Raw genomic sequence first — 72,089 nt, 5'->3', positions numbered from 1 at the left:
AACTGGGCGGCGGTTATAGGCAGGGACTTTGTCCGATCCCCGGCAACAAAAATTAGCTCTTGGGACATGGAATATCACCTCTCTGGCAGGGAAGGAGCCCGAGCTGGTGTGTGAGGCTGAGAAGTTCCGACTAGATATAGCGGGGCTCTCCTCCACACATAGCTTGGGCTCTGGTACCAGTCCTCTGGAGACTCTTCCACTCTGGAGTTACCCAAGGTGAGAGGCGCCGTGCAGGTGTGGGCATACTTATTGCCCCCCGGCTCGACGCCTGTACATTGTGGCTTACTCCGGTGGACGAGAGGGTAGCCTCCCTCCGCCTTCGGGTTGGGGGACGGGTCCTGACTGTTGTTTGCGCTTATGCACCAAACATCAGTGCAGAGTACCCACCCTTTTTGGAGTCCTTGGAGGGTGTGCTGGAGAGCACTCCACCTGGGGACTCCCATCATTCTGCTGGGGGACTTCAATGCTCACGTAGGCAACAACAGTGAGACCTGGAAGGGTGTTATTGGGAGGAACGGCCCCCCCCTGATCTGAACCGGAGTGGTGTTCGGTTACTGGACTTCTGTGCTCGTCACGGATTGTCCGTAACGAACACCATGTTCAAACATAAGACTGTCCATATGTGCACTTGGCACCAGGATACCCTAGGCCGCAGTTCGATGATCGACTTTGTAGTCGTATCATTAGGATACCTCCTGGATGCCTCCCTGGTGAGGTGTTCCGGGCATGTTCCACTGGCAGGAGACCCCGAGGACAACCCAGAACACGCTGGAGAGACTATGTCTCCCGGCTTGCCTGGGAACGCCTTGGGATCCCTCCGGAAGAGCTGGAAGATGTTGTTTGGGAGAGGGGAGTCTGGGCTTCCCTGCTGAAGCTGCGACCCGACCTCGGATAAGCGGAAGATAATGGATGGATGGATGGAAGTCTGCGATCAAAGCACATCTTGTTTATTTCATTTGAAATCCAGTGTGGTGGTGTTTCGAGTACGGATACTCCGATCGATAGGCCACTGATCATGATCGAACGATTTTCGTGTAAAATTACATGATTGGAACATTTGATCAAAGCCTTTTATTGCCGATCAAAAAAAATCTAATCACCCGCATCTCATGCTTTGCAGTCGACAGCCATGAGAGACCAGCCTGTGTGCAGTGCTGCATCACCGCCTCCTGATGCAGTGCTGTCACAGCGCAGTTTAAGTGACATTATTGCCACAGGGAGATAAATGGTGGGTCATATTTTTAACATACACAGATAATCCATGTGATCACAATCGGTCTCGGCCGATCTCACTCTGGGTTGATCGGTATCGGTGTCATAAAATCCTAATCGGAACATCCCTAGCTTTGATTAAAAAAGATGACAATTGTGTGTGATCACGACTGATGAGATGAACACCGTTAATGCGCTTCGTGCACAAAATGAGCTCTTTGCACATAATTATCATAAAGTTGAGAGTAATAATCAGAGTTGGGCATTCTGCCTATGTGATGGACCAGTCCACCTATCCGCCTCTGACGGATGCGCATTTTCTAGGCGATAAGCAATAGATGAAAAGCTTTAAAAAATAGTCGAACTAAGTATAGTCGGAAGCCCATTTTTTTTCAATGCAATCGTCTATTTCTTATTTTTGTCTTTCTTCTTTGATTTTCAGTTTTACGATAAATGTATGCGTGACAAATTTTGATGTCTCATTTTTAAGGTTAACTTTTAATGACTCCAATTTAATGTCTTGGAAAAAAAAGTATTTTCTAAAACTGATTCTACAACAACAAACTCTTCTGTCTTACAAATTATGACTTTGGCTCTATATCCAGATAAAGTCTGCCAACTGGTCAGCTGATTAAAACTATTTGCAACACTTGATTGAGCTCTCAAGCTTTTCTGTTAATGTATTTTGTATTTTTTGTTTGTTGTCTTTTTTTATGGATTCTGGTAGGATTTCTGTGACTGTAGATCCAGTTTACCCAGTGGATGATACCATTGATGATGATAATTTTCAAAACACAATACAGATATTGACATTTTCATGTTTTGGGGACAATTGGACAAAATGTACTTCTATTGTGTGCAATTATTAACAGCTTTAACTGTGTGGAATCAAGGTGTTGGCGTGCGTTCACATGACCATATCACCGCTGCTATATAAAAACATAGCCACATGATGCGGACACACTCACTCACACCCACACCCACACACAGGCTGTAGCAAGAGAAACATCACGCCCGTGCTGCTAACCGTAAACCTAACCCTGAACTCATGCTGCCTGCACACAAGTCAGGCAAGTGGGCTGCTACATCATCAGTGACCCGTTGCTTTATTATTATTAACAAAAACATCACAGCTGTAATGTATGTAGCGGACAATCACGGACTTATATATGAATTGACTAACAATTGGTTGAAGCCAGAGGGCAGACATCTTACGTTGCCACTTTTACAGACAACTTCAGTTATTTTTTTCCGCTGAAAATACTGTTATCAGTGAGTGCTTTATGCCAGGATCACTGTATGGAGTAATGAAAGCCTTTCATTCAGAGTATCTCAGTATCTTGAATCGTCACAGATGTTAGGTTGACATTTTGCAGCAAATTCTGTCCCGATGGGCTTTTCTTTCATTTCAAATCTTTGAGTAGCACTTGGAGATAACTTAACTTATAAGAGCAAATTTATAATCACATTTTTATAGATGAAATGTGCCTGCAGCACTTCGCCCAGACTTATTGGTACAACCGTACACCACACCCTGCGGCGTTTTTGCCTTTGTGATCAAAAATAATGTGAAAACGCAGTGGAGAAATTGATGTATTCAAGTTAGGCGCACTTAGCTAGTGGCAACAACAAGTTGGCCGCTGGTGGCTTCATTTTTTGCTATAGCTAGTAAGCGGCATTGTTAGTCCATTTATGTTGTGTCAGTGGGGACAAGACGTATGTGTGTATCTATACATTGATTATAATTAATTTTTTTGTATAAACCTTTATCTAAATCTGTGTGCTTCTATTCATGTGTTTTGCATCCACCGTTAGCTTAGATCAACGGATGCCAATTAAAGCGTAGTACGCAGTGAGGTGCTCATACCCAGGTTGCTCTGCTTTGTAACCAGTTTATGGGATACAACTGTGCTAAACTGATAGCATTCTCACATAGGTGTTAGCATTATCCAGGTGTGTGGGTGCTGTGTTGATTGTGTATTCGTTTGACCTGTTTGTATGCAAACTGATGTTGATCAAGGCCATTGGGAAGAGCGTCCTTGATGTGAGGTAGCCGTTGTTAATTTAATTACGTTTGTTAGTCACAAGGCTGATAACACGCCTGTGGTTGCTCAGTGGCTGTTTTTTAATATTCTTTGTTGTGTGCATTCGTGTGGAGCAGTGTAGCTCCTGCAAAGAAAGGTAAAAAAGAAGCCATTCAAGTGCGGCAAGGAAGGATCGGTTTGTGAGATTTGTTCTTGATCTTAGAGAATGCAAAAAGCAATTACAGCCATTAGGCCACTCAGCACGTTGCCCTATGATCTACAAATTGAATTGCTAACATGATTTGTCTGATCGACTTCTATTAGAATCATGCACTGCTGTGCGTGGGTGACGATGTTAATGTGACAGCAGAAATGAAATTCACTGTCTCGTCCCAAGTTCGACTTTAACAATGAAGCAGTTCTCCAAAATGTTGTCATCATACTTCTTGTGTGTGCATGGTAAGAAATAAGAATTAACCTGGTCAAGTGGGCATATGTAAAGATAACATTTAGCTCGACAGATTTGAGATCACATCGATACAGAATGAAATATTTTTTTTGTGGATGCGTACAATCACAGGCAGCGTGGTAGAAGAGTGTTAAGCATTTCCGTCTGACAGTCCTGAAGTTGGGGTTCAAATTTCGTCCCTCTGGCCTTCCTGTCTGGAGTTTGTATGTTCTCCCCATGCATTTGTGTGTTTTCTGTGGGTACTCCAGTTCCTCTAACATTCCAATCAGATGCCTGGTAGCTTCGTTGTTTGTTTGACTATACTGTACATGCCCTGCAATTGGCTAGTTATATGATAGTAATGGGATTGGGCTCCGGATCACCAATGACCTTAGTGAGGGTAAAATGTATAGAAAAAAGGGGTTGTACAGACGAGTTGACTTGATTGTCAACTTTACTACTTCACAACGTTGTTTAGAGCGTGACGTCAACAAAGCACTAATCAGGTGTATTTGGCTCAAGGAGGAGGCAGAGTAACAGCAACAGCTGGTGTGCTTTTATTTTGAAGGCCCAACTTTGTGTGCTCAGAGCAAGCACATGATTACTTGCTTAAATGTTACTTGGCTGTTGCAGCAGCAGCAATGAGTGGATATTTTCTCTGGATTTGCAATCCACATCGTTGCTCTTGTGTTCTAACGTGTATTTTGTGTATGGGCCGTCCATTGTCATTGAATATAGATTATTGCAAACAGAGTCGTGGTGGCCATCGGGAATTTCGAGACAATATGTTGATTTTCCAAAACAGCCGGTCTATTTACCGGTCAGTCGAACCGCATGACGGCTGCCTCCGCCGTATCTTCGCCAATTAATTTTCGGAGTGTGACAGCCGCCGTTCACACTGGCCCATGAGACTTACATACTGTCGATGTGTCAGTGACTAGGTAAAACTATGATTTGCAAGCTAGTCCCAATGCTTTGCTGTTGTGCTTAAACATGCATCGCATGACATGGGGATTCTCCTTCATCCAGGGGCGGTGACGGTGAAGGTTCTGAAGGCTCCGTCTGAAGCTATTCATCATGGCAGGCAGCTGACTATCGGCATTGTACTGCATGTCTGACACAGTTGTTTATTGCAACTCAATCCATGTCCTTGTGACTTCCTTGTCTTACTTCCTCGACTTACTTCAGAAGTCCTCTGATCCACGGACAAACAGGCCTTGTGCTCCCCAAATTACGCACTTTTACAATACAATTCTACAATTTTCCACAACAAAAATACCCATGTTTAGACATCATTTACACATTTGCCTTTTCCTCCCACATTTCTTTACCAATTCAAACCATTCCAGCTTTAAAATATTCAACTTATTTTACAATTTTACATATTAACCTCCAACATTTCATGACCAATTCCAACTATTCCAACTTCAAGTTCCACATTCTACATTTCAACAAATCAATTAATTCAGTGTCATCTGAAATGACTGAAATTATATTAATACCTTCTCTTTGATATCACGTATCATCTTGCTATAGCCCGCCATAGACAGTGTATAAAAAGATGCGCATGAATGATCTGATGATGCAGTGGAGTGGGATGGAAAGCAGGCATCTGAAGACAATGACAGAGGAGGGGGCTGAGATGTGTACCTCCATGGCCATACAATGCCTTGAAAAAGTATTTATAACTCTTGACCCTACAATCACAAACTCGAAAGCATTTTGTTGAGATTTTATATGATAAACCAACACAAAGTAGCACACAACTGTGAAGTGGAAGGAAAATGATATACAGTTTTCAAACCTTTGAAGCAAATATACATCTGTAGTCTGCAATGTATTGCGCCACGTGTACTCTGATACCCCTGAATACAATTCAGTGCATTCAACTGCCATCAGAAGTCACTTAATTAGAAAATAGAGTCCACTTGTGTGTAATTTACTCCCAGCATACTGTAGATACACCTGTTCTGTGAGAAAGCCCCAGGGTGGTATGATTCCCATGAATATGTTTTTTGTATAGATTATACCGTGTTTTGGGGTTTCCAAATTTTGTTGCTATGGATCACCACAAATAATTCACATTCCTACCAACCAATCTTCTTTACATTTTCTTCACTAAAATGTTTGTCAACAAAAGCTAAACAAGACAAGAACTTATAGCTTCATTTGCACCCCCCAGAAAAGGGTTATTCTCCACCCACTCACAATTTAGTTGACATGTGATGCTGCTGACAGAGGCGATGATCATCAATTTACCAGAATCACTCCCTTAATCGAAAATCTGACTCTGTGTTAAAGACTGTCAGATGCCTCTTTGTTTTAAATCCAAAATGATCAACAGTGACAAACATGGACTGGGCTGCTGAGTAGGGTCACCGAGATCAAACTGATAAGATGTCAGCCGGCAGCCCATACAGCATTCATCACCATCTGTGGCCTGTTGCAATGGCCAGAGCACACAGCACAGCAGTGGATATGGATGAGCTCAAACCAGGGTGGGATGAGGTCAGCGCATGTTAGCTCAAAAGGACACGTCGGGAATATGTGGGCCATGAAAAGGGAATAGGTTTTATTGTTTCAAAGGGTGGATAATTATGATCAATTGCCGACGTTGACCTTAGCATCATTAATGTCAATATTAAAACAGACGCTAGTAGGATGATGATAATGAAATATTTATATAACAGGCAGTGAAATCACAAGGGAAAGATATTTCTCAGCTTTTTTTTCCTCCTTTCCCAGACATGGTGATCCCCAACCACGTATGAGTGTCTCGTGTTGTGCGAGGCAGTGCAAAGGAGGTGAGTGACAGGCACAAACACACTAACTAAACACTGGAGAGCTTGTGCGTATGTGTGCAATGGGGGAATTCTACCCCCACCCTCCTCTCTCTGCCCAAGTGTGTGTTTTTGGATGAGGCATGAAAATGTGTGTGTGCGTGGGTGTGTGTCAGAATGTACAGCGTCCCGTTGACAGCACTGTCCTGGCTGTGATGTGGACAGTTGAAGCTGTTGACAGCTTTGTGTTGTTTCACGGTCCTGCCGGAGGGCTGATGGGACACGAACACTCCGATCTATACCCACACTGTCCTCTTCTTGACAGGACATGTCAGTCAAACGTACAACCCTCCTTTACATCTTTGAATGAGCCAATTTTTCTTGATGATTTAATATTTGTAATTCCACCAAGCGTTTAAGTAAAACATGTCTCAATTGTAAATATGTTAAAGTATACCTGTATGTATGGTAGGAAAACATATCTGTTTCAAAAGTGGTGGAACATAGTGTAAATAGTCACTCCTGTTTCAAACTCATGTAACGCGGTGACTGAGCAAATTTGTATTCCCACAGGGACTCACTAAAACAGGTGTATTTTAAAACCAAAAAGGCATTTTTCTATTTCTCCAAAAACACTCAGAAGCAAAACTGTACTAGTCTTCAGCTATGCCGGCTGCCACCCTCACCTCATGAAAATAGTTGATATTAAAAGTGAGTATGAAGACCATCCACAAAGTATACAGTAGTAGTTGAGTAAGAATTTACATAAAGTCGTAAAAATGAAATCAATAAATGCACTTAAACAATGGCCTGCACTGTGCTTATTTTCAATCACCCAAGTCAAAGTAAGCCAAATCTATCTAAAGTCAAAGTAATCCATTAACATCTATTTAATCCACTCTTAGCAAGCAAACATTTACTTCATCAGCATATACAGGAAGGACTTTCATTGTAGGAGTGATCAAAAGCATTGAGTTGAAGCATTCACTTTCTCTTTTTTATGCCTTGGAGCACCAACACAACCACAAGAGTCATGTGGTGGCAAATAAAACATACACGATGTAGATCTTTAATGAAATGATTGATTTCACCACTGGGCTGACCTGTTAGCAAGAAGGCAAGTACTATACATGCTAACTCATCCAACCAGGGGTGGAGCCAGAATTTGGCTAATGGGTGGGCCAGGAAAAATCAGGGTGGGCCTGAATATTTCTCTCACTGACCACGATCCTCCTATCGCGACACATCGTATATTCAAATAAAATGATCAGCTGAATGAGTTCCTTAGACGACCACAATTATGCCATTCTTGATATTCTAAAATATAAAAAAAATAAATTCACAAATAATTTAATAATTTACAAAAAATTTGATAAAATATAAAATATATATATTTTTTCATGAATCTAATTTTATGGGCAGCCTTTGAATCTGGGTGGACCCGTGCACACCCTGGCCCACCCATGGTTCCGCCCCTGCATCCAACTTCTTCAGGAACCTCTCGTTGAAAAATCCATATCTTGACAAGCTGAAAGGAGCATCATTGCCATCTACATTCAGAGGCAGACATTGCTTGACCAAAGATTGAATTGAACCCAATGATCCCAAAAGGAGAACAAACTGTTTCAAGACAATCTTTCCCCTGTCAAAATACCACCCAGACATTTAACCATCACTTAACGTGCATTTTATTTTTTCCCCAATCTTTAGGTTCAGCGTTCAGTCTGGTGTTAATTGACTGAGTCTTTTTGAATTGGGCCACTGACAGTTAATTGGATGTGCGACTAGGGCAGGGCGGTAATTCAATATCAGTATGTATTGCGATAAACACATCATCAATATCAATAGAAAATATGCTTTACAAAATGTTTGACGGAAAAAGGTCATTTTTCAGCATTCTGTGTGCTATAGGCAGACGCTACAATACGGTGTTAGATTTGTGGCAAAATTACATTTACAAAATTACAAGCACGTAAGAGGAAAAGAGGAAAAATGTGAGCACAGAAGCGTGTTTTGAGTGCCATTTTTGAGTGTTTAGTTTACTGACTGCTTGCATGCCGACCCAAAGAAGAAGTTGCACAACCAACGAAGGAAATGTGCAGGCACGCATATTGTGCATGGTGTGCGCGCTCCTATCGTAAGTGTGCGTTACCTTTGTGTCACCTCAGTGCAACTCTTGCAATAGGATTATATTGTACTTACATGATTAAACACCTGGATATGTAGAACAGAAGTTAAGGAGTTCCTGTCTGATGTGCTAGCGCCAGTTTAATAGCCAGCGCTAACCCACAGCATCGCACTGATGTCACAATCAGACGAATAAAACAACAAATGTACGATGGCAATAATAACAATAGTAATAAAAAGATAAAGCAGCCCTAAGACGGTTGGCCAACAATAATGCAGGCACTGCAAGAGAGTATTAGTTTGCTACACTTAAATTACATGAACGGTGAATGAAGGTCCATGAAACTGTATCAACGATAATGCTCTGGGGTAGTGTCTTCCGCAAATAAACTTTTAAGGCACTGCTAGAGGATCATGGATGTAAACACCATTGCATATTACAACACATTACAATTTACACAAAAACAGTGTGCCTTTCTTGAATATTAGTTTTCCTCCAGATATTTTGAATGCTATTTTTTCTCTGGATAGTTGTGTTTTATTTTATCTTTAATCAATTGTTTTTCTTATTTTAAATACTTGAAAAAAAAATTAAAATCAATAATTAACAATTTCAACTCATATCAAATACTTGTACCAAGATTCATTTTTCAGCCATATCGATCAGTCCTTTGTGTGAAGTGTGACCATTTCACCATTGAGCTACACAAAACTACACAAAAGTTAAAGAGAGAAAATATTCAGTCTTGAAAGTCAGGTGAGCCTTCCGTAATGTGTAAGTGTATGTCTTCGTACACTGTGTTCTTACATGACTGGTATTTGCAGACTGTCGTAACACTCCACCTGTCTACGTTTATACCTTTATGGATCCTTATATGATGACTGTGAGTTGTTAAGTGTGTCAGCAAACAACAGGGTGAACTTCATTCAGAGACACACCAAAACTGTTCCCAATAAATGAACACTCACCTCGATGTACAAAACGCAGTTGTAATGAAGTTGCGACATTGTGTAAAATATAAATAAAACCAGAATACAATGATTTGCAAATCCTTTTCAACCTAGATGCAATTGGTCACACTACAAAGACAAGACATTTATATTTATTATTATTTTTTTTTTTGGTGTCCTCTGAATTTGGCGCCTGCAAAATGTTCCAAAAAAAAAAAAAAAAAGCCTTGAAAGGCTGTGTGGTTACAAGCAAGGATTGTGCGAGGCTCATCACTATGTGAACAACTGCATGAGCAACAGGCTCAACAGTTTAAGAACAAAGTTTCTCAATGTACAATGTACTGTGATTGCAAGGAATTTAGGGATTTCATCATCTATAGTCTATAATACCATCAGAAGATTCAAAGAATATGGAGAAATCTCTGCACTTAAGCAGCAAGGCTGAAAACCAAGAATGAATGCCTGTGACCGTTGATACCTCGGGCGGCACTGCTCATCTGAGATGGACTGAAGCAAAGTGCAAAAGTTTGGACCAATCACGGCTGACCTGTCTTCTGAATCTGAGCCGTGATTGGTCGTTGTGAACAGTTGTGATGTCATTTTCATTCGACAGAAGACAAAATGGCCGCCCCCAAAGATGGCTACAAACGAGTCCATTTTGCTGCTTAACTTATATTCCACAAACACAAAATTAATCAGAATTCCGTGTTTCAACTACCGGGACTGCTGGGAACATATTCTTGAAAAAAATCTGTTTGGGTTGACTTCGGCTTTAATGCTGAAAGTTACATACAGGTTTTGGAGCAATATATGCTGCCATCCAAGCAATGTCTTTTTCGGGGACCTACTGTACTTATTTCAGCGAAACAATGACCAATCGCCTCAGTGCACATGTTACAATCACAGTCAACAGTGTGGCTTCATAGTAAAAGAGTGCAAGCCTGCCAGCAGTCCAAACCTGTCTCCCACTGAAAATGTATGACAAATTCTGAAGCGTGAATTATGACAACAGAGACACTGAACTATTGAGCAACTGAAGTTGTACATGAGAAAGAATGGGAAACAACAAAATCACAAAGCTTATCAGTTTGACCAAAAAATATCTGTAGTGTTTTCAATGAAAAGGATTTGCATATCACTGTATTCTATTTTTATTCACGTTCTATGCAGCATTCCAACTTCATAAAATAGTAACTTCAGCAACTGGCGTCAAGTGTGTGCAGTACACAGGAAGTCATTTTTTTTTCCTGGTGGAATGTACACCAGTAGTCTATGTCGCCATCTGGATTGAACATTGACTGTGTTATATTTGCCAATGATCTACAGCTCAGGGGAATCTATTACTCACATTCCTGAACAAGAAGTTTCTCATAAATACTATTCCTTATTTTCTACCAATAACACATTCAAACTCATATGAAAAGAAGGTTCTTTGTACAATCGGGTTCTCCTTAGTTAAACAGTATTTTTCATGCATGTTTCTTTGCCAGCTTTTTCTCATCATCCCTGATCAGTATATTCAAATAATGAGAATCAGACAGAAAAAATAAAAATGAAAAAAGTGTTGTTGTAAAAGTGCGCCTGCACAATTGCTGACATTTTGCTCAGTCATTGCATTCAGACCATTTGCATTTTTTGGTTGTCTCCATGGGTGATGCTCCTGACTTGTTTTCTTTGTCCGGAGAGTAGTTTGAGCAGAGAAAAGCACCAAATACAAATAAACAACGGCTAACGAGAAAGGAGTAGAGCAGGGAGAATTGCCAGGAAAACCCCCGCTCCCCAACAATAGTGACGGAGGTCCTAATCAAATATTTTTAAGATGTGAATGATTATAATTCGTTCAAATAATTTATTCCTACAATGTTTCAGAGGGATTGTCCAACCCCGGTGTCATATTCATGAATGAAATACCATGACGTCCACCACACACATCTGTGGCGTGCCAAATTTGTCTGCCTGCGCCTTGATCAAATACACCAAAATTGAGTTATGCCATCTGCGCTTCGATTTATTTTTTTGTCAGTCTAAAATGTAGTCTACTTTTTGCCACCAAATTGCGAAATGCACTGGGGGCGCGGCAGGAACACCCACCCAGCTCAGTAGCACGTCTACCAAATTCACAAACATGCTGATAGACCATTGCCCCGGCACGAAAATGACAACCTCGTTTTTATGCCGAGTGCAGACCAAATTACTGGGGTCGAGGCAACTCAGACAGGCGCAACACGGCCCCAAACACGGTAGCCTAGACTTGCGCTGGCAGACACATGAAGTTATGCCCATGTTCACACCGAGCGTCTACCAAAATGGGGTCCCGAGAGTTGGTTATAATATTCTCAGGTGCAGGCCTCCATGCTGAATTGATAAAAGTAAAAGTAAAAATTGATAAAAGTCAAAAGAAAATTACCGGTATCTCACAAGTAACACGATTCCTCTTTGCATAAACGCATTTACTATGTGCACAAATGTGGACATGCACTGCACCACCACTTTGGTCTTTGTCACCTTGGCCCTAGTGGCAGACAAACAGACAGACACTCCTTGACAGAACACTATTACGTATGATATCATTTACAATAGAGTGCCTGGGCAGTGAAAAGAGATGCAGAATGGACAGACTGTTTCATCTCAAGGACACTGTTAGATCATTTACAGAAAGTTTAATGTGTGATTTCTCCTTTCAGGTACATAAAGGTCAGACTTTGTATCTAATATATATATATATATCTGAATGTATAAAAAGTCATCTTTTATATGTCACTTCTTATTGGGAGGTGGCTGTCCCAATCTCTAACTACTAAATTTCAATTCATGAAAAAAAAATGTAGAAGATTTTTGCCAATTTAAAAAATACTTTACTTTAGTAGAACATATTGGTTGCTTTTAAATGTATGGTGAAAGATTTACATTGATTTTGTAGATTTTTTTCAAACGACATGTTTCTATGTAAAAAAACCTGTCCCAACATGTCACTACCGAAACGCAAAGACATTCTGTAGGCAGGGCTTGGTTTTAGCCACATCCCCAGAAATTTCACCAGTAACAGACATTACCTTCATGTTCATCACTGGGCACATGGCTACTAGTTAGTTGACAGCATTATTAAGTTATGTGCCCTCCAAAGTCTGAAAATCAGCATGTGGTTTTAAGGACCGTCACTACCGAGCACCTCATTTCGGCAATAAAATAAGCACTTTTGATTTTAATGCTAAATGCACTTTTTTTCTATCTCTGTACACATGCTCAAACTGTGTGTGGTAGCCATGTTGTGCCTAGCATTGTTGAGTACTGTCAACAACTATCATAAAACGTCACTACCGAAACGGTCACTACCGAAACGTTTCGGTAGTGACATAATGGTTTCGATAGTGACAATATGATGTTTATTTTTGAATAAAGTACATTTTAAATAATATAATACATGGATACATATGTCATACATAAATCTCTCTGATTTTAACTATATTCGATTCCATATTTTATCTTAATTTGAAGGGAAAAATAAAACCGAAACAGTCACTACTCAAACACACAGATACACATATACAAAATAAAAACACTCAAAAGGAGCATGGAGCATATTTTGTTATAAACAGGTGAATAGTTTTTTTCAGATTTTTAATTGTTGGATATAAAGGTCGAGGGGAGATTCAAAAGCAGAAAGCTCAGCTGGTACATGTAGGTATGCTAACCTTGCATCACTGTGACTGGCTCTCAAGGTTTTACTCCAACTGCTGCATAAAGTGAGCATTCTGGCTACATTGTTGGTCATCTACACATCAGATTGCAGTCACTGTAGCAGGAATGCTACCAGCAAAACCAGTTTGGTGCACCAGCAGGTCGAGGAAGATGAGAATAACAGATAGCGCTCCAACATCGGAGCAACAGAGGACAAAAGTCACTCAATTTCCATGTGTGAATTTAGGGCAGAATGTGATGGAATGTGTTATGTTCTGGTTCGCATTTACAGCTACCCCTGTCCTATTTTTGAATTTTTGATATGAATGCTCCCAAACTGAAACACACATATGCTAATGCTGAAAAATAATATAAAAGTGCAGTATTGTAACTATATTGTCTTATTTCTACCTGTGCCATGTTAATTCCGCCACTGTTTAAGCTCTCATGGCACTAGGACATTCATGCCAGTGTTGATGAAATAAAATAAAAATGAAAGACAAGAAATCTGGTGCGAACTCGGTGGCAAGATCAGCTCATTTATTATAGATAATCTATCAGGATATAGATCAGCGTAACTGTTTTCTTACTACGATGCAGAAACAGAAACATTTTCTGCGTATGCCTTTATTAGCATGAAACCATTTGCTCTCTGGCTCAAGTTTTCTTAAAATGCTCAGTGTTTTCATGAGTTCCACGCTTTTTACTGGCAACATTTTTGAGAGAAAAACTGACAAGACGGAGAAAGAATCGCGAGAGGAAGGGATACACATTGACTGAAAAGGATGCGGCAACTAAACAACACCAAAAGGCAAAACGTGAGTAAAAGTGCAGCTCTGCTCTAAAAATAGTTGTCTCACAGTAGAAACCAGATGCAGGTGCACTCACACAGAAACACACACCCTCAAGCGCACGCACGCACACACATACACATGGGTTGGACAAGGTTGAGGATTGATGGATGAACTGGTGATGGCCATGTGAGAAGGTTTAACTTTAGCCTATTTACAGTTTAAGTTAAAACTAGAAACAGACACACACACACACACACTCTCTAACGTTTTTGGCGCTTTCAGTGAGCGAGAGAGTGAAGTCATTTCTATTTATACGAGGCTTGATCATAACTTAGGTCCAATGCACACTTAATATAGAGCACGTCTAGACCAAGCTATTTATACACATTTATAGGGGGGGCTGTGGGGAAGAGAGCGTTTAAAAAACAAAAAAAAGAAGATTGTACGGGGGGGGGATCTTGCTTTATGACTGAGTACTATTTCTACAGCGGTGAATTTGCGTCAATCTGTACTTAAATGAGAATGTGGCGTAATCTATCATCAACCCATGTTAATGCAATCAAGTCATAATTATAGAAAATATTCACATGAAAAACACTTCCATTCCAAACATGAAATGATCAAATTTTTAAAAAAGTAATAAGGTGGTAAGATAACATTATGTTCTCATGCAATGGGGTGACGTGTTCTAATGCTGCTGTGCAAAGTAATTTACTGCACACAGTTTATGAGATCAAAACGTCGGATGTTGTCACCGTTGTCAAGGAACCCCTGTACTGTACTAAATTTTACCCGGTTGTGCATTTCTTTAAATTACACATGCATGATATGAAATGATATTTGCTTGCTGAACTACTATTGAACCTGATGCATTTCCATTGTGATGAGAAAGCAATGTGACCTTAATACAGTTTAACGGTAAAATGATACATCAGGTCGGACCCCAAACTATGGACAGCCCTCTGTGCATTTTGTTGATATATATCTTAAAGTGGAAGTCAATCCAGACATATTTTTTTCCACAATATGTTCTATGCATGCTCAATAGTCTAAACACGGCATCCTGATTAATATTGCATTTGTGGAATATGAGAAATCCACCCGTTTTTAGCTAGCTCAAGGGGCAGCCATTTTGTCACTTTTTCTGACTGAAGATGATATTGAAGTTGCTCAGGGCTCAGATAATGACCAATCATGGCTCAGCTTCAGAAAACAGATGAGCCTGAGATGGCAAAAAGTCGGTGCATTTTGTTGCTTAATATTCCTCAAACACAATATTAATCCGAATGCCAGAGTTCAACTAGTGGGCCTGCAAAGAATATATTCTGGAAAAAAAAATATGTTTGGGTTGACACTCAATTTAAGGTCGATGAAGGAGTACGCTTTTTGGCCTCAGTAGGAAGACAATTCAGTGCACCGATAGAACAACAAAAGCGCACCAGTTTAATGACTGTGTCATACCACCACTTTTGACCTACTGGTATGCAATAAACGTTTTTATTGAACTAGTGTTCGCTACTAATAAATCACTACTAGACCCAAGAAGCAGACGCACAAGTGTTAGACACTTGTACTATGCCATACTATTAGCACCAAAATATGCATTAGTAATTTTACCGCACGAGAAAACATGCAGTGTTACTAGTAAATAAAAATATCACACAGTAATGGAAAAACATTATTTAAGGGAAGTCAACACAAACATATTTTTTTCAAGATAATGTTCAATGCAGGCCACTAGTTGAAACACGGCATTCTGATTAATGTGCATACTAGTACATGGACCTGAAGATGGATATCAAGGACTGATTGATTACCTGAACGCCTAAAAAGGTGCGAACTCGGTGGCAAGATCAGCTCATTGCTGGTCTTTGATTTTTTTCTCTTCAACTGTCAGAATCTTTTTAAGTGCTACTGGCACTGAATTATGGAAGTTTTAATACATAAAAGAAGGCGGATTTTATGTCCACCTATTTTTTTTCTTTTCCAAAAATCTGCCTGGAAAATTTGTATTAGCGTGGTGGACTAAATAACACAACAGGATTACAGCTCAAAGGCTCCTCCAATTCCATTTCAAATTTGACAATAATACGACACAAAATGAGCATTTTACACAAGTTTTACTGAGGGGATGTCCAGGAAAACCAAAAGTGTGCCATGTGGGTAATCCCATTGCAACCATGTTCACATTCGTAGGAGAAAAGGCTGCTATTGTGGAATGCTTCAACAATCATGAGTTCTCATGAAAAGTAAGACTTGGCGCTATCATATCCTACATCCAGATTTAAAAAAACGCAAAAAAAATCAAAGATATGCGATATGACGTGAGCTCTGACGCACAGCCATGATGTCGCTGGGCTTTGAAAGTGTGTGTTACACAAGTTACGCACGGTGTTTGTTTTTGTTTAAAAGAGTTTCCATGTTTTTTTTGGAAGAATTTCATTGGCCGTTGAATGCGTCAATCACCAGCTTAGCAAGTTTGGTTGTGACTGCAAACATAATTGACGAATTGTCCATATGCAGGGGTGGTACTATTTACGCATGTAATATGTTCATTGGCTGTTGTTGAACTCCTGACACGGGAAACATTCGTTTATTGGATCAAGTCAGCAATCAATCAAACATAAGGTCCAGCCTATGTTTTGAAATCTCGTGTTGCTAAATCTGTCGAAGCTAACTCAATCTACGATGGAAAATATGTACATATGTATTATGTATATGTATCTGATAGCAACCTGTAGCGGTTGCAGCAGCTAATAACGTGGCTTTATGGATGTCAGGCTTGTTGTGGACTAACTATATTACTGGAATATTTTTACTGAACCACTTTTACTGGAGCCTTGTCGATGTAATATGGTGATGGATTATGAAATTGTGTCGGACATTTGAGGATGAAATGGTGAGTTCCATATTTTTTGTGTGTTAGCGATTGTTTTGACTTAATTGCTCGCCGAGCCTGCAGATAGGATTGTATCTTATAATGTTTGTTATCATTCGAATCTGCGGAAACTCCGTTTTCTAACCATATATAACATGCCCAGGAATGCTTTGAAGTTGTTCAGTATGTAGTGAATGCCCCGCGGGTGGGCCGATGGAACGGCAACGGGGTTTCCATACAAAATGGCTTAATAGGAATGTAACTACAGGTATAGTGAACAGATCGAATGGGTAAATTTGATTTAGCATGTGGTTAGCATGTAAATATATGCTAATAAATGCTCAACCAGCACGTCTCCCTTCAACCATTCATGTGAACGAGGATAATTTGCTTGTGACATCCTGTTAAAGTATACTCAAATCTAAAGTATTGTGTAGATAGTTATTAAACTTATCGACAAAGGACAACTTTGCTCTATATAGTTTTTAATACTACTGTTTCAGTCAATAGTTCATACCATCGCTGTCATGTGAAAAACACTTATCTCCATTTTTTTAAATTTGCTTATTTTTACCTGAATCATGTTTCCGCGTTACAGACATCGCATTAAAGTGAAAATTAAAATGTTTCCAAAATTGGAGATAAGTGTTTTTCACAGGTGCCCTGCGATTGGCTGGCAACCAATTCAGGGTGTCCTCCGCCTACTGCCCAAAGACAGCTGGGATAGGCTCCAGCACGCCCCGCGACCCTTGTGAGGAAAAGCGGTACAGATAATGGATGGATGGATGTTTTTCACAGGACAGCGACGATATGCTCATGTCAACTAATGTGTGTGTAGTTGATTGAACCATACAGGGAGCAATGCCTCTAGCAGCCGCTCTCTCACACATATATTTGGACAGAAAATATGCAAATCCAGCAAATTCATTTGAATGATGAAATCATTGACATTGAATTGAAAAAGAAAATCAACGTAAAGCACGGACCAGAAAACTTAAATGGAGAGGAATTGAATGTAATATTTGTTATCAGTCTTTTTTTGTTTGTTAACTCAAATCTCAAGCCATTTTCAAATTCATATATATGTATATGTATATGCAAATACTGTAATTAATAATGCAATGTATTATTGAGAATAAAATTAATATGAACAGTGTACGGTACGCAATATGCACACTACATTATTGGTTGTATATCATCCTTGTTGGCTAAAAGCTCTCCAATTACAGTCAATTTCATTATTTTTCATAAGTTGGTACTAATAGACAGTCCCCACGTGGTTCTTAAGTGTTGACAATAGCTTGATAGCAAATCTATTACGTCTCGTGGTTTGAAAAGCTCTGCCTCGCAGCATTGTGTCAACTCAAGATTAAAAACATCCATCCATCATCCAATCCGCTCATCCCCACAAGGGCCGCGGCCGTGCTTGAGCCTATCCCAGCTGTCTTCGGGCAGTAGGCGGGGTACACCCTAAACTGGTTGCCAGCCAATCGCAGGGCACACAGACACAAACAAACATTCACACTCACAATCACACCTAGGGGTAATTTAGAGTGTCTAATTAACCTGCCAAGCATGTTTTTGGAATGTGGGAGGAGTCGACCACTGTGCCGCCGATTAAAAACATATATGGGCCATTCTACTGAATTGGTTCAAATGCAGAGTTGGAAAATGTGTGAAATTTGTATTTTATTTCAGAAATACTTTTATAGTATTCATGTTGCACCATATCTATGGGGCACAAATATAGTAAAAGTACAGTCAATTTTCAAATAATATTTTCTAGCTTTTCCCTAATATCTTGCCTGTTCCTAAAATGTGTCACTACCGAAACACACAATTACAGAAGAATAAAAATAATTCTACAAGCCGATTCATATTTTTTCATGTGTAGTTGATTGAGCCATACAGGGAACAATGCCTCTAGCAGCCGCCAATCAGCGACCTAATGACCTGCGTCATGCACGTACACCTTTTTTTTTTGAGTGGGGGCGGACATAAGGACGGAACTGCTTTAAAATGACGAGGACGGACGGGGGCGGAGGACGATCATTTTTATGAATAAGGACGGAGGGACGAGACTGGAAGGGTACCCAGGTCTGGACAGATGACGGAGGACAGACCGGCAAAAAAGGGTCAAGTGCCCAGCTCTGTTCACATGCAGGCAGGGAGGGGACGCATGGTATGTATGAATATGACCTTGGCCATTGCCAAGCACGGCTCCAGAATTTTTTTCCCTCCTGGGGTTAAAGTGGGCCTTGACTGAAACATAGGGAGTTGAGAAAATAATTTATAAATTTATTTTAGAAAATCAAATACCATTCTGGAAGGGCTTAAATGGGGCTACAGCATCTCATAGCCCCGGTGTAGCGCAATCCCTGGCCCTTACAAATATCATCCATTGAGTTGAAGGCTATATTACTGTACCATTGCTAACTGTTCATCATCTCTCCTCCGACCTTCTTTCAAAAGGAGATCTCCGGGCAGTTAATGACTTTCATACAGCAGCACACATACAGTACATGCCTTTGCGTCGTCATTCATACTCTGATATATGGTAGCCACGTTGGCACATTATCGAGTACTGGATCTGAGAGAGATGTCATTTCTAAACTTAGCTCTGACCCATGTGTAGGCTATAATATAGTCTAGGAAGTGACTAGTGATACTACGCGTGTATGTGCATGTGTGTGCGTGTGAAAACAAGTAGGACATAAGGGAAAAAAAGTGAGCATGTGTGTATGTGCATGTGTAGACATTCATGCATGTTCTATCCTGCATGTTCTTGGGCCTTTCAACAATGTTTTGTGCTCACTCTCTTACACACACACACACACACACACACACACACACACACACACACACACGCACGCACGCAGACAGCCCGTTGTAATTTTCCATTTGAGTGTGAAAAAAACAGACAGCACCGTCAAAGAAGAGGAGATGACTCATCTGACCTGCATTTCACACTTTCATTGCACTTGCCTGGGAAACAAACATATTAATGTTATTTTCAACATCTCCATATATCACCTCTGGAGGGAAAAAAAACCACACATTTTATTTAACTTAGCTGAACTTTTAAAGTAGCAGAATCGGAGTATAGTATATTAAAGCGCAAAAGTTATTTAGAAAACTACTCCCACACAGATTCAGTCAATGTACTTTGCCACTTTTCAGCACAATTAGCAGAATTAGCAACAAGAGGATCGAAATGTACAAAATCTGCTTTAAATTCATTTTTAAAAATCCACTAAAGTAAGTACACAGTATGGTTTGTTCCAGCAGGTAGTTATCTTTATGCACATTGTAAGTAGGCCTAACTGGCGACCATTTCAGGCTGCACTCTGCCACTCCCACAAAGTCATCTGGGATAAGCTCCAGTCACCTGCAAGCGTTTAAGATAAAATAACCTTTTTTACTCCCACAATGGGGAATGGGCACAATGGGCCGCGACAACGGGCCATTTTCAAATTTATATATATGTATATGTATATGCAAATACTGTAATTAATAATGCAACGTATTATTGAGAATAAAATTAATATGAACAGTGTACGGTACGCAATATGCATACTACATTATTGGTTGTATATCATCCTTGTCGGGTGAAAGCTCTTATGTCCAATTACAGTCAATTTCATTGTTTTTCACAAATTGGTACTAATACTCAGTCCCCACGTGGTTTGTCATTTATTTATTATTTTTTTTACAAATTAGTTCTTGTGTGTTGACAATAGCTTGATAGCAAATCTATTACGTGTCGTGGACACTTCAACTGTTTGAAAAGCTCTTCCTCGCAGCATTATGTCAACTCAAGATTAAAAACATCCATCCATCCATCCATCATCCAATCCGCTTATCCCCACAAGGGCCGCGGGCGTGCTTGAGCCTATCCCAGCTGTCTTCGGGCAGTAGGCGGGGTACACCCTGAACTGGTTGCCAGCCAATCGCAGGGCACACAGAGACAAACAAACATTCACACTCACAATCACACCTAGGGGTAATTTAGAGTGTCTAATTAACCTGCCAAGCATGTTTTTGGAATGTGGGAGGAGTCGACCACCGTGCTGCCGATTAAAAACACAAAATATATATATTTTTTATATATATATATATATATATATATATATATATATATATATATATATATATATATATATTAGGGCTGTCAAACGATTACAATTTTTAGTCACAGTTTCAAAAATTCGAATTATCTCCAAAAATAGGCCTTATTTTTCTGTAAATTGTTGTTGGAATGGAAAGAAAGACAAGATGGATATATACATTCAACATACTGTTCATAATTATTAACATTGTTGTTGCCTTCTGTTGTAGACAGTATTTTTATTCACTCCAAAAAGAAAAACACAAAATGGCCTGAACAGTGACAGAAATATTTCAAATGTGTGCAAACAAAGTGTGTGTGTGTAATGTACACATTTATATGTGGCCCTTGCAAAATGACATTGCGATTTTTGGGGTGGTTGCGATATATATTGCGATGGTAAAAATAGAATTTGAATGATGATTGCTGTATAAAAGGGATCACAGAGGTCATGTCTCTGTAACATAATAGATTATTTAACATTGTATTTCACACTTCAATGTAAACAGCAGCAAAATATTAAACATATTTTAAACAAAAAAAATAAAAAGAGCAGATGCACTAGACCTTTGAGTCATTTCAAAAAATAGAAGAAAATAAAAAACCTCTAAAGCAGCAGCAGAGTTATGAACACCTTTAAACTAAACTATAAAATATCAAAAAGTTAAAAAGCACGTGTACTAGCGCCTGAGTTATTTACAAAAATATAACATTAAGATAAAAAAATACCTTTGTGAAACTGCACAAAGTTGTAAACAAATTAAAACAAAAAGATTAAAACTTAAAGAGCAGGTGCATCAGTCCTGTGAGTTGTTCACAAAAATATAATAATAACTAAAACGATCTGTAAAACATATTGCATCCGTGATTTGTCGGTGCTGTTTGGACTTATTATCCTAGGGAGTTATGCTGGTGAAGGCGTCTGTAATTGTTTTTCGAGTAGATGCAGTTTCACTTCGGGTCCCACTTCTAAGTTTGAACTGCTCATACAGGGGCTTGTGACGGCGATTGCAGCAACAACGGTGAGGCACTGTTGGAAAAGGATGTTTTGTTCAGAGCTTTGGCACTTGACCATTTTTTGCCGGTCCGGCCTTCCACCCTTGACTTGGGTACCCTTCCAGCCACGACCCTCCGGCCAAATTCATAAACATTGTCGGCCCCTGCCCCGTTCCGCCCCCTGACCCAAAAAAAAAAAAAGCGTTCGTGATTGAAGCCGCTGCGGGAGGGACGCTCACGGCAGAGGCTCTTTAATTATCATTAGCTGGCTAATTTACTATTCAAACCCGCTGTGGACACGCTTCAAAATACGCCACTAGTACTTTACTACTTACCCAACTGCGTGTGCTGACTTCCATTGCGAGCCCCGCGGTTGGTTTTGTCGTATTGCATAATTATTTGGGTCAAACAGACGGCCAGAAGTCGCAGTCAAGTTACTTATTTATTTTCCACACTTCCCCTCCTTCCCGGCCTTCAAAATAAAAGCATACCAGCAAACCACAATACACAGCAGGTTTGCTAAGGCGTATTTCCGTAAGTAGAGAAGTTACATATTGTAACTTGTTTAATTTACATCTGCTTCTGCTAGGTGCTTTACTGCAAGAAAGTAAACGCCGCTAGCTCTATGGGGCAAATGTCAATTTACAAGACAGCACAGGCTTAGACCACCTTTAGATGAGTTGTTTTGCAATGCTGTAACAACCATATACTGGATTACTCAGTGCTTTAACCCATTAAGGCCTAAAGCACCTGGCTCAACAGCTCCCAAAATCTAAGTTCGTCTTTCGAGTCACCCTTGAAAACCTGACATTTTTGCCACCTACAAAATAATTAATATCTCAGCCACTGTAGCAAAAATAATTCCAAGAGAATTCAAAAGCTTGGACATGTGGCACACAAACTCCACACAGGGAAGCCGCAGCCGGGATTGACCCCACGACCTCTGAACTGTGAGGCGGACGTGCTAACCAGTCAACCACCGTCCCGCCAATATAAAGTAATATATAATATATAATATAATATAATGCAGTTCTTTGTCAAAAACCCAATAATTGTTAGGTTAGATACATTTGAGCAGGCCTGTTTGTTTGAAAATCAATAGCTATTATGCTTTGATGCAGAAGGAAGACCATCAGCCGCAAAGATACATTTGTGTGAAGTTTTTTTATTACATCAGCCATGGCTTTTTGACATTTGAAATAACCACAGTCATTGCTTTTGTCAAGTATTCAGGCTTTTTTCCTGTCAAGGCCTCGGCATGAGCGCTGACTTTGACAAGCAATGGTGACATGTCTGTAACATTCTAATCAATGCAATTGCAAATTAAATTTGTGGTTGAACATGATTATGGGGAGGTGTTGCGTTGGTGTTGATGCACAAGAGAATATGATAGCAATACAAGGTATAAGACTGGTTTCCTGGTAAATTGTGGTTTAGAAGATATGAAGTTTTCTACCCGATGGTCTACATAAGATGTATGGCTTTGTGCGATGTTTCACAAAATGTATACATGGTATAACTCAATAAATTTTCATTCTTACTATTGGATGACAAGTTTACTATTCAGGCTCATGTCCCCTATAATTGTATATAGAATTCTTCAATTGTGCTGCATGTAGAAACAGCACAGGCCCATAGGTCTTGTCTGTCTCATCTATGACTGAAACGTCAGACTTGGCTCGTATAAGTCGGTTGATTCACTGCACTCATTTTCTTGAGCACCAAGTGTACGTAAGTTCTTGCGTCTGTAATTAACCTTTCGCCCAGGGCTGTCAGATCAAAACGAACGTCAACGCTTTTGTCTCTGGTTATTTTTCTTTCATGGACTTATGAGCCACTGCTCCCCAACTCATGCATTCAGACTGGCAGGTTCAATGACAGTTATTGGCATGTGAATAACGATCAAAGGTTGTCACTAATCTAAGGCTGTGTGACACCAAACGCAAGCATAGTGATCACACTGAAGAAGTAGTTGCAAATAGTACAAAGTAGACTAGCACAACTGAAACATAATTCATGTGCGTTGGTACATGTGCAGTATGTTGTGCCGCGTTTCATCAGTATCTAATAAAATTGCTCTTTTCTTCTCTGCTTGTTGTTGCCAGCTCTCAGCAAGTAGACCTCATATATTTTCACAGTCGGAGTAATATGTGATGGCAGGTCGAAAATTATAACTAAACGGTGTCATTATGTTGTTAGACTGACCTGATAAAAGGAATAAAAAGGATGACCTATTATCCTAATGTCATGTCAATACAAATTATGGACTTTTCTTGTTGTGTGGATGTTCACATATTGTAACTTGTTTAATTTACATCTGCTTCTGCTAGGTGCTTTACTGCAAGAAAGTAAACGCCGCTAGCTCTATGGGGCAAATGTCAATTTACAAGACAGCACAGGCTTAGACCACCTTTAGATGGGTTGTTTTGCAATGCTGTAACAACCATATATTGGATTACTCAGTGCTTTAACCCATTAAGGCCTAAAGCACCTGGCTCAACAGCTCCCCAAAACCTAAGTTCGTCTTTGGAGTCACCCTTGAAAACCTGACATTTTTGCCACCTACAAAATAATTAATATCTCAGCCACTGTAGCAAAAATAATTCCAAAAGAATTCAAGAGCTTGGACATGTGGCACACATGCCCGAGTTTATTAATCTTTACAGTTTAATTCGAAGATGTAAAAAATAAAGTGTCAATGCAAGAGAAGCACTACTTTTAATTTAAAAAAATGGTAAATACCATCCTTGTTTCTGTTACAAATGAATATAGAAAATGACGTAGACGTTCTCCCAGCTTTAACGGTAGAAAGATGCAACAGCGCTACCGGCCTTAGTGGGTTAAGTGGGCCGGTACGCAGCGGTACGGAGTACCAGCACTTCTCAATTATAGCCTCTATCATACCGGGACTTCACGAGCCCACAGTACCCTCTCTTGTTCTAGTTCTCTCTTGCAAATTGTGGCACTCATACAACTCCTTCAGTATTTCAGGTACCTCAAAAAAAAAAGAAAAAAAAGAATTACGGTACAGGGGACTTTTATTTGGCATGTGCGCCATCATTTTGATATATCAAAGAAGCTGAAAACATAGTCATAACGTAACACGATGCCAACTCAAAAGCTAACTTCAAATAAAAAGCTTACAAAAGTAATATATTGACACCGATGCAATAGCCTTAGGGGGCTTTTATATTGAAGTTGGTCCACTTGGTGGCCTGATGCTACCTTGACTTGTCTTTTCAACATATTGGTTTGCGTTTTCACGGTTTTGATTGCCATTACATAGTTGCTCCCGACATCATCAAAACACCAGTCCGAAATCATATTCAATCACTAAGAGACTGCAAGTTAATTACGCCGTCGTATGATATGGCACACGTCTCAGCTGTTATCTATCTATCTACTTACCTACCTACTTATCTACTTACCTACCTACTTATCTATCTATCTATCTATCTATCTATCTATCTATCTATCTATCTATCTATCTATCTATCTGTCTATCTATCTATCTATCTATCCATCCATCCATCCATCCATCCATCCATCCATCCATCCATCCATCCATCCATCCATCCATCCATCCATCCATCCATCCATCCCTCTCTCTCTCTCTCTCTCTCTCTCTCTCTCTCTCTCTCTCTCTCTCTCTCTTATCTATCTATTATATATGTATTTATTAATTAATTAACTTAAGGATCTGCTGTTACCCACCGCCTAATTTACCTGGCAACAGTCGAATAAGGGGACTAAAGGAGTGTAACACTTATTTTTTTTTCACTTAAAGCACTGGGATTACTATAATGTCAGTCAGTGGTATACAGTCTTTTGCTGTTATCAAAAGCAAAAAGAAAATTCATGGAGTGTCGTCTTGGTGTTTGTTTGTCCATCTGTTTGTAAATTAGCAAGCTACTTCATTTTATGAATAGATAGGAGTATATATGAATATTTCCTTTGATGTCATAGTGACTCAAGCATTGAATATACATTCCTCCATCTGCACCTTCCTTCCTTCCTTTACCATGCACCACCTCAGTAAAAGTATATGTGGAAATTGGTTTCCTAATTTTGTGTATTCTTGATAGCTATCTAGTATCTATCCTATTATTTACACTTTACACTCTAAAACATAACTCAATTTGGGTCAAAAACGGACTGATGCACTAATTGGGTCAATTTGACCCACCATTTTTTTTAATACAAAACAGCACAATTTGGTGAGGTTGTTTTGTACAAAAAGGACCCATTTTGGGGGTTGTGAGTTTTGCACAGTACTGTACCCAGAATTATTTGAGATACCACATAGATTTTCTGGCGTATGAAATCACAAATTCAGGACTGGTTGCAATTGTTATTAAACACTTCAAAACCAAAGTATGTCTGGATTGCTTCTTTTGGTTACCATAAAGTCTAAATGTAGAATGGGAGTCAGAGCTTTCAGTTATCCATCTCCTCTCCTGTTTCCATAAAGCAAGTTCAGTCCAGAAGGCTTTTATGACTGATGCAGCTGATAAAGGTTGACATTTAAGGCTGGCTCAGACTTGTCTTGATTTATCCCTCAGTTATGTTGCCGTGGACGACTTGTTAGAATGTTCTGAATAACTCTTCTCTTTCCAGTAGTTCTGTGCTTTTTCTTCTCTCTTGTTGCCTCCCACTCAATTTAAATTTAAAAAAACAATGTAGTGTCCATGATTCCATTTGTTGCAGAAGCAAAGGGAAGTAATTGTTGGCACCTCTTTGCTTCCAACCAGCAGTACAGGTCCCTTATAAGGTTCACATTTTTCTCAATTTAAAAGTTTTGAAGAGAAGTGCTCCATACCAAATACCTTTTTTGGCATCCTTCCATTATGCAGTATCAGGCCCCGTACGAAATGGGTGGGACTAGACGCTACAGAATTTTTAGAAAGTGATAACAGGAATCCCTTAAACAAGGTTCAACATTTTCTTGTAATAAATAGCTGCATGCCAAGTAGACAGACCATATTTTTTTTAAATGGACAGCAGAATTAAACAATAACTTCTAAAAAAAAAAACCCATCATCCTATGCACAAACAATGAAAATTGTAGATACCAAATACATTTGACGGCTGCCTATTTCTATTTCCGAACAACCTTAGGCAAATGCCATATTCTGTGGATAATAATCAAACTTGTGTCAGCTGAACACTCAGTCATTGTTAAACACACACCCTATAGACGACAACCTGCAACTGAACTAAAAAAAAAAAAAAGAGTTTGTGAGAAACAGGCGGGAACCAAAGTATACCTCTTGATATGGCAGGTACAATAGTAAAGACTATCACATTACTGCTGTAGATATTAACTATTCATATCCCACACTTTGTGTGCATGCGTGTGCATGTGTGTGAGGGTGTGTGAAAACTCATTTCAGTTTAGGCATGGTTGTTTCCGCCAATCACTTTGCCTCTGTCGGCTGTCTTATGCAACAAGGCACTGCTTTTATTCACCAGCGACCTTATCATCGGGCCTTGGCACCCAATGACGTAATTACCAGACCATGTTTGTGTGTGTGCATAGGTGTGTGTATGTGGGCGCACATGCTCACATGTAAATTATGCCCTACTTTGGAGAAAATAAAACAGCAATTTAACGAGAGGTCTTAGCACTGACTGTTGAGATATTTTGGTCGCTATTGTATTTCCTCACGTGTGTATTGAAAGTGGTGGTGGTAGAACAATAACCTATGGAATAGTAGAATAACCTATATAATAGAGCATACTAAAATTTGTTAACATTTGTTTAGAGGTATAACTATTAAGATGATCAAATTAATTGACAACCACTTTGATCATCGATTAGTTATTTAGAGACTTTAACTTGAATTGATCAAATTCTCGGAATTTCAGCCTCCCAAACGGTAAACATTCTCAGATTTCTGCAATTCTCAATGAAAACCTGACTGATTAGCTTTGTGTTTAATCATAAGGAGACATTTGCAAATATTTAATTTTACTTTGGAAAACATTAATCAACAGTTTTATGTATTTTAAATACAATTTGAATCGGTGACGGGCAGTGAGGTTCATATTTGTGAACTACTGCTCTTCGGGGTCAAATACACAAATCTGAACACAAAATATATTTTCAATTTGTGCAAAATAGAATTTTTGAATATTTGTTTTCAAAGCTTTTAATTATGTTTCAATCAATTCCACACTGCTCAAAAATGTGATAGCAAGAACAACAAAATAATATTTAATATAGGTCAAATTCATTGCTGTTGGATTGCTGTTGCATCTCTTTTTATATAAAAAAAAGCATTTCATCTTCCCTTATGTTATGAAAGCCCCGTTTATTAAAAATTAGCTTGGTGTATGGTATTACAACTACATGTCTTAGGTTTCTAACAGACCAACCTGTGTCAAAGTTATGATGAGTTCATCAAAGTGAATGGAAGATTTGGCTCGTGATGCCCGGTTCAAGAGGGCATATATATATGCGTTAATCCAACCCCCTTCTTACGCCGTCAATTTTTTTTGATCACATGATTAAGGTCTCCATAGCAACCAGCAGCTACATTGATAAAGGGTGCTGGTCACCATGATCTATACACGTATATTGAAAAAAAAAGCTTTAGTGTGCATGTATATTTAAAAAAAAAAGTTTAGAGTCGAGGAGGCATTACATCTGCTTCAAAATATTGATGATGAGGATGAATTTCTCAGCTGACACATGCACGGCTGAGTGCCCCTGCCCCGCGGTGATATTCGGTGATAGGTGATATATATATATATATATATATATATATATATATATATATATATATATATATATATATATATATATATATATATATATATATATATATATATATATATATATATATATATATATATAATCTGAATCCGAACCAACAACATCATCCACTCACTCCATGAGCCATCACCTTACGATGGTGGAGTGGTTTGCGTGTCCCAATGATCAAATTGTCATGTTAGTTTGCAGCATGAGATCAATCACCAGATGCCCATTTCCCTTCATTCAACTCTTGCTTATCACAGGTAGCTTGCTGCTTATGTGAATCACACGCACACATACATACACAGCTTTTAGGTGCCAAGACATTCCGTCCTAATTGTATAACTTGGGAAATACAGTTGACAAGCACAAACCAGTCCCTCTCTTTCTCTACTCATCCCTGCCTTGGTTTGTCCTCCCCATGTTTGTCTTTCCCCGGCCTCCATTTGGCGCTTATGTAATGAGGTGGTGAGAATCTGCTGGCTGAACAAACAAGTCCACATCACAGAGGATTAGAAACTGTCAAACATGACCCACATACTGTGACACCTCCCTGCAGGTGAGGTAAGTGCTGGCCGGTGAAACCCACAATCCCTAAACACTCACTCTCTCTCTCTCTCTCTCTCTCTCTCTCTCTCCCTCTCTCTCGCGCGCGCACACGCAAACGGTACCTTATACTCGCACAGAGGAATCATGTTCAAGGAACAGGGCATTCCATAGATAAATAGCTTGCCGCAAGAAACCAGGTGATTGCAGTGCTGTGCATGTGTTACTGTTAGACCTGTCTCAAGGCCACAAATATAGCTCCCATTGTTCTGCTTTGCCTTTTGTTTAGGCTGTGACTCAACCCACATAATGCACTGACAATTCAGTCTGTGTTTAGAGGGGCTTGTGATTTTCTATTGTCCCCCTATCATTTGTCATCTAATGATAGCCACATTTAAGCTGTTTTGAAGCCTTTAATTGTCTCAAAGGAGGGAATGGTAGTTACACTCTGAGTACGAATATCAAGCATGTTGGGGGTGTTCCTGCTATGTTATGCTCTGGGGCAGTTGGGGGTTAGGTGCCTTGCTTAGGGAAACTAGGACAGTGTTTGGGAAGTAAAAGTGGTCTGTTCAGTGACCACTCCACAGAGGGTGTCTAACCTCTGCCGCAGACGAAATATCAATATGACATACTGTATACTGTTGTCTGTTATGAGATAGTGTCACTGTCAATACACTAGTCTCAAATAGCAAGCCTCCGTTAAAAGGTGCAAAGGTGTTTTGTGACACAAGCCAATCGCGGGTCTTCAATGAATCTAACATGCAAAATCCACACTGGAAGACCAGAGCCCGGATATGAACCCCCAACCACAGAACAGGCAGATGTGCTAACCACTTGATCACTGTGCCGCAGATGAAGCCAAAACATCAAACGGTCTTACGGTTACTCGCGGTACATTATATTTTAAAGACACTTAATTTGTCTCATAGTAAGGATTGTTTTTTTCACCTTGCCCCTTATTCCAACAGTAACAAATCCAAATACCTCCCATGCTAGCAATTACATATTTGATACATCTATACAAATATTCACAAGGAAGTGCAATGAAAGTCATCTGGTAAAACACATTTAAAGCATTCTATATGAAAGGTTTGGTCAACAATCCTTATGAAATATAACCAACGGGCTCAGTTCGAAGTTTGTTTGTTGCCAAGACCGACATTAAAACCTAAGTTCCTAACAATATAAACATGAAACATGAGTCAGGCATTATTCATACTACCGGAAAAGACTGTCCAGGAAACTGGATAAGTGGTTAGCGGGTCTAAACCACAATGTTTACATAAACACGTATTATCTCTTTGTATTCCTGTTGTAATCACTGACTCACCGCTTCATTTGTCATGATCCTCTTGGCAGGCCGGCTAGAACAAAGTCAGTAAGCCTAATGAAATGCATGTACAGAGAGCCAATCTGAACTTGTTAGCATTACGCATCGCCATGACAACATGTAGGCAACCACAACAACAGGAGAGTTGCACACAAGCAATCACGTCAACATCATCTACTGAATGGACAAGCACCAGAAGTCAGCCTGTTTGTGTGCACATTGCATGTGTTTTCTAATCAGGGAAAATGTTTGTTTGGCCGAATGTGTTGTGAAGATGATGTCAAGACTAAAATGTTCAATTTTACCATTGCCAATGCTTGAAGTATTATCAACAGAATTTAGAGCGGTTTATTCTGGCAAGTCTTGAGATAGACTCCCTCTGGACCAATCTCTCTCTCTTGTTTTGCTGTTAGAAAACTCTTGTCTATGCAAGAGACACAACTGCTTTTTTATGTCTTCTCTCATCTTTATAGAGATGTAGTCAGAACAAAATAATGTGGTCTTTAGTCATGGGATGGAATTTATGGGATGTTAAAACTTGTTTATCTGTCATTTTAATAGATTTCTTTAAACAACGACCATCTTCTTACGTCTTTAAAACATTATCTGCAAGTCATTCATCACCTTCACAGAACTAGCTTGTTGTCACGGAGATCCACATTCATGTCATGATGTCCTTGCAAGTACACACTGTAAATGGACCTGTCACAACATCATGACCAATTGCACAATATCATAATGAATGCAAGCGCTGCATCAATCATTCTTTCATTGCAAAGACACTGATGTATTGTTTAAGATTGTCACTGTCAGAAAACTATTAATACAATTAGTATAGTTAGCAGTGTTGCAGAAGTGTACTGCATCATAATGAGAGCAATTCAGAGATTTTTTTTCTAACTACACAGAGCCCACAGGCGGGCCATAGTGGGCAGCAACATGCTTGTGCCCTCCTCACTTGAGGCCCGGATATTTAAAAATAAACTTTTTAAAAAGAAATTAGATTCTTATTCAACTTCATCAAACATAGCTATTTTATTTAGTTTATTACTTAGACATAAAACATAAAGAAAATAACTTTATGGGGAGATTGATAGCCAGCCTTCTACAACAGCCCGAGGGACAAATTGCCCACCTCTACATAATACAAACAATCCCCCCAAAAAATCAATGGTAATACTTATGAGCAGTTTCCGCAAAAGGCGCCATTCAAGACTATTGAGTAGGAGCGGCAGTGCTGCGCAAATAGAGTATGGTAGCATCAAATATATAGAACCAAGTAAGTCTGAAGTATATTAATAATAATTGTCCCCCCCAATGCATATCAGGTCTAATTCAACATGTTTGACCGTAATGGCTGAAAATGTGCAAAGACTGAGGCAGTGAGTGGTCACACATCAAAAGGACAGTGGCGTCACGCTGGCGTGACCACTTTAGAGCGCCTCATTGTTGTGGCATGGAAAGACTGGAGGCTTTAAGCAGATATTCTCAATTAATTTATTGCTCAAACATGTAGTTATGTCTAGCCCTGAGAATGGCACTTGACAAAGTAGCCTCAATTTTTCCAGATTGCAGAGGAATTTGTTTGACAGCTGAGAGTGCTGTGGTTTCAGCACATCTTGTAGACTAGCCCACTGACAGGCCAGAGATATCAGCTTGATTTTTCATGGTTTTGAAGTGTTATTGTATACTTAGCAATTTTTTCAATCAAATTTAGCATGGTTGTTCACAACTCTGTGGGGTGTCCAGTTTAACGCTGTGTGGTGTTCGTATTTTTGTTCCTTAGCCAGTGTTCATGGGTCTGGTGGACCCGCTAGAGTTTTGGGGTTTTCAAAATAACACAATAATAATTTTCTGTTAAAATACTCAACAGATGTTTACAACATCCCAATTACAAGTCATATGAACAGCAAACAATGTTAATATTTGCACATTATTAATTAATGTGCTACTCATTTAAAAAAAAAAATGTAATTAAAAAAAAATCTTGTGCAATGCCTTGTGTCATCTTTTGATAAAAAGAGAAAATGCGTCCCACGGACCCAAACACCATACAAGGATTAACAGACATTTAATCCTTCAGTGGGCTCACCGAAGAATTCAAGGTGGCACGCACGAGAGAAGCCCTGCAGTACCGAGACTCCAGGGACTGCAAGGTGTCATCAGCCGGGACTGAAGTGAGGACAGGAAGGAAGTGGAAGGCAGAAAAGGCCGAGGAGGTGGCTGAGTCACGCCTATGGCAAAAGGCGTTGGTTGGTGTCGTGGCAACAGGGAGAACAGGCTTGGGCTACTTCCCAAAGACCCAAGTCAGCCAGGCCCAGGGGAAAGAGAAAAAACATCTACTCCAGGAGGAGGTCCGAGCAGGTGAGGAGGAAGAGCGAGTGGGCAGGGTGGTGGGACTCCGGCAACTGGGGGCATGGACAAGATGGGAGAGAGCCTTACAGCGCAAAGTTACCTGGCCAAACATCATGCAGGCAGACTTCCACCGAGTACCGCTTCCTTGCGGCGGCAGTCACAACGCCCTCCCTAGCCCAGCAAACCTTCACGTTTGAGCGAGACACCCACCTGCTCCCTTTGCTCCGGAAGAGGCTCTTTGGAACATCTCCTCAGCAGTTGCCCAAAGTCCCTGGCCGATGGTTGCTATCATTAGCGCCGTGACCAGGTACTCAAAGCAGTTGCTGAGAGCATCACCTTGGCCATCAGCAACACCAAACACCATCATGCTCCAAAGAAGGCAATCTCCTTCATCAAAGCTGGAGAGAGTCTTCGCGCACGTCCACAGGCAACGACGGGACTCCTCCACACGGCTCCTGATTTGCATGTTGACTTGGGAAAACAACTGAGATTCCCCCAGCACATCGTAGCATCATCTCTACGGCCAGACATGATCATTATCTCAGAGGCTTCAAAAACAAAAACACATGATCATGCTGGAACTTACTGTTCCCTGGGAAGAGCGGATTGAGGAAGCCAACGGAAGGAAACGTGCAAAGTATCAGGAACTGGTGGAGGAGTGCAGGGGCAGACGCTGGAGGACCTTCTATGAGCCAATAGAAGTTGGCTGTAGAGGCTTTGTAGGACGCTCCCTCTGCAAAGTCCTTGGCCGATTGGGAGTCACAGGGGCGGCCAAGAAGAGGGCCATTCAAACCGCAAGCAAAGCTGTAGAGAAAGCCACGAGGTGGCTGTGGCTGAAAAGGGCAGATCCGTGGGTTGCTACTGGGACACAAGCCGGGACTTGATCACCCTGGCTGGGTCGCCTGGGCGAGGATGTATGATGTTGCGAGACCCGAAACACCCCATGAACCCAGGATACATCACTGATGATGTGTCCCAGTGCATCCAGGAGATGTATCTTTCAAGCAAGAAAATCTAAGAAATGTCAGCACTAGCAATGGTGAGAATGTATTGTTTTTAAAACAAAACATAAAATGATACTCTCTTGAAGCAAATGATGGAAGATGATTGTGAATAAGAAATTTAAAAACTCAGTCTTGGAAAAAAAAACACTTATCTTAAACTTGTTGTACATGTGTTTTGCAGGAGCAGGTGTAGGCGTGCGTCATCATGGGAACTCTCTTCCCAGAGCACGAGTGGACACACGCACCCACGCCAAGCATGCATGTCACACACACACTCTATCTCTCTCTCTCACACACAGACACACACGCACCCACGCACAGCTGAGTGCTGTGCTGTGTGTTGTGTCATGAACCTCACCTTTGCACTACTTTCTCCTTTGGGTTACCTGCCTTATCCCTGCCCCTCTTCTTCTATATTCAAAACTTTTTGTCAAGGTTTCATTTATATGCATTTGGAGCATCCTTTTCCTGTACTAGCTAACAATTGGAGGAACCCAGCGGTGAGAGGTTGCTCTTTCATCTATTTGTAACACACACACACTCTCGCTCATCTCTACGGACACACACATACACACACACAAACAATACACTCACACCCAGACAGTAAGACACACACAAACACAGTCGGGGTATCACAATACAACTTTTTCCGATACGATACCGATATTGCAGCCTAGAGTACTGTCCAATACTGATATCAATCTGATATGATATCATCAGGGATGACACATGCTTTTATTTATTTATTTGGTATGAATAATCTGGATAAATGGTTCGAATAATGGATGGATGTTAGAAGACACTTGATCATGTGATCTGTACTATTCAAACAAAAAACAGTAATAGTGGGTAGGAGAAAATATGACTCATTTATTCCAAATAAACCTCAAACACGAGAATGTACAAATAACAATTCAAGTTCACTTCAGTACATTTAGAATCCATTTTTACTTTCAGTAAATGGTGGGAAAGGAGTCTGGAATCGACCGCCTGCATATGAGTGCTAATATCAGAGATTTTGAATGTAGACCGATAAAACTATTTTGGATCGGGACACCCCTAATCGGCATTAAATAATTTTCCTGTGTGTTCATTGTTTGAGGGTGGTTAAAGATGATAATTTCAATCGTTATTGCATTTCATGAAGTTGCCATCCCTATATGAAACGTTGCAAAGAAACAAAAGGTCACCTTTTTGCTGCAGACATCACAGTGGTTGAATCCTCATATTGTAATTTCTTTGCCTTGCAACGACTACCTGATAATAAGAAGCTAATTTTTCTTTCGTTTTTTTTTGTTTTAAGTAAGAACCTCGAGATTCGCTTATAGAGTGCAGGTTGAAATTTGGGCATAAGCTCCAGCCGCTCCGTTGGACGGCACTTTGTTTATTGGCGACATTTTCTACAGCATTCTGCAGCGGTCATGGTGACTGTGTAAAGTTTGTCTTTTGAAGATGTGGGTAACCAAGTCCTGAATGTCTGCAAGGATTGCTTTTTGTGTTTGTGTGTCTATTCAGTTGCCACGAGTGATGATACTCCTCTGAAAAGGTTAAATATCCTTTCGAATAACGATTTCAGTGGAAAAATAGAATCAAACAACTCATGACTGACCTTATCTAACATCGTCATACAGAATCAGCACAGAGTATACACACAGCTTGAAGTTGACCTGAATCCAGAGGTCCACTGTGGAGATTGACAGCTGCTTTAATAAGCAATGATTGGCTTTAATCTCACCTGAGATGGGCAAATTGCTGACTAATCATAATTGAAGCAAGCGCACACACGCACATCATCACAACCCCTGCCTTTCTTCTCGAACAATGCCTCCTCGATGTCTCAAACTGTGTCTTAAGTTCATCTGGAAATGAAGACGTTCTGTTTGATCTGCACAGGAATTTCCCTCTCCCAATCTGAAGGAATGAGTGAGAGAGAGGCTCACAATGTAGGAGTTAAAAGGACTTGGGCTCCATTGAAACATTGCCCTCTAAACTCCCTGCAGAGCCCCTGGGGCCCCCATTACAGTTCTGGCCTCTATAGATGGAGCCACGGTGCTGAACACTGGGCCTCCTTGTATTTTCTATCTGCCCCAGCCGAGAGCTATTGACAAGCTCCACAATGTCCTTTACAGTAGAGAAGGGCTCTTTTCTCTGAAGAGTGGTTCGGGACTCAGAGAGGGGAACCTCCTTTTGCACAAGGAGCCCTCTCCAAAAGGGGCATCTGCAATCTGTTGCTTGCTCCCAGCCCAGTCCAGCCCCTTCAAGCCCCTTTTATTGGGAAGCGGCAACAAACAAGGACAAATCGACCATGAATTCCCCAGTACCTGGCAGCCGCTACCCGCTTCAGCTCTTTAAATGCTTTCTCCTTCTCTTAGCTATTCTTCAGCGCTCTCTAAGCATTCAATCTTCTCTCGTTCTGTGTTCTTGTGCTCCCCTCAGCCCGTGAAGGCCATTTTTTCCCCAAACTACCCTTTCACTCTTGCTCCCTCTGTTCTGCTCCCTCTGCGTATTATATCCTACGACTAAAGTGGCATTTACTGTACAAGAGGTGAGAGGACTAACGAATGAGTTTCCAGTGAAAGGTCTTTACACAAGGCTGCTGAATGGGAATCTGTTTTACAGGGCATCCACATTTACCAGCAACTAAATCCCATTTTCCTTTCCCGCCAAGTGAGATAAGAACAGATAAGAAACAACAGAGAGGGGGCCCAAACCACAATACAAGGGGTACTCCTGTTCAATGTCTTTTTGGGGAGTAACTGAATACAACAGCATCGACACAATCAGAAAACGTTAGAATTACTTTAAAGTATTGATTTCTCGCTATTCGACTGCAGGAGTGGGACTGCTTTGGCGGGAATATGGTTCCCCGTGGACGCAATTGTGACTTAATTAACTTCAATAGAGGTTTCATGAGTTTCCCCATTACTTACTTAACACAACTTACCAAGACGTGAACAGTTTTGAGGAAAGTCTGTTCCGGCATGACAGTGCACCACTGAACAAAGCAACATCCATAAAAGCATGAGTAGGAGCATTTGGTTCGGAAAAACCTGAGTCTAAACTTAGTGATCAAACACCTTTTGGATTAACCGCAACACAGATTGTGAGGTAAGCCATTTTGTGCAACATCAGTGACTTGGGTTGGACTGCTGAGGTTTAACAATGGGCGTCTCAAAGGATGCTCTTTTAAACACACCTGGCTCCATCCATACATTGTCGATTCAGAGTGGAGTCAAGACAAGCGTTACCTTAGCAACAAAAATATTCCAACTTGTAACTTTTCGAGACTAATGACTAATATTCTATATTGTGAAGCGTGCTTTTCTTTGCTGTGGGGTTTTTCCAGGTACTCTGGTTCCCTACCACGTTCCAAAAACACACATGGAAGATTGACAAGAATACTCTAAATTGTTCATATATGTGAATATGTCTGTGAACGGTTGTTTGTCTTCATATGCCCTGCGATTGGCTAGCGACCAGTTCAGGGTGAACCCTGCCTCTTTCCCAAAGTCACCTGAGATAGGCATCAGCTCACCTCGACCCAAGTAAGGATAAGTGGTACAGAAAATGTATGGATGGATATACAGTATATTTTCACAAATCTAGCTCGATGTACTGTATGGTTACAATGTGTATATTTATGAGATATGTTTTTGTCTATTTTTGCTTGCACAGTTTGTTGTTTTATAGATTATACAGTATATTGGTGTTCAACACATAAACATGGTGAATTTTCCCCAGGTCTGTTGCCTTTTTTCATTGGGTTAGCCATCGCAAGTCTTTTTTCCAACGGTCAAACGAATTGTATGGCTCAGTTTTGCGGCAGAATTCTCCCTATTAATCCAGTCTTGGGACTAGCACTGGATAATTTCGGTGGCAGTGGGTTGGGCCACTGGCCAGAAACTGAACCTGCACTTGTCATGGTTGGGAGGTGGCGAGGGGAACCTAAAAACACAAGTGTGAGATGATAGGAGGATTCAGGTAAGTTTAATGATGATTGGAAAAGCTGGGCTGGATGTGACTGGGAGAGCAAGAAGCGGGACTTGACGTGACTAGGGAAGCTGGACATGACGCGACCGGGGAAGCGGGCGTAGCGAGACAGAGGAAGCAGGGCTTAACATGATTGGGAAATCTAGGCTTAAATCTATGGAACCTAACGAAATGGTACTCGCACTGACAAAGACTCACCAAGACACAGACAGACTAGGACAGGCAGAGACACTGTCAATAACCGGGCAAGGACTGAACGAAAACAAGGAACTTGAACACAGGCATACTGACGAGATGATGAGAAACACCTGGACGGCTGGACGACGAAGACACAGGGTAGGTAAGAGGGAGCTGATAGGCTAACACTAGAGAGTGGAAGGCACACAGTGGACACAATAATCATGACAGACACAGAAACACTGAGCAAAACATGAAATTAAAAAAAAAAAAAAAAACAGACCAAACATGACAGCACTAATTATTTGGAAGGCAGCATCGTGCAACGTTACTCAACTGATCAGTTTATCTCATTTTCCACAAAATAATCAGACTGCTGTGACCTGGAGAAACCTGTAGAATCCTGAAAATATAACATGCTTGATTCAAATATGGTTGTGACTCTGAGTATCATGATGTAAAAAGTAAAAGTGGTGTGTAAAACCTATTTAGGAAAATTAACACATTCACCACCATGGACGACATTACTTGTCTTTTCACAATCCCGGGAACTTTTTATTTTCCCCACATTTTTTCAAACGTTAGGATAAAACAGGGTCTGAAAATGGCTTGCAGTGAATGAGTTAATTATCACCCAACTAAAAAAGTAAAGAAGAGTAAACTAAACAAAGAGACCCCTTTGTCACATCAACCCTCTGTCATATCCTCACTACCACAAGCCATAAAACTGAGGGGATTCAGTCATCCAGGGTCACTCGCTCCTCTGTGCACATCTGCTGTGCTGGACAGCAAGGCTGGCGGGCGGGGCGAGGCGAGGCGAGGGGCCGATTCAGGGCCTCGTGGTCAAGGCACTTGTCTTTGGAAAGGCAGAGGGAGCTGGCAGCGGATGGAGGGGGGTGAGATGCCACAGAGTAGTGTGCAGGCTTCCATGGAGATACTGTCTTACAGTGTTTACAACCTCCCAATAGTTTGTCCAGCCTCTCCTCCCATCGCTCTATGCCTCCACAGGCCCACTGTGTCCTTCCTCTTCTAATGTAAATGTTGGGGGCTGGCAGGCTGATGGGTGTGTATGTGCGTGAAAGACTGAGTAACTTGTTTTGGTGATTCTCTGCCTTCCTTCTGTGCCCTTGTTCAGGCAGTGCTTTACGATGTCAGCCTTTCATTTTGCAAGTCCCCCTCCCCCCGCCAGCTCTCTCTTCGTCCAGGCCTGCTGCCCGCCAAAGGGCTGCTGTTAGTGCCATTGGACTTTCACGCTGCCTCCTATTAAAATGAGTGAAAGGTGGCCAGCCTTAAGAGTGCAGTCTGGCTCTGCGCAGTGGGCATCTGCCATTGTTTATATGCCAGTCCTGAGACCTGGCCAACAGCTTTTTGTCTAAGATGGAGAGTCAAAATCATTTCCAAGCACTCAAAAACAGGTTTGTTTTCATCCTTGACACCAAGACTAAAACCCTAACTCTAATAGAAATAAAGGAGAGGCTCTAGTCGTGTCTTTCCAAAGTTGTCTTTCCAAGAAGAACGTGTCAAAACGTCCTGCAACAACTGGTCCTATGCCACAACGCTGTGATTTCACGACACTAAAAGTACATTATATGAACACAAATATTGGTACAGAAGCCCATTAGTCCAACAGGATGGACGAATATATTGAACTGGTACTATGCAAACATAACACTTTTCGAGATGTAATAGTTATATTTGTCTTTATGTCAGCAAAAATACAGCAAATAACACAAAGCACCCAACCGTAAAATATTACGATTAAATAAACCTAATAAATGCAATGATTACCAAACCAATTATATTTGCTAAGCCTCTTTGACGAGGTGTGTTTTGAATGGTGTTCGATAGGTGGGGGGCTTAGCGGCTGAAGGTTCATGACCCCATGGTGGTCAGATGGGTGCTAGGTGGGACAACTTGCATCTAGTGACAAAGACACAAGCGAATGGAGGTGTGTGTTAATATGGAGGAGGTTGGTGAGATACTGAGAGGCAAGTTTGGATGTATTTAAATGTGAGGAGCAGGCTCTTATACCGTATTAGCCACCCGCAGAGGCAGAAAGCCAGTGGGATCATTGAGGATCCCTCCCACCTTGGACACTCACTTTTCTTTCTCCTTCCATCTTGCAAAGTCCACAGGACATTAAAGTCTAGAACCACGAGGCTCAAAAACAGCTTCTACCACCAAGATGGGAAATGATTCTGCCCACCACCTACCCATACACCCACACACATACACACGTGAGTGCTATATAATGTTCCCAAAAAATCAGTGCAGTATCTAAATTATGTAAATAATCTATTTACTACCACATCAGAATACAGATGTATTCCCAAATGTGAATGACTGTATGGTCTGTAAATAAGTGTCTTTCTGAATATTGTGTGCTTTTTTTTTTTTTTTTTTTTAACTCGGTAAAGCAAGTTGTGAGACGCCTAACTGATTTTCATATTTCCTGTGACTGTGATAATAAAGCTGTAGTCTTCTATTCTGAACATAACCAAACCAGCCCTGTACTTATACTTAATTGCACTCAAAGTGGAAAAGGATAATTCACAGAGGCAAGTGGTAAGAAACGGGAAGAATATTTACATGGCCTCAGCAGTGAGTTTGGGACACTCATGTGAGAGAGCAAGCCAAAATGGTTGCATCACAAAATTAATGGCAGTGTTCCAAACACAGTGAAAACCTGGTTCAGTGTCTCTGGAGACAATTGCTTGCCATTTCAGCATACAGCAAGTGGTGATATTTTTTGGATTAACAGATTTTATTGGTGCAGAAACTCGAGTCGGCCATTGTTGCTGCAAAATCGTTAAAAGGGCCATACATACATCCATACAAGTCTACTGCACAGTCAATCATGAATAGGTTTGAAAGTTGACATCCTATTGTGTTTTCCTCCCCTGCACCTCTTTGCAGAATAAAATGTCCTCCAAATATTTCTTTCCTAAGGACAGCACATCAAAACAATGAATTCAGGCTACTGGAAATCTCTTGATTCGTCCAGCTGAATGGAAAATCGCACCCATAAAGGCAGCCTACCCAGTAGTTGTGATTGAATGTCAGCCAAGAATTCTTCAATTCTCCTCACTGCGTTATTTTCAAGTGGTGCAATAAAAAATAAAAGTACTTTTAATTTTTGGTTCCACATGAATAAAATGTGGTAAAATTATGTCATTTTCCCTTCTTTTCCCTCAATAATAATCAAATGATATTTGTTATTTCAACACATTTTAATCATGCGCAAGCGATGTACATTTTTGTATTTCGAAGAGTAGTAGGAAGAGAAATAGAAGTGGCTAGGCTAGCTGTTATTTCTGGTAACTAGCTTGCAGTTGCAAACATTTCTTGTCATTTATAATGGGTGAATGACTTTGGGGACACATACAAATCCTCAGCACAACTTTGCTCTTTTACTTGTCTCTGGCAACAGCACAAGTCAGCGAAACTTGGTGTTGATCACACGCAGTAAGGATTTGCGATCAGAAATGGTGAACGGGCCACAATCATTTTCCGAGCAGACTGGGGAGGGAAATGACCTTTCCCAGAGAATTAATGCTGCATTCCATGAAAGTGGGACGTTAGAGTTTTCCGACCTCCGACCAGGAAAAGTGCACTGGAATGCCATTCAAACTGGGAGGTCCAAGTCCCAAAGTTGGAGAAAAAATATCTACGCCGACTTTGCCGAGTTGCTTCTATCTGACATCACTTGACAATGACATGTAGACACAGACTGTCAATGGCAAAACAGAAATTACAACAATATAAGTAGAATCTTATAGTCGTCTGACATAAATTACTGTAAAACAACATGATTTGTACTGATTATAAGAAGATATGCCACTATGCCCCTGCCTGAAGTTATTCGGTACAATGTATGAAATGCTTATCAGATAGATTCCTTCATTTATAGAAATACAGGAAATGATAAAGGCTATAGGCCAAAAAACAATCGCAATCAGCCATCTTTGTTGTTTACTTTGGCATGGAACGCTTTGAGTTCGCAAGCGGGATAAGTCTGCCTTCCCATTTTTCTCGACTGAGCATAAGATTGAAAAGGAGACACATGGGGGGTTCCCTGGTGTCGGTGTCAATCAAATTTGTCTTGTAAAAAGCCCTGTGCACAGGCTCCACCCCTCAATGACTGCTAATAGTCAGGTGCTTCTGTTCTTACCCAGAAATCAATCAGCATTCTGTCAGTTGTCTGGCTCTGTGAATAGCATTTATTGCATGTGTGTGTATGTGTGTATGTGTGAGAAAGAGAAACAATGTGTCAATATAGAAGATCATGTGTTCACGTGTATGGTTGCATGTCTGTGTAGATAAGGGAAAAAAGGAGAAACTTTATTTGCTTGTTTCTTTGCATGCGTGTGTCCTTTTAGGTTGCATATAAAAAGAGGAGGCTCTCATCCTTCCCCTCAGTCCAGCTGTGCCTCTTTTTAGCCGCACTTCCGAAGCTCATCAAGTTCGCTTTTTTTACGCCTACCCCGACTCTATTCAGATTGACACACACACACACACACCCACGCACACACACACCCACACACACACACACACACACCCACACACACACACACATGCGCACACACACCCCGACACACACTTTTCCCCATCAGTGCACTTGACAAAATCTGGGTCTAACGCTGCACATCAAAGCCAGAGTGAGGGGAAACAGCCTTCGTAAAGACTGTTAGGAGACCCCCCCACATCCTTCTCCTCCTCTTGGGACCCCCTGTTCATCTCTTTTGTTGTGTCACTTCTTTCTTCTCGCCGCTCCTCCCACTACTCTTTTCCCCTACCTATCCTATTTATTTAGGAGACTGTATAAAGAAGATGATTTCCAAGTTCATAAAAGTCTTCTGCTTCGAGGTTTATTGTGGTATTTAGCTGGGTGTCGGGCGAGAGTGTGAAAATCACGATGCCCGAAAACTTTCTACAAGGTTATACTTTCACCTTAAACATATCTCTCTGAAATGGGAACAAGGAAGGTGATGGAATGTGGAAAAGATGGCCAGATGTGCCTGTTTGCTTAATTTGAATCTCAACAGATACTGGAAAACCGCTTTCAGTGTTACTAACTAATGAATTACCATTATTGACATCGAAGTCACCAATACTATTGTCCCACTCATTGTTCAACAACAATTTATGACTAAATTAAATTTGACGTTCACTTCTTTCAGCCTGTGAACATACTCCCCGTGTTCGATATTTCACTTTTGCCCTAACTATAGACGGCATCATTGATTGTCCTCACAATCAATGTCTATCAAACCGAAAACTGTGACACACGAAAATGTGTCATACAAACTGTGGACTTTGTGAATTGTCCGACCCCTATTTACGTCATCCCTGTTTCAAGTGTAAATTTGGAAAGAGCCTTTCAGCAATAAATATGATCAGAGCGACATTTTGAAGAGCAAACCAATCTTTCAAACATTTTTCTCCTCCCTAGAAATTGGTATTAATGGACCTGATCCTGTGGACTTGTATTTTGATAAGGCTTTGGAATATTTTTTTTTAAGGAACCATGTAAAATTCTTTGCCCCAGTGAAAGGTGCAAAGGTAAATTTAACAGTTACTCCTTTTGATTTAAGTTCCCTACCTTTTTTTTTTTTAAAGAAATTTAAATTGATGTATTTAAATAATCCATTTTTTTTTTTTACTGAAAAAATATTTGAAGTTATTTAGCAAGTGTTTCATTTCACATGTTCCATTAATTGATAAATTAATTAAAGTAAGAAATGGGATATTTTTATTGAAGTTGAGTGTTTGTGTAATTTAACATTTAAACATTTCACTGAAGCATAAGAGATTCATGAAAGACAAGGTTTTCTGTTAAAACCCAATCAAATCAAACACCCTTTGTGGGATGGTTGTAAGCAGTGATGTGCAACTGCATATTAAAAATAATCGTATTTCCTGGTTGTACACAATGCATTACAGTAACTGAGGTTGTTCATGAGATATTCAATGTTGTGGTTAAACACACTCATGTGAAGAAATATACAGGAACTTTCTTGCAAAGTCTTGCAAAATAATCACCAGTCATAAGAAATAAATAAAGACACAGGAGGAAATGATTAACCTCTCTTGTAAGGTTTCCATTTAGGCTTTTGGTGGCTCTGAAGACATGCTGAACTGTGCAGGATGACAACATAGAAAACAGAATGATCCAAATAAACAACTAAGCAATCAAAAAGACAGTTGCTGACAAACACGCAAATGTAAATAAAACATTTGCATGTATTTTTTTCATGAGGACTAAAAACAACAACCAAATTTAGAAAGAAATACAGATTATAGAAGGCCTGTATAGCTGTTAGTTGGTACAACTTAAGAGTGTACTAATTGGAAGGCAGCTAAAACCACATCAGTTGTACATCCAGTACAGGAACACAAACAGGAGTTAAGCATTGTATTCACGACAAAACATTTACAAAGCTGCGTATGAGTTGCGCTTCGCTCTGCAAATATTGCGTTGCTACCACATCACATACAAAACCGCACAACACCACATACACTTCCTGTGCCTGCAGCGGAAATCATCACTGAAAGATGACATAAAATAAGCAGGCAAGCAAATCCGCTTCTCTGTTATTGTTGAATTCCGACTAAGTTTATGTATCTATGTGTGAGTGTGTGTGCGCGTACTCTTGTTTACGTCAGAGTGTTTGGGTACGTTTGCAAGTCTCTGATTGAGTAGAGTTAATGTAGCAGCATCCAACAGGCTATGGACCGACTCAATGTGGGTAAACAGAGGGACAGATGAATGAGAAACACATACAGTACGTGCCGCTTCCCCATGTCGGACTGCTTACCAAGTAGCCCTTTACTCCCTGTGAACACAGTGATGATATAGTGCTGACTGGCAATGGACACTCCCTTTGGGCCGCTGATGTGCCACAGACCATCAATGGATGCATGAGTAAGACATTGTTTTGAATGAGCACAGGCTGTCCTGAGTCTGAACGAAGCGGAGTGACTCATTCGTGGACTGTACGGATGGGACATGAGAGGAAAGTTGTGACATAAGCAGAAATCTCACGCAGGCACAATGCAACTATTGACAGTCGTCCTGTGCATAATGACAATAAACAGCGTGCCTCCTCTAACAACAATGATGTTTAGACCTTTTTCACAGAATGTCCTGCAAATGTTGAGCTTAACTGAAAATAAAACCTCATCAGGGTCAACAATATATTTATAATATCAGAGATCTTCTCAGGTGGACAACCTAAAATACGGTGATACCTTGACTTATTCCATTTTGTTTGCGCACATTGGCTGGGTAGCGCTGGGACCTTTGTGCCCATATGAAGAAACTGCTGATTTCAGGTTAAACATAATAATCATATAGAGTTTGTTTCATTTCTGAGAGATACATCTTCATCAATAAAAGCCTGAAAAGCCTTTGACCATCAGCATTAGTCCAACACAGATACAAGAAAGTGGAAATAATGCAGTGTACTGTGCTGTCTTCAAAAAGAAGTGGAGACAGTCTGCTTGTGTGCTCATTTAAGTTAAGACGAACATTTTAAGCAGCTAGACAACGTAAAAGGCAAATGAAAGTTCCATATAAACATGCAAGCCATTAGCTGTGATAAGTGCAAGATTCTCTTTCCTCATCTGATTGCATGCGATACTAATCATCGCTCATCTCCCTGACATCAGCACATTCGAAGCCCATGCATGCCATCTGCTTTCTTACGTACGTACGCTGCGGTTTCTCAGCCGGCACTGCAGTACACTCACGGCCACAGATAAGAGCTGTTTATCTCTTTTCTCTGGCATCCTCGTCAACACACAACCTCTAAATCTGTCTCGCTCTGCCTCTTTTTTCTACTTTGCCGCCGTGTTGACGCAAGTGTAAAGGCTGCGGCCATAAATGTGTTGTGCTGAGTTGCGCTGTAGTGTTTCCTGCAGAGGCATTCGTGAACACATGCTGCCGGATGGTGTAGTAACACACTTGGACATGGACAGGATGCATGCACTGCAATACCCCTCCTAGACTCTATAGTTAATACAAACCAGAAGACATGTCATCAGTTCTCTTGACAACACCAACCTTTAAAATGAATTAGCGAGATAAACCTTGCATACATTTATGAAAAGGCTTTAGCAGACATAATGGACAGGCTTCCTAACCTCAAAAAGAGCTTTTGAATCTTCTGCTGTTGCAAAATCCAGAGAACTGCATTTTCATTTAACTTGCAATTGAGGACCGAAGTGCTTTTTTACAATTTGGGTCAGTTCTGTCAAACACTGTGTCAAACTTTACCCTACAGTATGCTACCAAACAGGAGTTCCAGTTCACATAACTAAATAAAAATCTTCAGTATTCATATTTGGTTAAAATAGAATGTATTTACAAATAGAAAAAATGCATTAGGACACTGAAAAAGGTTTGTCATTGTTTGTTTCTATTTTCAAATTCATATATGTCTAATTTTTTTTGTTGCTGATTTTGCACTCTAAAAACAGTTGGGTTAAAAATAACACAATTTTGGGTCAAAAATGGACCAATCCACAAATTGGGTCAATTTGACCCACCTTCTTGCATTGTTTTGTACAAAACAGCCCATTTTTGCGGTTGTTTTTGCAGAAAACCACCCAGAAAGTTGGGTCAAATTGACCCAAATTGTGGATCGGTCCTTTTTTGACCCCAAATTGTGTTAATTTTAACCCTAGTGTTTTTAGAGTGTCGTTGCTGTATCATGGATTAGTGAAAGAAATGTCCTAGAGGTGTGCTGGGCTGGGAGGGGACAAAGGACAAAGACAAAAAAAAAAAATGGCAGGAGAATGAGTTGGCGATGGACATGTGGCGGTGGGGGTCAGACAGAGAAAGTGGGATAACAGAAGAGTGGGAGCGATGGCGTGAGAGAGCAATTGTCCCTGCTGGAGTCGGGTACGCTCGTGGTTAACCAGAGTTGGCAGCACCTCAGCTTGACCTTAACCCCCTTATGCTGCCTCTCCCCTCTGATCCCATTAGGGACAGGCACCATGGCAAGACCCCTCTTACACATACACACACACACACCCGCACACACTCCTACACACCCATACAAGCTCTCCACTAACAACCAGCAGCCCTTGTTTTCCCCTACCGTATCGTATACCCCAACTCTGGTAGAGCTTCTGCTATGCGGGGGCCCAGGACAACTTTCAGGCCCACGGAACAAACAGGCCGCTAATGTGGGCAGACAGGGCAGACAATGAGAGGCATGCAGACAAATGCACAGGGAGAGCGTGAGGGTTGCATTATGCTCTCTGGGAGTGCACACGGGCCACCGAGAGGACACATGGAAAGATAATTACGTGAAGAACAAAACACTAAGTTCAGCAGACACTGCAAAGCCACCGGCGTTCTCTACATGCATGCTGTTTCTGGCCAAAAAGTAAAAAAAAAAGAACTCGCAGGCCTGCATTGATTGAAGGAAGAAATGTTTTCCAAAATTAGCCAAGACGACAGTTAGGTCTTGGCCATATTGTTCCCGAATACTCCATTGTCCAATTTTCGAATTGTATGTGTTTCCAAACTTTTGACTGGACTCACACACACACTCACTATAATGACTGTAGGGAATACCAAGCCTTTTAGTGCCGTACACTGCGACAATGAAGCCTTTTAGTGATGTACACTGCAACAATATATGGGAAGATTTTTTTCTGAACCGTGTCGGGATTTCTTGACATATCAATTTTTGGATCACATTGGTGAAGAAACTCCGACCTAGTTAGAGACTAAGAAGGAAGTCGAGGCCACAAAAGCCCATAAAGGCTCAAGTAAACATAGCCTTGTCTGATGCTTAGTGCTATTTTGGTATGGGTTTTTCACACACACACGCACACACACACACACACACCCACACACACACACACACACACTATGGCTATATGCAGCGTTTATATATAACGTTTATGCAGCGTTTGTATATATATATTCCCTTACTTTAACTCTGGCTGAAAAAAGTACAGCTCCAGCCGAACGGTTATATACATGTATGTTTAACTGAAGTATCTGGTCTAAGATTAACAAAAGCAGGTCACATGAATATCTCTTTATCCTTGTTACTTAAAGAACTCGTTATTTAATGTTTGGTTGTATTGTCTGTTTGAAATTTTTGGGTGAGGCTAATCATTCAAATCACAGTGTTCACAACACTTAGCCTCACTTCCCCCTGATCCCTCACAGGCTCATACCTGTTGATGAACATTCAGCCAGTGGCTCAGAGTTGCACTTAAATATGCCCACACACACACGCACACGCGCATACATACACAAGTTGAGGCATGCCACCGCACAGAGCATGCCTTCCCCTTAGGCACATCGGCCATCACATCCACACGTAAGGCAGGCATTTAGCAGCTGATAATGTATATGCACATGCACACTCAATCGCATGCACACACACGCTCACACATTCACCCTCAAGCACACAGGCCCTATTATACAATAACAAGTGGGAAAGACTGTTGACAGGATCAAAAAGCATCAGAAATTGTTTGTGTTTAAACATAACATAAGGTATACTGACAAACCTAATGCAATAAAAAAAAACTGCTTTAAAATGATAATAATGTTCAGTATGGATTCTTTTCAGAAAGGCATTATTCAAGCCAAATGTTTATCTTGGATTTGTAGCTCGAAATGTACTACATCGCAAAGTGTTGCCACATGAGATGTAGTAAAACGCAGACAATTCTTATCATGATGCAGAAAAGCTTTACATCACTTTACAGTAAACTAAACCCTCAGTAATAAACATTTATTAGTTATTCTACAGTTGAAATGAGGATGAAATAGCCAATTTGCTCTGCAATTTATGCCGTGTAAGTGAGCTCACATTATACTGTAGGTGTGTTACTAAAACTGCCTATAACTGTGAATAAACCTGAATATTATTTTAAAGCCAACTATAAACCGAGACTGAAAAAAAAAACAATAATGCGCTGGATATGGAACATGTTTTTATATGAGCTAAACATCCATCCATCCATCCATTTTCTATACTGCTTCTCAAAAAGGTCACGGGTGAGCTGGAGCCTATCCCAGCTAACTTTAAAGTAGGAAATCAACCAAAACAGATTTTTTTCAAGAATATGTTCCCAGCGGGCCCACTAGTTGAGACACGGCATTCAGATTAATATTGCGTTTGTGGAATATGAGTTAAGCAGCAAAATCCACCACGTTTTAGCCATCTCATGGGGCGGCCATTTTGTCACAACTACTCACGGCTCAGCATCAGAGAACAGGTCAGCCGTTGATGGCATTTTCAGTCGACAGAAGTGACAAAATGGCCGCCTCCTGAGATGGCTGAAAACAGGTGGAGTTTGCTGCTTAACTCATAGTCCACAAACACAATATTAATTAGAATGCCTTGTCTCAAGTAGTGGGCCTGCTGGGAACATATTCTTGAAAAAAAATAGGTTTGGGTTGATTCCCACTTCAAGCGAGATGCGAGTTTCACCCTGGAATTGTCGCCAGCCAGTCGCAGGGCATATATAAACAGGCAACCATTCTCACCCACATTTGCACCTATAGTTTACAATTCACGAACCAAGGACCTTGTGAGTGTAAGGCAGACATACAAGCCACTACACACTGCACCACCCGGAGGTAAATTGAATTGAATTGGTGGTGTGAATAATAAATTGGGCTGCTTTGACAGAAATCCATATAGATGTGACCAATTAGAATATGTGCTTGTTGGATTATAAAAGACAGCTGCTCAACTCATTTCGTTTTTCTTTAAAAGAGTGTCACTGTGCCAGAAAATAAATCAATCTTAAAATAGAGAGCTGTTTAATAAGGCACATGCCGCCATGTAACCACGAGGGGCTCCTTTTGGAAACATTTCAGTCCTTACAGTGCGATAAACGTAGCCTGTGACTACTGCTGCTACTGTTACACCTCCAGGAAAAAGAATTTCAGGAGGTCAACTCCCACTTCACAGGCCAACAGTGCTCGAGCATCCTGGGGCTCTTGCTCCCTTTGCACAGTAATGGGATTAACGTTTCCAGAGGGCAGATTAATGGGCTCCAGGTCCCACCCTGGTTCCACTGTCACCATAGGTAATTAATTCCTATCTGATGCATCCAAGATTATTGGCAGTGTCACAATGCAAATGCTCCTTTGTGATGCTCATGAGCTCAAACAACACAAAATGCTGTAGAACATAAAAACTCATTGGATGCAACAAAATATTGTGATGTGTCACGTTATCATTACTCAAGCATTTCATCTTTCATTTTGAAGAGAATTTGAAGTGTTGTTATCGGTGTCCCTAAAGTGGGAGTCAATCCAAGCATATTTTTTTCAAGAATATTTTCTATGCAGGCCCACTAGGTGAGACAAGGCATTCTGATAAATATTGCGTTTGTGGAATAAGACTTAACCCACACGTTTTAGTCAACTCTGGGGGCGGCCATTTTGTTACTTTTGTCGACTGAAAATGACATCACAGCTGCTCAAGGCTGAGGTAACAATCAATCACAGCTGACCTGTTTTTTTAAGATGAGACGTGATTGGTCGTTACCTGAGCCCTGAGCAGTTGTGATGTCATTTTCAGTCGACAGAAATGACAAGATGGCCGCCCCATGAGATGGCTAAAAGGTGGTGCATTTTGCTGCTTAACTCATATTCCACAAACGCAATATTGACAGACTACCGTGTTTCAACTAGTGGGCCTGCTGGGAACATATTCTTTTTAAAAAATGTCTTTGGGTTCATTTCCCTCTTTAAAGTATCTTCACACACACATGCACACACACACACACACACACAGGCATGTACATACATCTGATATGGCTCCTAACCGGAAAGTATGTGTCAATGTGATGTGGTATCGGTGCGTACAGTATCTGGGAATTTTTTACTAAACCCGATACTGGTATACAGTATATGGAAGCCCATTCCCGCCAGTAAAAAAAAATAAAAAATCCACCAGTAAAAAACATTTTTTTTTTTTCTTTGGAAGAAGCCATTCCCACTAGTAAAAAAAATAAAACCTTTTTTTTTTTTTTGAATTGTAGAAGTCCCTTTCAGCCAGTGGAGAAAAAAAAGGTTGGGAGGGGGTGGTTGCGGCTCTCAATTGTACTATGTCCGCTAATAATGTTTGATATAGATATATTTGGAATTTTTTTTTTTTTTTGCGGGAATGGGCTTCCATAGGTATATGTATCATTGCATCCCTAATTATTTACTTCTGTGTTGTTGCTGTAGCCAAGTAATTACATCATCAAATTCTCTGATGAGATTTTTAGTTAAAGTCTTTTACACTCTGGTGACAGCCTCTCTGTCTATGCATCCAGCCATTATCTATACCGCATATCCTCACAAGGGTCGCGGGGCGCGCTGGAGCCTATCCCAGCTGTCTTCGGACAGTGTGCGGGGAACACCCTGAATTGATCGCCAGCCAATTGCAGGGCACACAGAGACAAACAAACATTTGCACTCACAATCACACCTAGGGGCAATTTAGAGTGTCCAATCAACCTACCATGCATGTTTTTGGAATGTGGGAGGAAACCGGAGTACCCGGAGAAATCCCACGGAGGCACAGGGAGAACATGCAAACTCCACACAAGTAGGCCGGAGCCGGGATCGAACCCACGACCTCTGAACTGCAAGGGGGACGTGCTAACCAGTCGACCACCATGCTGCCCGCCTCTCTGTCTCTCTGTAAATATATTATTTGATTTCTAGGTGTGAGATGAACCATCTTTGTCTTTTACCACCAAAACTAAAACTAGAAAATATCTTTGACCCACAAGAAGTACAGTATACCTTAAATACTTGGGCATTCTGATTGACAAATCTCTCAGATGGAATTTTCATGTTGATCTGTTATGTGCAAAACTGTCCCAAAGACTGCACTTGCTTCACAGACTGGCTGTTTGGTGTGACTGAAAAAGTCATGACAACGACAGATAGGTTGGCAGTAAGTTTTGGCTCATTCACATGATGGTGGTTGGTAGGAAAAAAATATCCTTCCCAATTGTCAATATTTGATCAAACCGAGCTAGTGCCATCTCGGAAACGTTACAAAGTGGATCAGCTACAAAAAATGTGAGACACAAGTTTGCCTTTCTACTGAAATCTAATGCTCTCGCTATAAACAAAGAATCTGAGAAAACTCGAGACTCTAGTTAAATTATTTCATGGAAAGAGTTTGCTCACAATCATCTGATATTTTACTATTTATTAAATAGGTGCAACAGGTTTTCATTTCATATTAAAGTGCCTTTTACACTATCCCAAAGTGTATTTTAACATTATTTATCAGCAGCTCTTACATCTGCTTTGCTGTTTGGAACAACTTTTTCCGTTACATTGATTGTTACATTGCTCCAAAGTGTCTCATTGCGTCTTTTATGGATTGTGTGTGCAGTTTCTGTTGTCTGGTGTCTATTGCATTTTTGTCATTGTCTCCTAATGTGACAGAATACGTGCAAGCGCAGCAATGTTACATCCAAAGAAAATTTGCCTATAGGATCGTAAAGGTCATAATCCTAATCCTAAATTTTGGTGATCACGATTATGACTCATTGTTGGCAGGAATATCATTGTAGTACAGTACTTCCATTGATTCTGTTATAGCATGTCATACAGTATATATATTTCAAATGTAATAATAGTAACACAAACTACATAAAATCAAATATAATTGCATTTGAATTATGACAATTAAATTACATTTATATTATGAAAATGATTATTTTATAGGTATTGTGGTATATTTGCATGACTTCAATGACAGTGTGAATGGTTGTTTGTCTTGTGTCCTGCCCCCAACAGTCCAAGGCTGTATTGTAGTTTATCCACCTTTCTCCCAAAGTCAGCTGGGATAGGCTCTGACAGGTTTGGACATGAATTTCTGTGGCTGTCGCTCTCTCACCAACATGTAGCCTATGCATAAATTCACAACAGTTCCAGTGATTTTTTTTCCTTTTTTTTTTTGGTACATACACTATCAGGGTTAGGGGAAGGACACATTGGGACGGCATGGCTCATTGGTAAAGTGTTCCTCTCCCAACCCAGAGGTTGTGGGTTCGATCCCCAGCCGTTGTGTCATTGTCGAGGTATCCTCGAGCAAGATACTGAACCCCCAGTCACTCCTGATCCTGTTATCAGTAGGTAAATGAGGTACAGTGTGACGCGCTTTGAATACCAAAGGAAGAAACGCGTTATACAAGTGACAGCCCATTTACCAATTTCACATAAAACATGAATAAAAACCCAAGAGAAATAAAATCAGAAAGGACAAAATATGATGGGGTTACATGAGCCATTCATTACATTGGCTATGACAGAAAACAGGGCTGTGTGATCCTGAGTCATCATCATGAGTGATGAGGGGTGGCAGCACAGTTATATACTTTACTCAATACTGACCCCTAGTGTTTTTTTCACGTACACTTTAAAAAAATACACATGAACTGAATCACTGTAAACTTAGAATAGTTTTAGAATTGTCCAGAGCATAGTAACTCTCTAAATCATCGAAAGAATGGGGAAAAAACACTTCAAGATCAGCTCACATACATCATGTTAGTGAACTGTGGAACTGATCTGAGAGATTTCTGCATTTGAGAAAAGGCAGGTTCTGGTCTTGGGGCTCACTGTAACCACCTCAAAGACCACAACATATAAGTAAGGTGGTTTTGTGCAGGCACAACTGCACAAACACTAATGGAAGTAGTGTCTCTGGAGACCTTGCTTTGGAGTTTTCCACATGGCCCAGCTGGCAAAAGTTAGAGCAGGGTAACAATGTGCCTGCAGGACGGGCCAGTATGGGTCCAGGATGAGGACCCCTCGGTCCTGCTGAAAAGCTCCTATTGTCCGACTCCACCTCCATCAGAAGCCATTAATTATGGGCCGTGAAGCTCAGATCAGCTCAGTAAGAAAAAGTCCTGCTTTCACACTCACACACACACACTCGCTGCCCAACTCTCCTCCCTTGTCATGCTACAGCATGCAGTGCAGAGACTGATGGGACCCTACTCCTCTCCCCTCCTCTGCACTCTTTTAATGAATCCAAGCTGACCTCTGAGCAAAGCCCTGTTACAACCTTTGCTTTTTTAGAATTACACCTTGAGGCATGAGAGGGCAACGGAAAGAAGGAATACGTATATCCTCAAAGGTGTTTAGACATATTTGTGTTGAACTGAGATTCTAATGGTTTTCATGTGTCCATTCTATCCCACACCATCTGTAGAACCATCTACAGTGTTCAAGCCAAGTGTGCATATGACAAACTTCATTTGAAATTTTGCCATGAAAACTTAACATGTCCTGCCATACAGAATGAACTGCAGAGCTCATTTCACTACAACACACAGAAACCTGCTTGTTTAATACGACATACAATCAGCATTTATTATCAATAGTGCTGTCAAACAATTAAATATTTCTAACTCATTAATGGCAAAATTTTCCATAATTAATAGCGATTAATCGTATTTTTCAACTACAATTTTTTACAAAGCTTGGAACTGATATTTACTTCAGTAAAATCTTAATTAATCTACATAGTAAATGTTTTAACTTTGACAGCCCTAATTATTATTATTATTATTATTTTTTTTTTTACCAGTATGAGTATTTATAATAATGCCTAAATTCCATTTGTCTGCCAAATATTTATAATTATGTTTGACACGCAAAAGAATGATGAAATGTCATTTGGCACACATACATCATGCAGCTTTGCCAGGGATTTTATTCAGCCGGCAGAACCCTAATTAAGCCTACAATGTTAATGCTCTTGAAAAGCATATTATGCTCATGTTATTGATGAAACATCTTCAAAATGACAATAAATTCAAAAGCATTACAAAGAGAAAAACAAACATGCAAGATGATATAATGCAACCATAATTATAATCGTGTTTCTTCGTTACAATGTACCGTACTTTTCAATCACCCCTGAGGGATGAAAGAGTCCATTACACATCCCTCAATAATGTGACACCACCCGAGAGCAGTTATTCAATACAACCCGTGGTTTAACTGTAATCAAAGCCGCCCTCCCCACCGGCCCCTGGAGTTTGATTCATTTCTTCAGAGCAGTTTCTACACATCCACATCATAAAAGAGTGTCAAAATGCACCACACAAGAGCTCATTCAGAGCAAAGACGGCTTGGTTTGGCAGGACGTGTACGGTCCATGGCCAAATAGTGCGTTCCATCATGCAGGCCTTAGAGAAAATCCTGAGTAACTTCATATGCTGACAGTTTACGAGATCCGAGTTGAGTCAGACTAAGTCATATAACACAGACGTGACAAGGGAATTAAAACATCCCTGTAGCTGCCAACTGTTAGCTAACTAATGCTTATTTAATGGGAAACATATTTATATCAGCATTGATTAAAATATGTCATTGTTATCAAAATGTGTCCTACTACCAGCTCTCTTTCTCCTGTGTTGCGTCAAACCTGCCAAACTGCTTGAGGCAGGTGGCCGACCGCCGTTTTTTGCACACATTTTGCCATATGTTAAAATAATCTGACTGAGCATGTTGTCATGGAGACAAGTTGTTTTCATATTACGTGCTCACAGTTGTTGTTGTAATAATGCTAGCTTCAATGTGTATTCACTCCTGTCAATTTTTATGTCCGCAGAGGCATATTACAAATTACACTTCAACAACTATGTGTTTCTTATTGCTGCTTCAATTATTACAAAATGTTATTTACAGGGGATACAAATGTATGTGAGAACTAAATAAATACCGTGTAGCGGTTGCATTTGTCCAAAAAGTTGGCCCAACCTTATTCATTATTACAGTTTCACACAGATTCTTATTTGACCTGGGATTGAAAAAAGTATCTTAAGTATCTATAATATATGTAATGCATGTACTGTACTTGATTCAAATATTTATCCTTCATAACTATTTTCTTAGTCCAAATTTTAGACAGTTTAAAGCATGTCTCTTTTTGTAGGCCTTGCTGGGTTTCCATATACATATGAGATAGTTAATGATACAGTACTGTTTAAGGCATTCATTAACATGCAAATACAATGTTTCTTGATGGAGGATTATAAATACATATGTTTTTTTGTCGTTCTTGGAGTGTATGCTTGCTCTTTCTGTCTTCTGTAGCTACCAACAGTTAGACAATCAGAATTATAGGGAGTAGGAAAATCAGTAGCTGGGTGTACATGGAGCCTTGTATTCGGATTAGAATCAAACCGAATGATCAAATGGAATGAAAGTGCTCCATATAAACACCTCAGTCGAAGTAAACTGTCTGAATCCGAGTGGAATTTCATTCGTATTCACAGGGGGGTGCATTCCATTTGACAATCCGAGCAGAGCAGATGTCATGATAACGGTTCAACTGCAATAGCCAGGCTGCGTCCAGTCTGCGCATGCTTTGTACTTGACACAAATGTGAAGTGACGTCGTCTTTTACATACTTGAACATGGCGACTTCCAATCAGTGCTTGTCCGCGATGGAAAAGCTTGTTTTAAAATACATGTTACTTGTTTTTATCACGCTGTTGCTTTAATAAAACTGTAAAAACATTCACCACTACTCTTCCAAATAGATGACGGATGTTTACATGGATCTGCGAGTGTCACACGAAACAGCAGGTACTGATTAATGTAGTGGTGCATGTAAACGGCAGATTGGAATACATCATGTCACATGTAAACAGTTGACCACAGATCTTCAATTGGAATGATTTCAAGTATTAAAAAAAATTCTCCATGTGCTATAAACAAACACGGCTCGTAAGAGATGTCAGAAAAAGAATAGCACAAAACACATGTTCATGGTCTGGTTCATACGTTTTACACTTTGGATTGATTATGATGGATATGGTCCAATTAAAAAGCAAGTTATATATGGGCTGTGTCTACATTACATGTAGAATAGAGAAACATTCGTATTGTGTTTATACAAGAGGAGTAGGAAGTTGTTCATGTCTATAATAGTAATGTATGTAATAGGCAGAAAAATCAAAATAGGGCACTGCAGGCTCATACAAATTTATAGACATCATAACTTGATTTTTTTTTCCCTTACGTGTGACATTCCTATTCTCTTCTTCTCTCCTGACCTTCGCCTCAATTTTTTCCCCAGAGAGGAGGTTACATAACGTATTTCCAGCACCCCCTCCTTCAACACACACTCCAGCTACACCTCGTCAGTTCCTGTCCCTCATTTAGTGCCCCCACACCCAACACACACACACCAGATTTCCTCTGCTAGACATTGAACAGACTCTGCAGACTCTTTAACGCGTCACAAAACTTCTCATGCCCTCATTCTTCTCTTTCTCCTCTCTCTCCCTCCTTCTCTTACTGCTCTTTCTCCTCTCCCTTTCTCCCCTTTCATCTCTCAAACAAACACTCTGTTGCATTAATCATTTTTTTTCTTAGCCTCACTAACAATGGCTCTGTTTTACATCACTGATTGGGGATGTGACCCCACCCCTCTGTCTCTTTCTCTGCTCACTGCATTTCCCATGACGCAGTGGTCATGGAGAAATGGTACCTCGACCTCACCGTTTGGCAAAGAGGTCACAGGCTGGGGTGCAGGAGGTTGACACAAAGGTCAGCCATGTCAGATGTGGGCAAACTGTGGGAGAGTGCTCGTTTTTTTAGGGTTTTGAGGAAATGGACAATAGAGCCCACCGACATTCAAAGACAAACACTGCAGAGCAAAGAAGCCTGGCATGAATGACCAGTTTGAAGGGATTTGGAAAGCCCTGTTAGGATGCCGATGTATGGTACAGATTGAATACACAAACTGTCTTTTTGTAGGTATCTGGACAGCTGGAGGTAAATGTACAAAATCAACAACCCTGTGGAACAGCCAAAGTGATTTTTTTAGGCATGCAAGACACCATGACATGTACGATGTCATCGATATATTTAATTGTGGTGGTACTCTATTAAAATCTTCATGTAATTAACTGCAGGCCTTCCAATTGATTCATGTTATTCAAACAAATTAATGATTTTATATTTTGGTCATTGTAAACACATTGTCGTCCATGCGACGTAAATGAGAAAATGCAATTAAATCTGTCAGGCTGCTAAATAGAAAAATATTGTAGTGGCACTACAAGAATACAATTTGAAGCCAATTTTTAATTCTCGTTGCATTTGGCTCGGTTGGGTTCACTATTTGCTGTTTGCGATGAGCTAGGATTGCAAAATACAAAACAGAATTGGCTGCAATTTATATCCCCGAAAGCTCTCTCCTGATTCACTTTAGTCGAGGCTTTCATGGCAAGTTCTTATATTCATGAGAGAAATAAAAATTGACGTCATAGTTTCTCATCATTGAGTGCTCTCTGATTTGATCCTATGCACATTATATATGATCTGTATGAACAGTAGATGCTGAAAAGGTTTGCTCATAGTTCATCATTTGCTTTTCATCATGAGTTTGGATAAACCTTTTGAAAAGCAAAGTCAAGAAAAGCTGTGCTGGCTTTGTTCGGTGTTGGGCTCAGTCCACCGCAGTCTGGGTGGCAGACTGAGGGCTAAGACTGACTCAGCTGAGAGCCTTGTGACTTGGGTAGGGTGACTAGACCCGGTAGCCTCACGTTTCAACAGCATCTGATGAACAAGCAGAGGCAGGGGGTGGGTTGTCTAGACTGGCACAAGGCTTGTTCAGACCTGGCATAGGCCTGTGCTAACCCTTCATACAGAGCTGGAGTGGGTTTTGGTGGACAGCGTGTAATCTGTTCTGGGGTAGAGCTCATAGTAGGACTCTGGGGTGGGAGGAGTTCTGGACTGAAGTACTAGTGAGGGTAGTGAGGGGAGATGAATGGGTATCATATTTTGCATCTCTAAAAGCCAGCTCTGACAAAAAGAGAGGCGCCAGCTCCCCTGCCTAGCCCGATAATGCACCACAGAACCCTAGCGAGGGTACCATGCTAATGAGGCCATAGGACAGAATAAGCTTCCAGTGGAATTGTTAGCGTGAGTGTGTGTGCTTTTGTATGTGTGTGTGTTAATGAGAACTGAAGATCTCCCTTTCCCAGTAAAAGCCCCATTGGCCCTTTTTCGGGGGACTGGGGGTGGGGTCATTTCAGGGGGCGCTGCCGATTAATGAAGGGCCACATACCAGTAGATAGAGATGGTGGGGGTGGCAATGGGTATAGCGCTAACAAAGACAAAGGTAAATCTAAGGAAAATGCTAATTCGTGATTGTATCAGAGTGGGGGCAGGGAATGAGGCGACGACAAAGAAGCAGGGGCGTTGTGAGAGTAGAAGTGAAACGAAAGGCAAGCGTCTAGTGTGCGAGAGATATTTTGGGAAATGGGCTTAGAGTGCATGTTTGTGTGGGAGTGTGTGTGTGGGCACAGCTGAAAGATGGAAACAAAGGCAGCCAGCAAGGCCCTGGTCCAGAGGCCTCCAACACAGTGTAACTCAAGCTCCTGTTGCATGTTGCTGTAGTTTTAAATCTCAAAGCTGAGGCTATTGGATGGCGACATAAACCAATAAATAAATGTTCAGCTTCAGTTTCAGGATTGTTTGTTGAAAAATTTAATTTGCGGCTGCTTTTCCGAAAAGTTGTTATGGTTTTCAGCGCAAAAATGGTGGAAGCAAGTACATGTATTTTAAAAGGGATGCATAAAAGCAGATGCTTTGCCCCAATAGTTAGCTGCAATCTAACATCACAAGACAGGATCAGCATTGCCACAACTGTCCAATTAAAAATGAATTTATTTGTAAATTAAGAAGAAATTCAGAATCACAGAAATCAACAATTCACTATGGTCCCTCTGCTAGCATCAAAAACCCTTTAGATCTAATATTTCTCATACTCACATTTTATTGAGACGTTTAACTTTTTTTTTTATTGGATGGGACACATTCACACAAATGCATGCATGCTTTGTAAAGGAGATCACATAAAGGTTGGATTCTAGTTAAATACAGACGACTAAAAGAAAAATAGATATTTTACTGACTGTAAGTCTCTTAGCAGGCTGATCATGATGCAACAGCCTCACTTATTGTCCTGTATCTGTCAGGTTGTCCAGGTGTTTAGATTTTTTAGTATGTTTTTTCGATTATTTTTTTTATTTGGGGGGAGTGGAAAAGAAATTTGACTTTTGTTCTAACAACATGCTCAATACTCTCTTCAGCTTTCACTCAGAAAGTTCAGGAATAGGTGAGCATGAACTACGATATTTGTTGCTAAATGACAGTTATCACGTGTCATTTGTAAACAAGAAAGTTTGCATGTAAAAGTGCGATGCGGGGACGGATTTGATTGGCTTGACCGTTTGTAGAGGTTTCAGTGCAACTCAAGGACAAATTTGATCGGCAAAACTCATGGCAAATATAAAAATTGGCCCAAATTGCGGCAGTACAGAGTTCGAAGATAGCACATTAATTGCGGAGATTGGTTCAATTTACGAGAATTGGTTCGACTGCAACATCACGGAATCCTAGAGCAGGGGTGTCAAAGTCAAATGGACGGTGGGCTAAATAAAACAAATTGCTACAAGCCGAGGGCCGGACTGATAGAATGTCCATTGAAATTTTTGAAAATGTCCAGACTGGATCGGATTCTTCGCGTCTGCTGATGATGTCACGCTTTATTTTTCTGTAATATATTTCTTTGCCTCTGTTTCTTACCCCCCCTGGCTGTTGTCTTTTTATGTTCGGAGTTATTAAATAAAAAATAAAAGCTCCAGCTGACTCTATTTTAGAGTGGCAAGGTATGAATGTGGGTGCTCCAGTCAGAAAACACAGGCCCCTATTCCACTTGACATGTCTATTTATTGTGGTCTGCAACAATACAGACATAGAATAACCTAGCAACATCATCCAATGCACATCCATTAGTTAACAATATGCCTAAACATTACAATTCACTGTATTACGCAATTAAACAGTCAAACAATACATAAAATACATTCACACGTTTCATCACTAGAATAGTTAGCATACTAGCCGAAATAACTAACTAGTGTTCATCAACGTGACATCACTCACGAGAACATATCTAGGCTATTATGTACCTGACACCACCCTAAATGATTAAACTCACCTTTTAACACTCACACAAAACAACAAACGTGGTGAAACACGGGCAATCTGCAACTACTGAGTTTGCTGGCATGAACAAACTACAAGCTAGCTGTGTGACTTTGACATATGTGTCCTAGAGGGACTGACAGAAGTTGTTTTGCAATACCAAGTACAGGATTGTAAATTCAAGAGAGCAAATTTTAACTTCCTATAGATGGGTATTCCATCCAAGGGACGAAATGGTCCACCCTTCCATCCCAGACAGATGCCCATTTTATGGGCGGACAGACAGAGGACGAGAAGTCTTTTAAAAAGGACAGACGGAAATGGGTTTTCGTCCATCCCTCTGTTCACTCCTAACCGTTCACTCAAGTACCGGCTGACGTGTTGTGTTTGTAAAGTGCTCTTTTTCATGTGCGTTCCCTCCCTGTAGTATTGTTCTCACAGCCATAGTCTGCCCTCTAGTGGACACCCATTTCACTGACAAGGAAACAGTATTTGCTGTAAAGCAACAATTAATGCTGCTCCCTGTAGTATTGTTCTCACAGCCGTAGTCTGCCCTCTAGTGGACACCCATTTCACTGACGAGGAAACACTATTTGCTGTAAAGCAACAAGTAATGCTGCCTCGTTGCCGCCATTATGCCATTACACTTCGATATATGATTACACCATACAGCAAGCAACAGAACCACAAGTGCACAAGGTGGTCTTGGATTCCTGCTGATTTCAGGGGGTTGCAGTGTGGTTTTTCAATGACCCACTTTCCTTCCTGACTGCTGGCTGCATTGCAAAGTGTGGTTTGCAGGGCTGGGTGTTCACACACTGGGGGAGGGTTGGTGCAAGAGGTAGTAAAAAAAAAAAGTGTGATTAATGAGCGAGTGTTTTGGCATCACTGCTGAAAACAAAGAGCCTAATCTACAGCACATGGAGAGTGGCAAAGTGTGCACATACCAGAAGGTGGATCTATAAACTCACCCATAACCACAAGCTAGTAATAGAGCACGGAACAGCCTCTGTTTATCTGCTGAGATTGAAGTAATAAAAGTAAGCAAATATTTATTTACTTTTTCAAATCCAAGATCATTAAAATGATTCATGTTGTGAGTGTGCATGGGCACATAAATATTTTTTTGCATGTGGATACAGGTGGATGTGTTGAGCATTGATTAATGTTGTGGTAAATGTGCTGCACTCAGGATACAGGCACTCTCCACAGTACAGCCTGTAACAGGTGGAAAATCAGTGTGTGTGTGTGGGGGAGTGCGTTTGCGTGTGTGTGTGTGTGTGTGTGTGTGTGTATGCCTATGTGTATACATACATGAGCCTTCAGGGAAAAGCGAGAAGCATTCATTCAGCTGAGCCATACATCACACAGCAGTGTTAATTGCCTCTGCTTCACCTTTTACACAAGCTCGGTCTTAACAGCATTTTGGCCTGTGTTATGCAAGCCTCTATGAATTGTTCATGTTCCCATCAAAAGACTCAGCGGCTCAAAATTCATGACCTGCGCCTACCTTGATACCTCTGGCAGCCCACTAAGCATTCAGAGTCATTGTTAAGCTCTGTTTATTGAATATATGGTGGCGCACGGCTGACATTTACACAGTGATAAGTTAGCTCTGATTTCCAGGCGGTGATAATAAAATATTACCGCTATTACCGCAATACTAAGGTCATCTCAGAAAACCTTTCACTTGCTGTTTAGCTAAACTAATAGTGGAGGTGGTACACACACACACACACACACACGCACACGCACACGCACACGCACACGCACACGCACACGCACGCTATTCAACAAACTATATTACTGTGTAAGATAAAATATTGTTTAATAACCATACACTATACTATTTATTTGTTGTTCATTTGGGATAGTGCCCACCCACGGACACGCTCTGCCCACCCACAGAAAACTGGATGTAGTTCTGATGGCAGAAACCAAAACAGAAAAAAACATTGTCACCTGCATGTCCATACTGTTCAATTATGGTTTCAGTTATGGTTGTGTTCTAAGTTTTAAACGTTGTATGTGTTGTTACATTCTCTTTCACCTTAAAAAAACAAAACAAAACAAAAAACATTGTCACCTGCATGTCCATACTGTTCAGTTATGGATGTCTTCTAAGTCAGATAAAATCAAATAAACTTTGATTTGTTTAGCCCAAATACAACAACAGTTATCTCAATTAAGGAGAAAACAAAACATGTTTTAAGGTGCAGTAGCCCTACGCTGGATTTCAACCTACTTGAGCATTGTAGCACATTTTGCGACCCAGATAAGACTAATGCCCACCCACACCTGGCATCCTGGTAACACCAATGATTCTAACATTATTTAAACTTTCTTTTTTTGCACCATTCCCAAATATTCTGTATTGCAAAGGATGGTTGTTGTTGTTGTTTTTAAGTTAATTACTGTTATTTTTCATTCAAGTCAAAAGAGCAGATGCTTTAGCACCACTTGGGGTCTAAGTGTGCATATGCCCGATGCTGGTAATTGGACATTAATAATACAGCAGTACAGAAATGTGATTATCAAATACCAAATCATCAAAAAGTAGTAAAAAAAAAACAACTAGACAATGAAGAAGAACTATGGCTTGTCCGGCTTTCTTGGTGAACATGTATTTTCATTTGCATGTCCATTTGGAAGCTAAGTGCTCACTGGCAAGGAATGAAAGCACTCCATGATGTTACCCAGCCACGTCCTGCCGTCTATCCTGTGGGCAAGCGTCTCCAGTCCTCCCTGGCGGGCTAAGACCTGTTCGTGGTCCCCTTGTTATGTGGTCTGCCCTGGGAGGGCCAAAGCTTGCTGGATTCCCTGGCCCACTAAACTCTTTGTCTTTGTCTCTACTGGCTGAGGACTGCCAGCGGCTGTGGTGTATGTGTGTGTGTGCGTGAAAGAACTTGCATGCTTGACATGCATGCATCTTGAAAGATTTTTTTTTTTTCTGTGGGTTTACACACATTGAAAAACATCACATCCTCCACCTAAGTATGTAGTAAACTATATGAATCAATTCTAAATCTTAATTTGCAAAAGAAGGAAATGTGTGGGAGGAAAAACTGTTTTGCGATAGGCTCCAGCCACACCCACATCATTAATGAGGACAAGTGGTATAGAAAAAAGATGGATGGATGGATGATATTCTTTCTCTATTCATCATCTTATGACCTAAGAACAATGACTGGGTCTCAACTTACTACCCGAGAAAAGTGGGGGAAAAAATTGAACAATTTAGGTAGAACATCTCAGTAGAATCTCAGCTGACTCATAATTTGATTTAGAAAAAAAAATCTTTCCAACATATATTGCTTAGATTAAAAAATAATGCTTTCTGACACCGTAAAGGTCACCCGCGCCTCATATATTTCAGGCATATTTGATTTTCTGCTGTCAATTATGTCTCAGTAAGGCTCCCGAGAACGTTAAATATGCAAACGATTGTGCTATTAAGAAGCCCTGGAAAGTGTCGCTGTCTGCTGAGCTTCTGCCGCCATCGACACTTTTTATTCAGTTGTTTCTTCCGGAGAGCTGTAAACTTTGTAGAAGCGGTGGGGTTCCCATCTTATGATCAGTGACTGCTTGAGCAAGTAAGTGATTGCCGCAGGCAGGTTTTTGGTATGCAACCTCCGCAAAACAAAGACTGCTTGCCGTCGGAGCTGTTGCTCAGCTCGAACGGAAGGACAGTCGACGGCACCCACACGCACATGTTCTACAGTACGTGTGCATGTCTTTTGGCTTTATTACACATCATACAAGCAATTTGTTTATTTCACATTCTCTTTTATGATGTTTTTATATGTATATTTTACAAGTCAGTGTAGTTTTTCTCTAGTAAAATCCTAATAAAAAGTATTGTGGTGTGGAACATATAATTTGCATTTCCATTCATTACAGTGGGGAAAGTAGATTTGAGATTCAAGTGTTTTGAATTCCAAGTGTGGTCATGGAGGGAATTAAATTGGGAAGTCACTGTATTTTATTTGGAAATAACTTCATATATTTTTCCTCTTTTCAGACTTAGTTATTTTATAGAAGATAGAGGCCTATGTAATGTGGATGAGACATATTCAAATGACATGACCCACAACCTGAGATGAATGTTAAAATGCATACAAAGGGCAACCTGTCAAAACACAAAGACATGCACACACAAACACTCCCTGACAGAGTTCATCCAGCAATTCCCCCCTTGCGTGAAGCTCTTTTTCCATAACGTGACACGGTGGTCCAAACAGCATTGAAATATTACATGAGCCCGCTTTATTAAAACTGTTTCTAACACAGCCACTCGGGGCTAAGCAGAACATGGCTGTCACCCTAATAACAGAGTAGCTCAGGCTTGGAAACCGAGGGGAGAGAAACCCCTGACCATCATCCACCAAACTGCCAACATCTGACCACTAACATTTATCCATCGCCAACCTCTCTCTGTTCCTTTCATGACATTTACAACCACATATAGTGTGTATCATGGCATTTCTTTTTAATCAAGGCCATGACAACAAACATTCATCCGTCTGTTTCATAGTATAAATATATCACTCGGGGCCTTTGCGAAGGCGGAGACTGGTGAATCTAAAATCTGATCGGTTGAGATGGGTGGAGGAAAACAACAGCAGCAGCCATTTCTTTTGTGTGTATGTGTGTGGCATGGAATAGTATTTTCACATTGAGGGCCTTAGGTAGATTAAATTCACGACAACATCCCGAAACTGAAATCTTACATAAAAACAATACTTGCAAACGACTGAAAGATGAGCAGCCAAGACACATGCTGTGAAATGATGACAATTTACTGTTGGAAATAAATGATCACAATTACAAGTTGTAACTGTAGGTCAGTGCTTTCGATAGCAGTGAAGGCCTTGAAGGCCCTGACTGTACGCCACTGACAATATTCCTATTTGCTCTTCAGTTTCATGCAGTTGGTCTTATCAACACAATGACTTTTACATAAAGTCCAAATGATAAATTATAATATCAGAATTTGATCTTTTATGAAAACATTTCTGAGGTGCCTCAGGAATGTTTTCCCTTGTTTGCAGGTTTCCTATTAAAGTGGAAGAGCATAAATCCAACGATAATTACCACCCTCAGATTTTTCCATGAACCTTTGCTTTGAAATAATAGTACAAAATATAAAGATCATATTAAATTACCCTTTCCTCTAGGTTGTATAATTTCTCTGTCAGCCATCTTATTTTCGATCAACTTTGCCCTTTGCCTGTCAGGTCTGCATCCAATGAACACTAAGTAGTCCCATACAGGAGAATCACACATGGAACCTCAACCACACAATGCAGAGGTCACTGTAGACCCAAAACAATCCATTTTAGATGGAGCCAGATTATGGGAAATTACGCCAACTATTCAATCCATCAACAACAACACCACCCCCATAACCGAGGTGGACGAGTTCAAATATCAAAACATACGGAAACCAAAAGCCTGCTAACTTTCATTTTCCTTTGATTTGCCTGAAACCGTAAATCACATGACAAAACCACAGAGGAAAACGTGTTGGGGTCAAAAAGGGGAAGTGTGGGGCAAACACCTTTTGACTCACAATAGTGCATGTTTTAAAAGTCTTAGTTCTGCAGGCCATGTCAAACCGGCTTTTTTCTGAACCACTTATTTAGGCCAAATGTCTGTAAATATTTAGCACCCTGTTCTCCTTCATTGTTGCTTATTTGTGTTTTCATAGTTTTTGACCTTTTTCCAGCGCAGACCATCTGTGCAGTAGAAAAACAGCATACAACATCTTGTCCAATTCTAACAACTGTTGGGATGGAAACATCCACTTCATTTTCATGTGCGGCCAACTTCTAAGCCACACCTGACACATAATGGATTTGTTTAGTTTCTTCATGTTTTGCTTTTGAAGTTTGTCGATGGAGTTTTACATGAGATTTTCAGAAATTCCAAACCTGTGTTCTTGGCTGCACCCCAGTAGATCAATGTGTGGCATCTGGAGGAATGATTTTCTGCTGAGCAAGTTTTGTCGTCAGCAAGCTCTGAAGGAACCTGATAACGACGCTGATAATTTGAATCAGGTGTGTTGCAGCAGGGAAAGCTGGAAAACATGCAGGATAATGCCCTCGAGGACCGGAGTTTGACACCTCTGTGTCAGATACTCGACTCAGGGTCTCACGAGATAGATAACTCACGGAAAATTATGCACAGCTTTGGCGGCAGGCTTTAGTTACAGTGATGACGTCTTGGCCTACTCGCTTCCTCTCTCCTCCCCTCCACATCTCAATGACCATTTAAATCGCAGCTTTTGTGATTCGTAAATCATGTTTTATTCAAATGTGATTATAATATAAATGCAATTTGCATTATTGCACGTTCAGCACTAATATCAACTGTTTGCATGTTAAGGTTTTCTTAGTGCTCATTCCAAATAGTGCCCCAAAATAAGGAAAGAAGATCTTGTGATTCTTAGCAATCTTTCTTCTTCTGTTAAGCTTTCTCCACTCAGGTTGCTATTTTTAGTATTTTAGCACTTGTCATTCAAATTACTTTTCAAGACTAAGCAGCACATGGACAGGACATCTTACAGGGTGAGCATGAAACAAATTCTATGAAATATGAATCTCTCTCTCCACACACACACACACACACACACACACTATAAAACCTGTGATATGCGCCTTCTCGGGACAGCCTTCACCTTGTGCAATCCAACAGATAATCACAGGCACCCCTGCGGGAGGTGAGCTATGGCCCTTTGGACCATCAGCACTGCCAGTCTTGACGAATGAGAGTGTGCACATCTGCATGATTGTCTGGTAGTTTTTACCCACAATCCTTTTCTTCCACTACGTTTATTTGGCACGGGTAATGGCGGCTGTCACGGCCAATCGCCTGAGACAGTCACTGATTTACTCCAGGTGGCGCTTTGGCTATTGTCCAGCTGAAAGAACTGCCCTGACCCCTGACCTCTGACCCCTGAGGGTTGCCCTGTGCCCTACCTAGAGGACAGGGTTGGAGTTGTTGCTGGGAGCAGAGGCAACATGGGGATTAAACTATACTGAGTGGTTTGTGCTGGGAAATGGATACTCCCACAACTCCCGAGTTCGTAACCTCAAAAACTCGAGTGGTGATATTCATTTATCCCAACAGTGCTGGAAAGGTAACACTGAAGTTGTTCACCAACCACTGCTGACACTGTCTGATGTGATCCACATTTTGTTTATGTTGGATTCAACAATTCGTCTGTAGTGGATAAAGTCATGCTTAAAGTAACATGAAAATGCTTCTTTTCTACCCTCACAGATGATGAGAAATATGTTGTGGTCTAGAATATAAGAGCCAAAAATAGCTCCAGGGCAAAAAACCTGATCATTAACCAAATATACAGTAGTTCACAAATGCAATCAAATCAAAACATTAATAAGCAAATCAAAGTGTTGACCTTGGATTGGTTTCAAATACATTTCCTCTATAAAATAAATACTTAATTTAAGTAATAGAAATATTTATTATAGTTACCACCTCCAATGTTTAAATATTTAAAGGGAAAAAATTGAATTGCTGGTTGGGAGGCAAGGAAGAGCACACGACGTGGACTCACTTTATCTAATTTGAACCCTTGCCATTTTTTTGCCTTTTGGACCATTTTGTCCTGTACATGCAGTGTCGTTCGACCACCAAACACTTTAGGCTTCAAGGTTGGTTTCTCCGTAATTTTGATTTCAACGGAAGCTATAGTCGTCATCTGTGATAGAAATTAGTTGTTACATTAGACACAGGAGACTATAGTGTCTGCCATCTGCTCTCTATTTGCACTAGGTAAGCTGAAAACATTAAGAAAAGGAAATTCAATCTACTCCCTGAACACCGTCAGGGTAGCCTTGAGCAAGGCATTCCATCTCCCAAACTCAGTTGAAAAACACCCCTTCACTCTGGAATCTCTCCCTTGCCTGGATTGTGTGGATTCATTGTAGACAGTGACACGTTCTATCAGATCTATAGGTATCTTTATTTAAACAGCTTCAGAATCAAGCTACAGAAAAAGAATGTGAGCCCTTTGGAATTTTTCCTCTATTTGGTCCTAAAATGTGATATGATCTTCATCTAAGTCACAGCAATTGACAAAAACCTTTAATAAAAAGAGTAGCACACAAACAATAGCATTGAGTGTGTTGAGTAATGTATGTTTTTACTGAATACAACAAGTAAATGTGACAATTCAGGGTGGGGAAGATGTAAACGTTTTGGATACAATAACCGGTTGAGCGTTCTTTGACAGCTATAACTTCAACCAAATGTTTCCTACGCTAAGGGTAGAACTGCACAGTTGTCTGAAGTGTTTTTGATTATTCCTCTTGCCAAATTGTTTCAGTTTAGCAATATTATTGGGGCGTCTGGTGTAAATCACTCTTTTGGGGTCAACAGCATCTGAGTGTGGTTGAGGTCAGGACACTGACCAGGCCATTCCATGAGTCCTATTATCTTCTGCTGAAACCATTCAGTTGCTCATTTACTTACTACTGTCATTTGGGTTGTTGTCCTGTGGAAGCTTCCATCCAAGATTTAATATTTAATTGTCTTGTTTTATGTTAATAAAGTCAGCCAATCTAACACACGACGTGCTAAATCAACAATAGCATTTCACATCGAAACAACAGAACAGACGTAACATCAGCCAATCGCATTCATGTGCACTTCAGGGACCTCTATGAAAACATAAAATCAAAGCATTACAGCACCTAATGCAATAACCTAGTGCATAGCGGCCTCGCCTGTTGAACTCCTCCACCTGCAGTCATATCCAGTTAATGGGAAATGTATTGTATTGAATTGTACTGTCATTCCGGTTAGAGCGCCCCGAGCGGTGGAAGAAAAATCCACAGAATAGCCGCACCGGACTATAAGCCGCATGGCTCAAAACCTAGGAAAAAGTTGCGACTTATGTTACGGAAAATACGGCATCTATTTTCACCGTGAGGCTTCAATGGCCGCGGTGAGGTTTCCGTTTCCTGTTTCTGGGGACAAACTTTGGGCTTCTGGTTCCTAAAAGGAGATCCCATTTAGTTCGGCCGCGGTGAGGCTTCCATGCCGTGATGAAGCTTCCATGCTACGACATGGTGAGTCTTTCATTTCAAATATCACTCAGCGGGGTGCTAGTGGTAGGTGGTCGAAGTTGGTAGACATAAACGCTAACCGAGGTCTTTTGAAATGCTGGGCAGACCAGCCTATCGGGGATTACTATTTGGTCTGGCCAGACAAAAAGGCGGATAGACGGATGGTGGAAGGGTACCCCAGCTGGACGCGGAAGGCGATAAAAGGACTGGGAAATTTTAGTAAAATGTTCAGCTCAGGTTCTTGCTGACTGAGGGCATTTTCAACAAGGATTACACGTGCACCTGACAATTTGGTGAGAGAAAGTAGACTAGACTTTAGACCAGGTGAAAGTAGGTCTAAGTTGTGGTGCAGGCGGTCTACCATGATTTTGGTGGATTTGATCCATGTGCAGGCCGACCAAGTCTGCGCTCTGCTTTTATGTATGGTGTATGTCATTGTATTTCATAAGCGGTGTGTATCTGTGTGTGCTTGAGTGTGTGCGTGCTGTCAGAAACAATTTCATGATCAGTGTTGAAGGCAGGCTCCAAGTGCCTACTTTGCAGCGGCCAACTTTACATCATCCGCTAGCGGAGATCTTTCTGCAGTTCCTAATAAATGTACTACATGTGTGCCGATCTTTTGTACAGACTCCAGCAAGTCTGTTATGCTTCCGCCATGCATTTCTAACTGTGTCTGTCTATGAAAATGCCCAAGAATGAAAACTCCACCAGTGCTCACAGTTAGACTTCACTTTGCGCTAGATTTGCACTGGGCTTGAAAATAGGTGCCCATAGTGTTGTGTGTTCATTACAAGCCACTCACCTTTGGTGTCATCTTTCTACATCATGGGTGTCCAACTTTGGTCCGTGAGAGCCTCTATCCAGCCTGTTTTAGATGTCTACCACCTCCAACACATCTGATTCAAATCATCAGGATTGTTATTGTGCTTCTGCTGAGCTTGCTGATGAGTTCATCATTCGAATCAGGTGTGTTGGAGGAGGGAGACATCTAAAACATACTGGATAGGGGCGCTCGAGGACCGGAGTTTGACACCCCTGGACAGTAGTTTTTGGTCTCTTTTCTGCAAACCTCAAACCTGTAGCAATATTTTTTTGGATAGCAAGTGACACCTTCTGTGGTGTTCTCCAAGGAGAACCATTCTCGTTTAATATTTTACTTATCGGAAATTTGTAAACAGAGATGTTAGCATGTGCCAAGCATCTCGTTTAGCCAACACTCTAGAATTTTTCTTTATGGCATTAAGCATTCTGTGTTTTATTTTTGCAGTAATGTTTACATTCTGAGAGCCCTATTGTGTCAGGCTTATTTCACATCAGGCAATGCTTCTTGAGAACAGAAAACTCATAACTGTTGTGGTTTTATAGGGCAGGACAGCTTTAACCAACACCTCTGTCACATTAATTAGGCTTAATTAGCTCTTGCGAAGTCATTAGACTAGGGCAAGGCTCGGCAACCCGCGGCTCTTTCATCCTTAAGTTGTGGCTCTGCGTGGCTTGGGAAAATAAATGATCAGTGACCGACTGAAGTCTATGTTATTTGTCTGAAAAACGTGTATCATGTCTTTTTATTAAGTCAAAGTTGTGGGCCACTTTCATATGTGGTCTTAGATCGGATACCTAATGGATTTTTTGCAATGCGACCGCAGTCTGAACGGCCAGGTCACATACATCCGGCATCGATATTGAGTAACGGTATTGACTTTATATTTGACTTTAATCCCACTTGAAACATGAAGCATACAGTACACATTTATGGCGATAGTAGTAATTCAGCCACGGCTCGATCTGCTCATTTTCTACGCGCGATTATCAATCA

The sequence above is a fragment of the Filicampus tigris genome, chromosome 11 (genome assembly GCF_054856515.1).
Source record: "Filicampus tigris isolate MCC_2025a chromosome 11, RoL_Ftig_1.0, whole genome shotgun sequence".
Taxonomy (NCBI): domain Eukaryota; kingdom Metazoa; phylum Chordata; class Actinopteri; order Syngnathiformes; family Syngnathidae; genus Filicampus; species Filicampus tigris.
This window is presented reverse-complemented; position numbering follows the sequence as displayed.